The following is a 72,089-nucleotide window of genomic DNA, read 5'->3' as shown; positions in this document are numbered from 1 at the left end:
GTCTGCAGTAGGAGCAGGGGCGAGGTCAGGCCTTCTTGATCCTCAACCATGAAGAGTTTTAATGCCTGCAGACACGCAGGATAAGTGAACAGGGAAGACGAGATAAATGCCTTCCTACAAGTGTTTTTCTCCCCTCATCCAGCCTGCTGATCCTGTGCAAATTACCTTGGGGAAGCCCAAGCTATAGTCCTCAAAAAACCGGAAGTGAGGAGCACTACTATGATCACAATTATCCTACGATGTTCATGCATCGCAGGATATTGTTACCCTTCCAAGCTTTTGGCCTAATGTCTCATGTGAACAGAGAACCAGATGGGAGTTTTGAGGGCTAAAATGGATACACCAATTATTTATAGATTCGGACTAAAAATCACGTGAACTGCCTTCTGTGGAGTTCCATTTTCTGAGAACAGACTTGAAATAGACATAGTTGTGGAAAGTCTCAGAAGCATTTAGAATAATCCTAAACATGATATTGCAAGTAGGGAATGGTGGAGTTAAGCCTTAAGAATTTTCGAAGCTCCTTCATAAAGAAGAACATAGTTTTAGAACTATCTCTTGGAAATCTCTAGAATGAGACCAGGCGGTTCAACTTTATCTCCTGTCGGTTTTGCCCCTAGCCATTTCTTCCTGTGAGAGAACCTCTAAAATTAGACATGACTGCTTGCATAGCTAGGTGCCTCCAGCTTTGGGGTCGAAGGAAATGGTTTCTAGCACTGTACACATGATAGGCACTCAACCAACATTTAGTGGGAAGGATCAAAGAATAAAAACAGAACTTCTTTGATTCCTAAGTATATGATGATGCATTTTTTCAGAAAGTTTCCCCCAGTTTTCCATTTTATTATGTTAACTTTGGCATATATAAGGTTTTTTTTTCTTTTTGGGGGGAGTGTGGGAGGGGCAGCATTTCTTGAAGGAGTCCTTTGTGCTAGGTACTGTCCTAAATACTTCACCTGTGTTGCTTTATTTCCACCTCACAACAACCTACAATCTTTCGCATCTTACAATGGAATAATAACTTGCCTGAGGTTAACCAACTAGTCCAGGGTCATCCAGCCAACCGACTCGAGCCCAAGCCCCAACTGCTCCCAAACATGGCCTGTTCTGCTATGATTCAGAATTGAGAAATGCTGTCTTCTGCTTTTACTCATAAATCTAAAACTCAAAATGGAGGAATTTCTGGAGAATGGCTAAGGCCATTAAAAATTTTTAGGGATGCTTACATTTTCACAGCCAAAAACCCATTTAGGGAATCAGCAAAACCTTAAGCTTTCGTTTTTGTTTTTGTTTTTTTTAGACTATTTCTTTAATAAATAGAGTCTCCTGGAAGATGTGAACTAGGGTCGAATGCCTAGCTCTAAACCATTCTCCAGGCTCTCCGATTAGCATCCTCCCTTGGAGCACAAACTAACGCTTAAAATATAAAGGAAAATTTAGAAATGAACTTCTGTCTAGTGACATCCATACTTGAGTTACGGGGTGAATTCTCAAGGTATCTGGACCGATTTAATTTTTATTGATCCCCATTAGAACACACATAGCATCATTAGACATTTTGGAAATTAACAACTGTATTAACAACTGTAATTACCATTTGCTTTCTATTTGGAAAAAGTCATCACTCATCAGAAAGTGGAGATTCTCCTGCTCTATCAAACTTGCTCAGAATCAAAACAAACTTCCACATTTTCCTGGTTAACTGTAACTCGCAGGGAAAAAGCCCTTCAATGTTTTCTCAGGTGAAAAGGGAGCAGTGGTATTCCAGGTCACCCTGCCCCCACCTCCCACGCTTGTGTTAACTGGGCCATGAGCAAGGGTCTTGAGAAATGATACAACTCCGTGCCCTCTGCTCCATGTGGCTTCAATAATGTCAGCTGGAAGAAATATATTTCATAAATATTACAATCAAGCATGCATTGAGTTATCAATATTCACTTTGGATGGGGGACACTTCCAAGTGAATCACCGAAAATTAAAGAAGCTCCTGTTCTTATGATGCCTGGAAACTGCAAATGGGGAAACATGTTTTTCCTCTTACTTTCGAATCCCCTTGTTCCACAATTAATTTTCCCCTGCCATGGCATGGAGTATCGTAGGATCGTATGATTGTGTGTGTGTGTGTGTGTGTGTGTGTGTGTTTTCTCTGTGCGTTCTTTGTACTTTAGCTGAATACCACCTTAGATCATCCTCGACAACAGAGTAAAGGTTATCATTAGCATGTTGAATAATGGATGGCGTCCATTGTATTTTCTTGTTTAGGAAAATAAATCATCCTGAAAACTTTTATTATGTTCTATGTAAAATGGAAGCACATCAGCACTTGTTATGTTTTCCTTCTCCTGAGTGGGTTTGGCAGGGCGCCTTGGGCTGGAAAGAACAGCCAGGGGTTGCCAAGCAAGGGCTGGCTTGATTCCGTGCCATTCCTCTAGGGGATGTAAACATCCTGCCCTGGAATACTTCACCAACCTGTAGCTAGAAAACTCCCGTGCGCAGAGGTGCAGCCAGGAGAACTGGAAACCATGAGTCACAGCACCAAGCAGGCCTTGCTGGGTAAGAAGGAGGTCAAAGGTTTAAGCTTCATCCACTCCACCCTCCTCCCCAGGAGAAGACCACACTGAACATAGTAGAGAAACCTACAGGAGTTGAGTATGGATGAAGATCACGATCTCCTGAGTACCAACTGACCGAATGTCTCATACTGTATCATCCACATTCACATCCATCACCACGTGTCATACTGAGTAGGGCTGATCAGGGGTTAAGACCAGGGGGGCTGGGGACAGACACCTCCGAGCTGCCACTCACTGGGTGTGTAGTCTTAGGGAACATGCTTAATCTGATTCTCCATATTCTCATTGGCCAAGTGGGGATGGACCAGTTCCAGTATTGAAATGTCTTCCTACCAGTCAGGAGCAGTTGCCTTAAGTCCCCGGAGCACACATACCCTCCCAGTATCCTGGCTGACCAGCCTGTCCCTGGATTCCACCCCCACCCACTGTGGGCTACTTTGCAATCTTGAGCTAAAGGGAGATGTGGGCAGAGTAGAGCCTCTAGGGCCTGTCCAGTAGTAAGGGCTGGTTTGCACTCAGTGACTGGTACCCATCTCATACCAGTTGTTAGATAGCTTCATAAGGCTGTCCAAGGGGCAGGAATGGATTCTACAAAGCCTATCATACAAAGAACGCCAAATGATGGTCGTTATGTCCATTATACAGATGGGGAAAACTAGAGTAATAAAGTTAAAAAGCCATGATATGAAACCAGGATATGAACCTAGGGTCATATTGTATCATATCATAGATTCTCATCTTCCTATCAACTATGATGTAGCAACAACAGGAGAATCATAACAGCCCATTTAATAATGGCAGAAAAGAGTGTCCCTCCTAGAGAGAGCCATTCCATCAGCTAGATTTCAGATGCCCATGCTTTTCTTGAATATCATCCCTAAGGATTCATTTAAAAGGTGAGCATAGATTCAATGTTTTAATTATGTTATCAGACTTACTACATGACAACTGCTTTTCTCAAGAGTGAATGGAAGAAACTGGTCCTAGCTGCAGAATGGAGTTTGACAGTTACAGAGTTGGTCTTCTCAACCACAAGTGGACGATGCTATTCTTATGTCTGGGTACTCTGAGTAAGTACTGAGCTTTACCTGTGTTCTTGGAGAGTAGGGGGAGAATTGGTATAAAAAGATTCTATATGTGATTTCATATAGCCAATAAAATTATTACTTTAAAAACATTCATCAAGGCAGAATATTGTCAGGATAGATTAAAAACAATAATGGATCAACAACTAGGAATGTGATCCTCATATAGTAGTCACAAGGCTCCTATACCCTGCTCTCTTCTAATTATTTAACCTGCTTCTCTATTAGCTATTAGCACTTGAGTACGAAATAGTCACCTGTGGACAGGAGAGTGCTTCAATGGGAATAGAACACAAGATGGTTACATTTGGTTAAGAGCAAGGGAAAGGGGGACTCCTGGGTGGCTCAGCGGTTGAGCATCTGCCTTTGGCTCAGGGTGTGATCCTAGGGTCCAGATCAAGTCCCTCATGGTGCTCCCCGCAGGGAGCCTGCTTCCCCCTCTGCCTATGTCTCTGCCTCTCTCTGTGTGTCTCTCATGAATAAATAAATAAAATCTTAAAAAAAAAAAAAGAGCAAGGGAAAGGAATAGGAACATTTTAGGGGGAGGCCAGTGTGAGATTATTCCAGAAGTAACTGAAGATTTTCCTGCTCAACATGTGGTTCATGGGCCAACAACATCAGCATCCCCTGGGAGCCCATCAGAATTCAGAGTCTGAGACCCACCCTGTCTGACGGATCACATTTGTATTTTAATCGGATGCCCAGACGATTCATATGCACATCTCCGCTGGAGAAGCTCTGTTCCTGGGGGCCCAGCCTCTGCTCACACGTGGTGGATAGAAATTGGTGGGGGTTGGCACAGAACAGAAAATAAAGTTGTAAGAGCTGGGAAGGGACCCGAGTGTTTGCCTAAGAGGTTATCCTGTCTGAATCGGCTGCAGGGGGAAAAAATCTGTTCTTAGATGATGAGCAGGCTGTGGTTGCAGTTGCACACAGCATGATGGCCATCTGTGTATAAAAAGAAAAGCAACACTGTGCAGGAGTGTGGAATTGCTACAGAGGCTAAGCATGGCCAGGTGTTTAAGCAGGAAAGCCAGTCTTAAAGATCAAAGGCAAGTCGATTGTAAAAGAGAACATCTTGCCCACCAAACCCAGGCCCTCCGAATGGAGAGAGGGCGATGTCTGAATAGACCAGATGTTAGCAGCCAAGGGATCCTGAGAGCCTAGAATAAACTTGCTTAAATAGCTCTGTGGCATCAAAACCTCATTATCTGCCAGGCCCACCGCTAAATACAAACACAGGTTCCACGGCAGATGTGAGAGAAGTCCTCCGAGGCGCCCGGCTGAGGCGGTAGGAATTTTCTGTCCCTGTGGTAAATGGGCAGTAATTAATTATAGGACAGACGCTGAAGGCTGAAGACAAAGTTCTCCACTGCCGATGACAAGGGAGTGGAGGTTTTGGAAAGAGCTGTGTGAGCACTTCGAGGTAGCCAGTCTGGGGTCATGACAGGTGCCGCCTCCCTCGGGCCTGAGATGGGTGGGTAAGTTATTTTGGGACTGAAGAATGGGTGGCTCTGGCTGCACAGCCCCCAGCCTCCTGTGCCTATCCTTCAGACCCAGGTCCATCGTTCTGTCACCCCACAGGCAAGCCAGGGGACCGTGGGGGATGGGCAGGGACACGAGCATTCCAACAACTTGTGGATTTCCCACAAGTCCAAGCTGGTCTCCTCTTAATTGCCCCCACAGAGATTTTCATAAATACATTTAAATATAATAATTATTATTGTTATTTTACTTTGTTCTTCTCGATGGCACCTTTCCTTCAAACAGCTCAAAGAACTATTCTGAAATTATCCAATTAATCTTTGCAAAATTCCTGTGAAGAAGGTGGGTGGCAGTTTCTCTACACTTCTTGAGGAGAGGGAAAAGCAAGAGAGAGGTTAAAGGTGCCTGGAGAAATTTGGGGACGGCGCAGAAATGGAAATTGGGCTGCCAACCTCGTTCCCCCAGACAGTCCTCTGCTGCCAAGTTCATTGTCCTCTGAAGAGCACAACTGCCTCCGCCAGGGCCCTAAGTTCGGAGCAACTGTGTTCAGATCCTGGTGCCACTGCTCCGTAAGACAAGACTTTGTGCAAGCCGTTTAGCCTCTCTGGGCCTCAGTCTTTTCCCCATCTGTCAAATGCCTCTGTGAGATGCCTCAATGAGATACCTCAATGAGAAAGGTGCTGTGACACAGTAAGGACTGTTTGGCTGCTTAGGACAGGGCTCCTGGGAGCACAGCCTTTCAAATCCAACCTCAGTGGGCTTATAGGTAGTTTTTTTTTTTTTTTTTTAAGATTTACTTATTTATTTGAAAGAGAGAGAGAGCACGCACATCAGCGTGAGTGCAGGGGGAAGGGGCAGAGAGAGTCCCAAGCAGACTCTGCAGTGAGCATGGAGTCTGAGGCAGGACTTGATCTCAACTCTGAGATCACCATCCGAGAAGAAACCAAGAGTGGAACACATCCAACCAACTGCACCATCTAGGCGCCCCTTGTTGGCAGTGTTACACACAAGACAGTTTTGTGCATGGCAGTGTAAATGGCATATTTAGGCGTGGAATGAAGCAAGAGGGTTCAAGATTGGGCTTGGGAGATAGACAGCCTGGTTCAAATCTTGGCTCCAACACTTGCTAAATCCTATGACTTTGGGCAAGTCACTTAACCACATTGAACGGATCTTCTCCTCTGTAAAACGGACGATTTTTTTAATGTGACGGTTCAATAAGATAATGCATATAAAGGAGCTAACACTAGCAAGTGCTCAGTATGTATATATATGGTGGTTTGGAGAGGAGTCTGTTGTCAGACTGTCTGCATTTGAATCCTGGCCCCCCTCTTTCCAGCTCAGAGACCTTAGGCGGGTCACCTACCTCATCTCACGGGAGAAGGTAGGTTCCCATGAGGATGAAGTAAGTTCATACACATAATTTATAACAAAACCGGCCACAAAGTCTATGCTTGATAAATGGTAGTATCAATGGTACGATGATTATGGCTTAATTTCTTGTTCTGTTTTGTCTGTGGAACCATGAACACTGGCCTCCATGTACATGGAGAGAGATTACTGTATAATTTGAGGGTGATGCAGAGGGAAAATAGTTTGTGCCAGGCTGCCACCCCCCAGTAAATCGGAAGAAGTACTCCCTCTGGAATCAGAGAGGCCATCAGTCCGCCCCTCCCTGGCTCAGGGATGCTGGGTAAGTTTGCTGTCTTCCGTGAAGTCAGCTCATCTGTAGAATAATGTAACAACTTGACTAACAAGCTGAACAGGGGACTTGAACTAATATACACAAATGTGCTGGGTAAATTCCTAAATGCCACATATATTTAAAGGGTTATAAATTCAGAAACACACACACTTTAAAAGCACACTAACATCTAAATTTTCATTTGAACAAGGGCAAACTGAACCCTTTTTAGTATACGTGCTTTTATTTTTCATCCCTTTGGGGGGAAAAAAAAACAATGAAAAAGCTCTTGTCTCAGGTAGGAAAAGAATGAAGATACCTTAATTTCCAGTGGTGCCACCACCCTGGCTTCAGCAGCAGCTGCTGTAACAGCCAACACACAATCTTTCCACCCACCCAGGAGACTCAAAGTAACTGGATTTCTCTTTGCTGAGTTCCTGTGGGTACTTCAAAGCCTGGAGACTTTGCAGATGTCTTGGTGGTGATTTCCCTTTAGCAAACACATGGGAAATACTTCAATAAGAGAGAGACCAGCTCCGCAAAAGAAAATTTGGGGCCGGAAAGGAGGGAAGACGGCTTGCAAGCTGAGCCTGATAAGCTGGGTTGCTGGGTACTCATTCTCAGAAGGATGGCCTGCATTTTGCAGCTGCGGTCTCTTCCTTCAGCTCACCTTAACACTTACAGCAAGGAGGCATTTCTTAGGTACTAACCCACGAAACGTCAAAACCAAACTTGACTAGAAGGAATTATATTAAATACCTCAATGTTGCCAGGAGCCTCCTGGCACGCTACCAACCCCATGGGAAGATCAGAACAGTAGCCTCTCGGACCTGAGAAGGGCGGGGGCAGCAGGCAGAGGGTGGGTCCAGTCCCCCCTTGTATGATTGCCAAGTTTGGCTTTCTTTTGCATTGTTGAGTCTCCTCCCAAAGCAAGTTTCCCTTAAACTGCAGTCAGGGACATTTTTACTTCGAGGAGCTCTAACCCACAAAGTCCGTTTTTACATATGGCTAAATTCTTTTGTGGATTAAAATCTGCTTTTTGAATCAAGAAGCACCTCATCCTTTAAAAATAAGAACGGGTTACCAAACTACAATGTTGTCTACAATGTAGGCAAGGAGTGTTAAGCATGTGCACAGTAAGCAAAGTGACTGCTCCCACACTAGCTAGCAAGGCTCTGAGGGTTTCCCAATGGTGGGATTGTGCCTGCGGTGAGGGGAACCCACTCTGTGCCCGGTGCATTGGGTTCTGCAAGGCAACAGCCTAGATATGGGGGTGATGGCTATAGGTCAGAGTGAAGCCCCCTTATCCACTGGAGCATCGAACACACAGGGTCAACCAGACCCTCACCTGGGAGATGCCCTGCCTGTCATTCATCCATCATTGATTTCTACACCAAAGATCTTCGTACGCCTGCTCTCAAGTCAGGCATGGTAGCCTCCTGAGTGACAATCATGGTGTCTGTCCTCACAAAGTCTAGAGGGAAGGACAGACAAACAGGCTGTCACAACACAGTGTGCTCCTGCTCTCCTCGGATGAGTGTGGGCTCCAAGAGAGAACACAGGAGGGACACTTAGTCAGGGATGGAGGGTACTGTAATGGCACCCTGTGGGGTGGAGGGGTCACTCACCTCCGGGGAGGAGCAGAAAGGGAGGATCATTGGGAGTGAAAGGAGGAAAGACTAGAGACTTAGCTCTAGGCAGGCTAGTCAAGGAGTTAGGATATCATCCACGGAGCAACTGGGAACCATAGCACCACCACCTGCTGCTTAGCTTATGCTAAGGCAAAAATTTATTGAACCTGACCACATACAAAGTTTAGGGTACTATACAAAATGAGAGAAGTGCCAGTATCTCCATCCTGCAGTTGAAAAAATGGAGGCTTAGCAGTGAGGTACCTCGCTGTAGGTCATCCAGCTACTGGGACTTGATGCTGTAGTAGAGGTTTCTGAGTTTGTCATCCAGGATCAACACCTCCTTTCTAAGACTCCATCTCCATGATTTCACTCGAGCTATTGGGATGGGTATATAACTTATACCTGGCGTGGTGGAGCACTGACATCCTCTGGCCACAATACTGGCTCAGGAATAAGAATGAGAGCCAGTTAGAGTCAATGGCACACAATGTTGGGACTTCCTGGGAATCTTGAGAGAGAGAGAGAGAGAAAGGCTACTCCATCTCTTAAAAGTGGGAGGATATAGGTTTAGAGCTGGCAAATGAGGACAGCACAGAGAGCCATGAAATTAGGTCTCCTAGATCAACCTCTGCCTGAAACCACAATACTCCACAACTTTTCACTTAGGTTATTTCTTAGTTGGTTTTTCTGTCACTTGCAATGAAGTAGCCCTAACGCAATGGGGCTTATGGTGGCCCTCTCTTACTGTACCCCTAATGTTACATGCTGCTGAAACTGCTCTGGTGTTTTGCTAATTTCTTATATTAAAAAAATTATCTTAGTGAAAATTGTGAGCATGGAAAAAATTGAGCTGTGAAAATTAAGGCAGAGTACAGGAATGTATTATTTAAAAAACTGTAAAATTAGTTTCCCAGGAAAAGGAGGCTAGATGTAGAGTGAGGGAATCTGAGGTACAGAAGTACAGATCCTGCAGCTCACCAGCTCTGTGACCTCGGGCAAGGCACCTTTGCTCTCTAACCATCAAGCTATGGAATAAGGGTGTATCACAGCTCAGGCTGGTGACTGCTACCTAGCTGCTTTTGAATCATCAGAAGTTGACTAACACAGATTTAGGAGGCCCATTCACATCTAAACATAGACGGAGGTTTATCTTCAAGAAAGTTCACACCTGTTTGTATCTGGCAGGTGCAGCTGAGAAAGGCTCAGCAGTGAGCTTGTGTTCAGGGAAGTGGAATTACATAACTGACAAGCCCCAGAGAACCTAACTTGTCCTGGATCTTGGAAATCTCTCAGGGCAGCCCTGGGAGAGGGTCCAGCCTGGGCTTGAGTCTTGTGATCAAGACATGTGACTATCCCACCACCCCACCAACAGAAAGGGCATTTCTAGTTTGCTCTCCACCATCATGGAGTCTCGCTCTTACAAACCCTTATGATGAGTCTGCCAGTGCAGCTGGTGTCATCTTTTGATGACACCAGCCAGTGACCTGAAAAGCAGGCCACAGGGACCCAACCTGTAAAAACCACACTAGTTGTTATACCAGGTTGACACTGGCAGTTTGCACACAGCTAGTGCACTGGGTCATGACCTTCAAAGAATCTGATGGGCCGGTGTTTTATTTACATATTCTGCTAAAAATAAACTTTAGAATTTCTACAACTTTTAGAAATAGATACTTTTCACCTATTTTGAACTTCATACAATGAAGAAGGCATCTCGAATTATTGGAGATAAGAAGCCTGTCACTATAACAGAGTTCTAGGAGTCCCCTTCTAAAACCTGTATTCTGTTACAGATAAATACACGTGTTCTCTAATGATTCAGACTATGAGCTAATCAGGTCTGCAACATGTGAGATTTTAAGTTCTGTGTTGTAAAAAACGAAATATACAACTAGGTGTGTGAAATGGCTATTGACATTGGTGAAAAGGTCATGGTACAATCGGAAGTCACGGAGCCCTTATGCTAGGCAGAAATTATCTCCTCCACCCAGATAGCACCAGGAAACAAGCTCTCTTTAAGTCCTGGTGAAGTCCTCACATGACTTCGACCTCTCCCATCTTATTTGAATGACACTCTAGGGCTACCCTATCACAGGTTCCATGTGGCCCAAGAGCCACAACAGACTTTTCAGGGGAATAAAGAAGAAAACCAAAGTAACTCCTATTTTTACACTCTTGGAATCTGACACTTACTCAAACACCAGCAAAATGTCTAATAGTAGAAAACTATTAACAGTGCCCAACTCCTGTCACGGTGACTAAAATTCAGCTACATAAACACAAGAGGCATAAACCATTCTTGAGAACAAGATACAACACTGGCAAGAAAAATAATTAGATTTAAAACCACAAACCTCCACTGAAGTTTCTCCAGGACCAACAGTCCGTGTGTCTTGGTGTGGAGATAATACATATTTGTTGATCAAGGTGAGTGCCGACTTAATTACCTATAGGGGCAAGTCTGAACTCTGAAAAGTCAGTCATCTGCCCTTAGACCTCACCTCCAGGTGCAGAGTTAAGAAAGCCCTCCACGTGTTAGACCCACACAAATGAAGCATAATGGCTACGTTTCCTTTATGGGATCTCATGAACATGAGGAGGAGACAGCAGATGCTGATAAATGACTTCTGCGGCACCACCTCAGTAGGGCCAGGTTGCTCCTCAAGGCTTACTATTCTTTGGTCTCTCCTTTTTTCTGCTTAGTGTCTCCTTACTTCCCTGAAATCTCCATTGTGGCATTCCTCTAGGCCTGGCCCAGCCCTAAGCAGTCCCACTTTCTTGCCTATCTATAAACACAGGTATCATTTTGGGGGAAAAAAAAAGAAGTATTTGGCCAGGGGTGGAGGGTAGCTATTATTGTTTGCTTTTGTTAAAATGAACATATATCACTTTTATCCTAAAGAGAGGGTTTTGATAAACATAAAAAGTCGTTGGACTCTATTTTTATTTTTAGTTTTTGGGAGGGAGGGGTAATGGGAGAGGGAGAGAGAGAATCTCAAGCAGGCTCCACGCTCAGCATGGAGCCTGATGCAGGCAGCACTCCATCTCACAACCCTGAGATCGTGGACCTGAGCTGAAATCAAGAGTCGGGCACTTAACCCATTGAGCCACCCAGGTGCACCTGGACTTTACTTTAGAATGTGATTTTAAAACACCCAGTATGTTTCTAAACATAACAGGCCTACCTTGACAAGAACACTGTAGTACCATAAAGTATGATTATCGAGACCTCGCATGAACAGCACCTAGCCTCTGGAAAGGGCCTCACTACGTATTTTCTCATTTCATCTTCCCACCCAGTGATGGGAGCATTCATTCTGCCTGGCATCCAGGTGAAAGAAACTGAAGCTCAGAAAGGTCAGGGAGCCCCATGCAAGGGCACAATACTCACAGGTTGGGGTGTAGGGAGGCAGGAGCTAGTCTTCTCACTCAAATGGCAGTGCTCTTTCCAACCACAAAAATAATTCCCCAGGATCCTACAAGGCATCCCTGTTGGGTTGCGGCAATGTTGCTCCTCCGTTCAATAAACAGCAGAGCCTCTGCTTGAAAGACGCTGTATGAGGTGGGTGTGAAAGGTCTGGGATTCTTGAGTTAGGGCCACACTTATGAATGAACGCACACAGAATGAGAATGCACCTAGTGCCATAGAGGAGCTAAAAGAAAATTGAAGGGCCTCCTATGATGCCAGAAGGAGGGCTCACCTCCAGCTGGAAAGCTCAGCTGGCTTCCTGGAGGGGGAGGCCTTGGTTCATGATGGGAGACTGGGAAGGGGTGAGCGGATAGGGATGGAGGCAGAGGGCTGGGGACTCAAGGGGGTTGGCTGGCCGCAGCTCGACGCACATGTGTCAGAGAGCAGTGGGGTCAGCGCTGCAGCCAGCCCACGGGGTGAGGGGAGGGAGAACCCACTGTATACTTTGCTCATGGCTGGAATCTAAAATACAGCTTTAAATTATTAAGGATCCTGGAATGCCACAAACTTCTGAAAACTGCCTGTCAGGATCACAAAGATACTTGGAGGAAGGATCTTCAAACCAAGTGTCAGAAATGAGAGATGAGCCCGTGTGACCCGACTTCACCACGCACATGTTTATCAGCCATCCGTCACCGGATGGCGGTGGTGCGGCTGCGTGCAAGGAGATCCTACAAATAAGATAGGAACTCACAGTATGTGGATTTGTGTGTTTTGCCTCCATATTAAAGGGAGAAAAAACCCCTTTGGGTTCTTCTTTCCAAAACTGTAATATAAAGGTATGAACCTTTCATTTTTTTGAAGTCTTTTTGGGAAAGGCGTAAAGCACGCCCAGGACAGTCAGGGGACCATATTTTGTGCAACAGCAATTCTTCTAAATATAGAACGCACAGCGATCACAAGAGGGATGCGAGCAGTGTCCTTGGATGCTCCGCAGAACAGGCGGATGACAAAGCTGCTAAGAGGGTTTGCATCGAAATCCTGCGCTCCCCGATTTAGCAGAAGGCTTATTTCGCTCTCTCGCATGAGTGGGTTGCCGGAGCAGACCCACAGCAGTCGCATTTTGAATCCCATTCTTTGCCTTGTCCTAGGTCTGCCTTAAAGGTACATAAATCTCCTGGTCCGGGGAATTTGCTTTTTTTTAACCAGGTACAAGTAAATTTCCTTACCCAAACTCTGCCTATCCCTAACGCTTGCCAGATATCACAGGCCAATTTCTTTCTCTTTTCTTTCTTTTCCTTCTTTCTTTCTTTCTTTCTTTCTTTCTTTCTTTCTTTCTTTCTTTCTTTCTTTCTTTCTTTCTTTCCTTTCTTTCTTTCTTTCTAACTTCACCTTCCCAACAGAAACATAAAAGGGGAGATTTATAAACATTTCAGATTGCTAATATACTACCTCTTCTCATTCTTCTAAGTGGAAACTTTGCTCTTGAGAAAAGGTGAGCATCTACTAAAAAGCAATTTTCTCTGTCAGAAGGGCTCGCCGAGCACTTGGTCGCAGCTGAAATGTGTTTTAATCAGGCCTTTCTCCTTTACAAGCCGGCTGCTTTCAGCTCTGTCCCACAGCCTGAGCAGGGAGGAAGATGGCTCTCAGACATCCTTTTGTTGCTCTAATCAGAGCCAGAAGGGCCGTAGTGACTTTCAGGCCTTGGGGAGCTGTAGTTCTTTTGTATCCATCTCATCCAAGAAATCAAGTTTGATTAATTTGTCATCAAGGCAAATGTGTGATCCACTCAGAGCCAGGCCTTTGAAGTGGAAGGCTGAACTAGAGCTGCAAAAACCCAGGTCAGCGGGATAAATGGTGGCGGTAGTGGTGCCGAATCGAACACGTTCTTCTGTGCAGAGCTGCCTGTTCTCGTTTAAAACACTCTAAAAACAACAACAAAACCCTTTTCCACATAAGCGTTCAGAGTTGGATTGCTCCCCATCCCAAGTCTCCTTTTGTTTACTTTAATTTTGAAAATAGAGTTATCCGGGCTGCAAGGCAAGTAAGACCCGGAGAACATTTAGCCACAAAGCGTGGGAGTGGAAGGCTCTGACCTCCTGCCAATCCTAAAAGACCACTTCGAGTGGGAGATTCGAGAGGGCTGAACTCAGTGTCAGCACGTGTCTCTGTAATGAATAATCGGAAGGGGTCTCCAACTGGGTCATGGGACAGATGCTCATTTACGATGCTCTGGTCTTGTTAACCTGCACTTAGTGGAGTTCTTGAACTGCTGAAAATGCATAAGGTAGCAGCCCCAAGATATTATTTAATCCAAGACTTAGTGTCATATTTCTTGTTCAGATGCTATATATGCTTTATATGGAATTACAGGGCTTTTAAAAATTACAGAGTAAGCAATCTTTAGACATTCCACAGTGTAAGAATCCCCATATTGAACATGTTGGTACACAGGCCTTTTTATGATGGTTACCCCTCAGGTACATACATAAAGACACAGTGAATTACCCAGCAAAAAGTCCAGGGCTCGCATGGCTTTTAAAGATGTTTGAAAAGCACCAACAAATTGGAAACAGCCTTTGTGGTTACTGAATTCAGTATCAAAACTGTTATTAGAGAATTTTAAAACAATAATGAGATTAGTAAAAGCACTCAGCTTTAGAAATCTAAGGATACTACAACTTTAAAAAAGAGCAAACAAACAAACATCTGCTTACGACAACACTCAATCACACCTTCATTCCAGCATGCACTGCGTTTGTAGTATGTGCAGGCATGTGGAGCTCAAACATATTTAAGATATACTTCCTGCCTTTCTTATGGTCTAGTAGTTCCTGTTTTAATGATAGTTACCAATGCACTCAACTGTAAGCTCCCTGAAGAATGGATGAGATCTTGTCTTGTTTATTTTTCTATCTCTAGTGCCTAGCAGCACATCATAGTTGTTCAATAAATACTTTCCGAGTGAATGAGTCAATATCCCATATAATCCTTATCTCAGCTCTACTGATGCCTATCGACTTTCCTTAAGGCATCCAACATTAAAAGAATATGCGTGGAATATAAGGAACTCTTAGGAGCCTCCTACGGTCCCCTCCTCCAATGAGAAGTTTGAGTGACTGCAATCCACAGAGCATAACATGGGACTTATGTTTCAACAATAATTTGTTAAGCCTGGAAAACATTTTTATTAGCTGAACTTCCTTTGTATATTCCTGAGTAACAATGGCAATAATGTCCTTAGAAAATTATTAACTGGAAGATTCATTCAGGCTTTTAATTGGTTCACAGCAAACAACCCAGAGGTCAGGTACTCAAAGCTCCAGTGAAGAAGGCAGATTTGTTTGTCCACTATGGCTTGAAGAGGTAGAAAGATCGGTAAATAAGCAGTTATGAGACCAGGGGGTTTGGGCCCACTGCTGCCACCAGCTTGCAGGACCTCAAACAACATAAGCTAGACCAACTACATCAAGAGGAAAGTGCAAAAGTTTCATTGGATCAGTTCATCCTCTTTACCGTGTGGATGTATGAATATAGTCAACTAATAGAAGTACCATTTAATAGCTCTCTACATGAATAAAGTGCTGAGCTGAGTGCTTAACTATGTCATTGGCTTTGAAGAAGCTCTGTCTTCTTCCCTTCTGTAGATTAGGAAATTGGGGCTATGAGAGGATGAGTAACTTGCTTGAGGCGCAAGCTAATGGGATTTCAACCCAATAAAACAAATTCCAAGCTAAGCTCTTTGCATTGAGCCAGTCTGCCTCCCTTCCGATTGTTGACATCCAAGGCTAAGGTTTGGAAATCCCAGAGTGGTTCAACCCAGAGAGAATCCCACAGTCTCCCACAAAAACCACCATACCATTTACCAGGACACCTAATACTCTGGACAAGAAACCAAATTCCATCTTCTCTGCTCTTCTCCCCCCCAATCTCCGGTAGAAGCATTTACAAACACAAATAGTTAAAGGTCACCAGTAAGAAGTAGAAGACGGATTTGCCTGATCCATCTGTGCTGGGATAATCCAGAATTGGCCGTGAATATGTTGAAGGGCCTACACACTACACCAGTAATTCTTTTCCACCTGCCATCCACACCAGTCAAATGTGTTATTCTTGTACATTCTTTGGAGGAGAGTGTTAGGCATGTGTATCTACAGATTGGGCACTCAATAAGTGAGACAGAAAAGCAAACTTCAAATATAAATTTTTTAATTCCCAGCTAAAACCTTGAAAAAGTAAGCAAGTAGATGGTGTATCCTAGTCGTACACTGGTTTTGAGTCAAATCTGCTCATGTGGAACTGATGCAAAGAAGCGGATTAGGAAATGTGTATTTTTTCCACATAAGGTATGGAATGAAGGAAAAATCGTTGATTTTAACAGCCAGAAGATTTGGGGAGTTGGCTGCAACTTTGCCACCAACTGCTTGTGTGACCTTAAGCGAATTCTTTATGCTTTCTGGGTCATTTCTTCATCTGTAAAATGAAAAGGTTGAACCAGACCAGTCAGTGAGCTTTCCTTAAAGCTGTAGGTCCTTTCCTTTATAAACAAACTCCTCTAAGCAGTCTCAAAATCCTTACATGTCGGCACATCCCATCAAGCCTAGCATCAGGAGAATAGGCTGGAGCCGCAGTACTGGTGTCCTTTGGCTCTGTGATGGGCTACCTGTGTGAGCATGGGCAAGCATCTCACCTCTGTGAGCCTTAGCTTTCACATACAGAAAATGGAGGCAACAATTGTGACAGTGCCTCCTAGCATCTGGGAGAGAAGTAAGTTAGTGAGTCTCTGAGCTTAGATGGCCTGGAGCTCCATACGCCATTAGTTATTATTGAGTCACAGCGATGAACAGAGCCACGTGGCACCGCAGAACCCTGCCAAACTCTATCCGCTCACTGACTTATGGGGGTAGCAAGCACTGATAGTGTCATTCTGCACTTATCACTTAAAGAGCTTATAAATAACTTTGTTTTTTTTTTTCATAAATAGAGGAGTTTCTATATAAAAAGATATTGGGGATGTTTATCACCCGAGGAATAAAACCAGAAAGAAGTGCAACAAAGAGCTAGCTGTAAGTCATCATCAGGGTTATTTTAGTGGAGAAGGCAGGGGCTGGGATTGTGAGGAAACTAATGAAGGAGGCTCCTGGGGTGGTCGGCAAAGTTCTACTTCCCAACCTGGGTGCTGCTCTAGGAGTGTTCTCCATGTAACGATTCGCTAAGTTACACGTTTGTTTTGGGTGGCTTTCCATATCGTTTGTTTTATTTTTACAATAAAAAGTTTCTTAGAAGTGGTGTTTCATAAAACAAAATCAATGAGTATGTAAATGATGCCTACTGGCTTCCAAAATGTTAACAATTTGCCTCGCAATGCATGTCAGTATGGATGTGTTATTGTGTTACTACACTTTCAAAAATACTTTTAAAAATATACTTTACAATAGGAGCTTTGTTTGCAGTATCTAAGAGTATTTCTGTAGAACCAACCACCTGGAGAACACTTTTTGAAAGCCAACAGGCTTCTGTTAAAATGTTATTTATGATTCCATGACGTTTGTTTTTTTTTTTAAAGGCACATTCTGAAAATCAAAGTCTTGTCCTTCATAATTTGACTATCTTCATGAAACACCAATTATTTTTGCCTCAAAAAGGGAATGCTGCGTTAATATTTACCCTTCATTTCCACCATTCTTCAGTCAGGGTGAGTCACAAAACCCAAAACTTTCCTAAGACCTGAAACCTTCCTCTTGGTCTGTGATTTCTAGAATTCTATATGTGCAAACAACAAATGATTTAAGTTCCCCCAAGTGAAAGAGGAAATTGGGCAGTAAGAGCTTGTCCACATCTTTGAGGCTGGGAGGAGCCCACACATTTAACCATACCATCTGTACAAATGGTACCAGAGTTCAACATGCTTATGATTAGAAGGGCTTATGATTTATGCTTGCTAGTTAAATATGCTTATGATTTAAAATTATTTTCTCTGGCAAGAAATAACCTAGTCAGCACCACAGCTTAGCCAGATGATGGGAAATAGATACATATTTCAGTGGTACACATTTTAACTTGCTGAGCCCAGTAAATGCTACTGTTTTCTTTTCTTTCTATAACAAAAGACCTATCTTCCTGTAGGATCCCAGAAAGTTTTTAAAAATACATTCATTAATGAAAGCAGCTACAAGTCTTGTAACAGCGGTTTATTATGACCAAAAGAATCACTGGGGTTGGCCTCGAAAAAACTGTACCTTAACGGAAGGCAGAGCCTATACCGAGGAACAGGACTCCCAAAAGCACACGAATAACCACTACACCATAAAGCATACACAGAATACGTGGCAGCAGTAATCAGACTCCAATAGAAGGAGATATGAGGGGATGCCCGGGTGGCTCAGCAGTTGAGCATCTGCCTTCAGCCCAGGGCATGATCCTGAAGTCCCGGGATTGAGTCCCACCTCGGGCTCCCTGCATAGAGCCTGCTTCTCCCTCTGCCTGTGTCTCTGCCTCTCTCTCTCTCTCTCACAAATAAATAAGTAAAATCTTATTTAAAAAAAAAAGGAGATATGAGGACTTCTTAACATCTTTAGGGTGTTATTCCCGGCCCCTCAAGATTTCATAAAATTATGCTGTGTGCAAGGTAACTGGACATCACAGACGTAATCCCGAACTGCCCGCTTCTGCAGTGAGAGATAGGAAAGTGTGTGGATAAATGGGAGAAGTAAGAGTTTGCTGTTTTTAAAGGGCTATGTTGGACAACCAGAAAGGAGGGTAAGTTCACTTTACTTGGCTAAATGGGGACAGTCAAATCTTAACAGCAAACTGGAGGACATGAGAGAAATGAGAGTAACTGACTTATTTTAAAATGAGACCATTCTCAGCCAGAAGTCGAGGAAAAAAATTTTAAAAAGTGAAATGCATTTTCTAAGAGCCAAAGATGAGCCCTGTCACCAAATATGTTCAACAGGGGAGTATAGAAAGCCATGGCTGCTTCCTGGCTGAGGACCACAGACAACCTACTAGGTGCCACACACCATGCTGGGAGCATCGCACACACACAATGCTAGCTGGGCACCACATTTCAATAGGAGCTGGAATAAACAGCATTATGACCATCACCACACATACTTGGACCCTAGTTAAGCTCAAGCAATGTGCTTAACAAAATGGCATGAAAATTTGAAACCTGATGGAGGAGAATGACATTTCTGTTCTACAGAATCCCAATACAGACTGAGAATTAGTGGCAACAGATGAGAAAAAAAAATCTCAATAGAAAGTTCTGCAAACTAATGGACCCTTAAACCCCACAAAGTTATAGCTTGAAGAAAGGAGCACAGATTCATAGCAGTCTAGTCCCCAGTGAGAAAACTGCAAGAACTTTTAGGTGAAAAGCCTAAACATTCACCCTAAACACATAAATCACTACATTTTCAAGAAAGAAAAGTACAGACTAGTCTTACCTTATTGCGGCAAAAGGGCTGGAATAAAACTTACTGACTCATAGAAGCAACTTTCACATGTATCTGAACATCAAACACAACACACAATATAAAATCAAAAATAACTAGAACAGAAAAGTTTTCAGTCTGACCTTAAAAATACTGAGCAAATCACTAGATGAAGCCAGATCAAAAGGAAGGGCATTACACCAGCTTGTAGCCATATGTGGAAGGGCCCCAACTGCACAGGGCACAGATGGTATACAATGGGGAGGAGGGGGGCACCAGCAGATCCCAAACATAAGGCAAATAAACCTGCTTCGGCTTATACACAGGTAAGGCAGTTTGAAAGAATGAATAATTCTAAACACAACTGATAAGATTTTAAACTTGGGATAACTGGTGCTAGATGTCCCTAGCTAAAGCGTGCTCACCGGTTTAAGCTCTGAAATCCTTTGTATGATAATTTAAATGAAACTAAAATCTCAGGGAGTATGATATACACAAAGGGATGGTAACTTGTTATTAAATGATAACCGAGTAGTTAAAACTTAAAAAAGACCAAACCAAACCAAACAAAAAAAAAAAACCCAACCATACTGTGGTTGTGAGCCATATTACCTGATTAAGGTCTGAGAAATTCAGGGGGAATTTAATGCATGCTCACAAAATTAATAGCTCTATTTGAAAACAGAAACCCTACAAATTTTATTAAAATGTTCAAAGTTCCCATTCATCATATAAGGTAAAGTGCTAAAATTAAAATTTTCACCTCTTTTTAAAACTTTCTTAGGTAAAAAGACAAAAGGTACCATTGATTTTCTACAGAAAACTCAGAAATGCTCATATTTACTTCAGGATTGTTTCTCTAATACAAAGTTGACAGTTTTATAAATCTCCAACACTTGTTCCAAAATAAAAGTTTCAGAAAAATCCTCTCACTTCAACATTAGGAGTTGAAATTGTCACAAAGAAATCTTGCATTTCATTAAATGAGTTGATTGCTTTTTAAAAGACAGCAACCCAAACAAACATTTAACACAGATTTCTTCAACTTCATGATTTCTGAAGGACACAAAAGCATAGAATATCCAAAAGGCTATTTCATTGGATATTCTAATTGGTACATTCAACACACACATATACAATGGGACTCTAAATTTTAGCAGCAATGATGGACAAAAAAATATTGACTTCACAATGACTTTTGATTATCACTCACATGGTTTAGGGAATACTTACTTGATTTTTTGGACACTTCTTTGTATTAAAGAATCCTTCCACTTTAGTAACAGCTTTGCTAAGCTACATCTAGGAGTGACAATTTTAGTGGAAATTCATTCCCAGGCTACTTTGATAGTCATTTGAACAGTTTTGCGTTATTTTACATGCAATTTTATAGCTCTATAACGTTCATTTAATCTTGTTCAATGATGCTGAACCCCAGATGCCATAAGATATTATAGAAAAGCAGTTACTGCACATATGGAGTAACTACTTTTTCTGAACATTAATTTCTTTTCTCTTAACACACTGAAATGGTATTTAGAAAAGAGAAAAGCCACCACTCTGTATTAAAGGTTTTATATCATGGACTTCCAGAGATGGGCTACTTATTACCACTGTGGTCCTGGCCATAAAGTTCTTATTTACGAGCATCATCTTCTCAAGTCTAAGTGATAATGGCTTTCTCCAGCCTTCCTAGGGTTGTTGGTATTGTAATTCCAATTAGGTCACCTGAGAGCTTGGGGAGTGGGAGGCTCGCCTCATTTGTCATTTGAGGGGGTGGGTAGATATGAACAGGGGTTTTCAAAGGGAGGTCTGAGACCATCCACATTAGAATCACTGGGGCTCTTGCTAAAAAGGCAGATATCTAGGCCTCCCAGACCTGCTGAATCAGAATCTCTAGGGTTAGGGCTGAGAAATGTGCATACTGAGTAAGCATCCCATGATTCTTCTGCACACTAAGGGGTGAGAAGCACTGGTAGATGATCTCGAAGGTCCCTTCCACTCTAAAATTCAAAGATTCGGTGAGTTTTCTTTTAAAAACAGAGTAGTGTCAGCAAGATGAGAGTATCTCTACAACACAAGATGGTGACTTTTAGCCTGAATGTACTAACCTAAGTAAGAAGTACTCACAGATTTGGATGTATATGTAAAAATAGAAAACAGAAACAGAACAGCATAATCAGATGTGTAAAGTACTTATTTGAGCTTTCTTCTGTGTGAGAGTATGAGTGGGAGAACCCACTCTAATTGCCACGCAAAAGCATAGGTTCAAAGGGCTCTTCTTCACCGCCACCTCCATTCCCATCTTTTCCCTCTCCACCTTCTGACCCCTCTCAGTTGTCGAGGCAATTACCCAGGCTCTTACAATCCCGAGCCGCCAAACTCTTAAGTAATTTTTAATTGGTCTGCATATATTCTTTTAAGAAATAAACTACCTACAGGCAGTCCTCTACTTTCATTTGTAATGAGTGAAATCTTACAGAAACATACAGTCTAGGAAAGGTGAACAGCAGACTGTTTTTAAAGGGGAGTTCCATATTTAGAAAGCCCTTAAAAAACCCAAAACCAAACCCTAATTTTACTTCTCCCCTTGGGCATAATATTTGATGAAATATTTCTGGTATTTCCTATATGTTAGTTTATTTCGTTCTTTCTCTTCATAACTGCACAGAAGCTCACTGAGAGCCTAAGATTTGAGATTTTTTAAAGCACATCCAGAGACTTCTATCTTTCACACGTTTTTATTAGGTATAGGAGAGCTAAACTTCTATTGGTAGTATCTAACCAAATTTTTTATAAAACCAGAAGAGCAAAATGCACTTGAATCTTAAAATAATTACACAAACATAGCTGGATAAATTATGCTGCTGAGCCAGAACTGTTGGCTGGAAGGCAGCGCCACCATGTGATCGCTCCAAATGTTGTCACTTTTAAGTACAAAAGACAGGACCTTCTATGAGCTGGGCTTCTCACAGCAAAGACCCCCCCCCTCCTGTTCCAATAAGGTTATTTTCAAACCCCAAACTGTAGCATCGCTTTAGTCATTGAGAGTCACAGGGAGAAAATGAGAGGATATCTGATTATATATTGATACCTGGCATTATCAATGGCCAGACTGGATCAGGTATGTAGTACTTGATCTGGGTGAGCTATTTGGGGGTTAGGTTGACAGACTTTTGAGTGTTCTCAGTTCAAGGAACCTAGACTGGCTATGTAGCCTGCACACTTTAATGCCCAGCTCTGTCACTTGCTACCCCATGTCCTTTCACAAGGGATGGGTTTGGTCAAGGCTCTGCAGTAGTCTGCACACTGTGTCTACTACTCAATGATACCCAAAGTTTCATTCATCTATTGAAGTCCTAGAACTGTGTGTATGGTATAGACATGAGCTGAAGTCAAGAAGAAAGTTGAGAATGACTCAAAGTACTTAAAGTTTACTAGAGTTGTGTTTTTCCTTTTGTGTGTGTGTGTGTGTGTGTGTGTGTGGTTTTGTTTGTTTTGCTGTCAATTTTACCATGAATTTAAGAGCCACATTATATTAAATGGACAAGTTCACTGTAAACTATCCCCTCATTTCAGAAATGTGGGAAAGTCTAGAAGGGAATCTTTAAGTGGAGTAAGTCAACACTTCAGGAACTGCTTACAGGAGAAAAGTTACTTTAAGTGGGTATTATCCATCCTAATTAAATAGGGGAAGCCTCCCCAATGGAAGCAAGTGCCTATGATGTAGTGTGGGACAACGGGAGGAGAAAATGCATACTGGTTTCCATCAGAGACCCTGGCTGTGCATCCAGACCTAAGAAACAACAGAAGTAAGAAAGTCAGCACTGTGACTTCCATATGGCTCTCTGTAGAGAGGATAGGCTGCATGCCCCTGCAAGGACTGGACTGAAAAATCAGGATCCTACTGCAAGTTGCCACCTTCCCCAGCATGGGTACACGGCCCTAAACAAAAGTCACATGCCCCACAAGATATTTCCTTGTATCTTAAAAGAGTATTAGCTTCTTTAATCCAAGAAGGTAATGAGAGGTTTTTAGACTGATTAAATCAGCTTAGTTCATACAAAGTCTATTAGGAACTAAATATTCAATTAAAACAATTTCCAAAGCAAAATCTGACAAAATCCACTCTTAAAGTAATTTAGATAATAGGTTCTTAACATTTGGCAAATTAAGTCCTTCTCACAGTTGGTATTTTCCGCAGGGTCAGAAATTGGTGCAGAAGTTCTCTGGGGTAAAAACCTACTTTGTGCGTAAAGCCGTGTGCCATGATCACAAACAACAGAAACTCAAAAACGTTAATGTGAGCCTAGCATTCCTATTTATTTTTTTTCTTCAAAGGCTACATACATGCAGAAGCTGAACATGTCATCACAATGCTTTAAATAAAGTTCAAAAAAATAAAATACTTCAAAATCCATTTACTTATGGAAATATATATGACAATTAAAACAAAGATAGGTCAATTATTCTTTTTTTTTCTAATCTATCAGAAAAATACTTATATTATAAAAAAAGAATTTAAATTCATGTTCAGAATAATTTTTAAAAAATCCTTGATGAATAATTTAAAAATAAGTTGGATGTTAGTACAATGTTTAGAGAAGCAAGTTCCAGGCTTTTGAAAAATGGGTCTCATACCCTTATAGCCTCATTCTGAAATCACTGAAGAAACTCATTTAGAAATGAAGGAGTTTTTTTTAAAACTACAATCCTTGAGATTATGGTTGATGTGGTTAGTAATGCAAGTGAAGGGCACAACTTTCATAAAGAGATTGCTGAAAGTCTTTTTAGGATGTTCAAATGGAAAATTTTATTTACAAATGCAGGTTGGAGGCTTAAAGTGACCCCATTTCTCTCTGCTGGTCAATACTGCAAGAGGGATTAAAAACCCTGGGTACAACGAAGTTCTGAGCACTGGGCCCTTTTGTGAAATATATAAGCGTGCACTAGCTCCCTGGTTTCAGAAAAAAGCCAGCAGGAGGAAGTGTCTTCAAGTGGCCCTGCCTTTTTCAGGTAAAAGCAGTAGGAAGCTTGGCAGAGTCAAGAGAGGGAAATGAACACATTTTGAAAAAGTCTCAGTGTTTTAGAGGGTGGCCATTTCCTTCTACTAAAACCAATATTTCTTTGGTAACATAATGCAACATATATTAACAATTCCAAAAAATTAGCATCAACAGAATGCACTCAAAAGTTCCACTTTGTCAATGTTCACATTGATCCTGGAAATGAGGTTTACCTTGATGCTCCTAAATGAAAAAGGCAGGGGAGAGCTGCCCAGGCAGGAGGGCTATTGATTATTGGAAATGACATACTGTGTGAGCAGGAAAAAGGGAAAATCTAACAAAGTGTGTTCGAGAGGATGTGGAAAGCCCTCAGTGGGCACACAACCCCAAAATTCAGAAGCAGCTTTAATTCAAACAATTAAAATATCACTCCCTCTTCCAATCAGAAATACAAGGTTTCCTACCAGGAAAAATCCTTTGCTACCACTCTACGCCTATCCTTTGAAAAGGCCAAGTTGAAATTCTGGTTAGAAATACTTCCATAGAGGTTGTGAAGACCTAGAGTTTGATTTATATCCTGATGTTCAACCGTGATTATAGTTATCATGTTAGGCAACCCAACTATTATTTTCCTTTTATCGCTAAAAAAAAAAGTTTAAAAAAGGAAAAATAAAAGATGTGTGTGCTGTCAGTGCAAAATCAGAATAAGTATGGTTTTTCTTTTCCCTGGGACAGAAAAAAACAATGCCCAGTGCACAGTGTGTAGGAATGTGTCACAACAAATAATCAAGACAGGTTTCACCAAGCTAGTATTCCTGCAAGTACACTGTGGTTTTCAAAAGCAGTATTGTCACGATTAGGCATATTCTCATTAACTAGGTACAGCAGAGCTACTTAAAGGGAAACCGATTTCTTGTGCCTCAATGAAAGGGGAGTGTAGAAAACAATAATTAGACTGAATAAGGAAATTTAAAAGGACAAAAAAAAAAATAATAAAACCCAGAGTGGAAAGAACAGAGAATTTAGAAAGCCAAAAAAAAAAAAAAAAAAAAAAAAGCAAGTAATGTGACGGTAGAAACCCACACAGCCCCCCACCCCCACCCCACCTGCCACTTTGAGCCCTAATTGCCCCATCTGCAAGGACAGAAACCCACTCTAAATGGACCAGCATCGGGCTTCGGCAAGTCTTCTCTTCACTCTCCCTCCTGTTAAGACCGTTTCCAAAACCAATCAGCAAAGGACAAAGAATTCTTTACAGAGTGTGCAATTAGTGTTTTCCACGTCCACCTTCAAAAGCATGATGCTCTTCATGGGCTAAAGGACAGAAAAAAACAAAAAAGAAAAAAAGGAAAGAAAACTTTAAGCAAAGGATGGGGCAACCCTTCTCTAAGGCATCTCATTCAGTTTTCCCAAAGGCTGGCAAGAACGCAAATACCTTTTTTTGTGCCAGTAACTGTTAGCTAAGGCGTGCATTTCCTGAGAAACGTAATCATGAAAATTAAAACAAGGAATAAACAAGCAATGGGCATGCTGCCTGTTTCTTCTTGCTGTGCCGAGAGGATGAGTAATCCCCACGGGCTGATGAAGAGAATATGTGGGGCCTTCAGTGCTACGGGGTGGGGGATGCACCCCACAGGATGCATGGGGCAGGGGAACCCAATGTTACCCACGCCGGGGCCATGCACAGACCTATCTTTAAAAATAAAATAAAACAAAAATAAAGCAAAGCAAAGAACACAACGGGGTAAGCAATCGTATTACGCCCCCCCCCCCACCTCTGAGAACCCTCTCTGTGGGAAGTGAAATTTCCTAAAACCGATGGGTTTTTTATTTTTTCCAATGGTTTTGATTTTTTTTTTTCCAGTCCTGTTGTCTGGCTTGCAAATCACTAATACAGTTAGGAATGCTAGAATTAAAAAAAATATGCTATCAAAAATATTGTTCAAAGACTTAAAATTTTATAAAGTAGAAGTGAGAAATGAGACATTCATAAAATATATAACATTTTCTCCAAGGCAAAAAAGGCCAAGTGTCAAAGTCCTCTTTTCCTAGAATCTGGCTAAGCATCATCATGAAGGCAGGGCAGATCCTCTTCTTTTGAGGGGAAAGGTCCCTGAGGCTTGGGTCTGATAAAGCCAAAGGCAACTCAGAATTCTCTGTGCTTTGTCTCCCTACACCCTCCCCCTATGGGCAGTGAATGGCATGTCCTGGGAAGGCACCGATGGGCTGGCCCATTTCACCTGTCAAGCCCCTCCTATTTCTCTGCTTTGAATATAGATTGGATTCTTCACACTAGTGTCTGAAGGGGTGAAAGGGTGGGCAAGGGACCATCTCCCCCTCATCCTGGATGTTTACCCCAACCTGTTCTTCAGTTGGATGAAACCTGGGCAAAGTGTACCCTACAGCTCCCAGGGTTACCCTGGGCTGGCCAAATTCCTAAGGATAGCCTACAACCAAAAATGATTTAACAGAATGCTTTTTGCATGTAGAACTTCACAAATATTTAACCTTTTATGTTTTTTTTTCTTTTTAAAGCAGACTTTTAGAGCCAGGACCGAAGCAAACATGGGCTGTTCTGCAGTAAAATATACAGTGTTGCAGAGTCAAAGGAGAAGCCCCAGACCTCTCAGTGATGCTGGGCTCCAAGGGATAAATCAAGAGATATGGACTGTCCAGAGATTTTTTATTACTCTAAATGTGAGGGACAGTCTGGGGCGGTCATGGCTGAGATACTGAAGTCCTGCGACTGACAGGCTGTGGAGACAGAATAGAACGTTCAGAAATAGGGGAGGCCTGCGAGATAGACGTTCTTTCAGCCTTAGGTGAGCCTTGGCTAAAAAAGAATATAGAATTCTTGAAACCAGGAGTCAAGAGAACTTGCTCTGGAAAGGGGCAGAAAATAAATAATTTATACTTTGCAGGCCACAGGTTCTCTGTCCTAATGATGAACTCTGCCACTGTTAGCACTAAAGCAGCCATACGCGAAATGTGCACAAATGGGCACTGCTAGGTGCCAATACGCTTTATCTATATATGGACACTGAAATTTGAATTTCATACAGTTTTCATGTGTTACGAAATGTCGTTCTTCCCTTGATTTTTTCCAACCATTTAAAAATGTGAAAAACCATTCTTAGCTGCAGCCCCTACCAAAGAAGACAAGGAGGGGGCAGGTCTGGCATAAGGTTCATACTTTGCCAACCTCTGCTCTAAGTATTCTCACATCAGAAAAGATGTCATTCAGCTGCTCTGAAGAACAGAACAGAATCGGCATGGGGGAAACATAGGGCTGGGGTGGGGGGAAGCGTCCTCTGTACACTGTGAGTATCTCAGTCAAATAATTCATCTGTATCCAAATCATGTATAACCAAACAAGAGCCCACTCCTCATCTCCCCTGCTGGAGGCCTTGACCAAATGCGCTTGGGCTCCTTCTACATGGAAAACCTGCCATGTCACCTGGCTTCTGTACCCTTGTGAATACTTACACCAGGATCCTTTTAACAAGACAGAATAAAAGCATGGAGTTGGCCATTGCTAACTTAGCTCACCCTACGACTGTTCTTCATCATGCTGTGAATAAGAATTCTGCCCAAACCTCATTTTTCCAAATCAATTCTGCAGCACGTGGTGTACAATAATCCTACTGAGTAAAGGACTGCCTGCTTTATATAAAATAAAGAGAATTGCTTGTTTTTTCCAATTCAAATTTTTATTTGAATAATCTCTGAGTCTTTAAATGTTAATTTATGCCATTAAAATATGGATTTCTACGGAGACCCTAGCCAGTTCTGCATTACTCACAAACTTCACAATGGCATCTATCTTTAGGGCATCTATTCAGCTTGATTCAACTGGCCAGGTTGCAACTTCTCCCCCTTATTTGGCTTGCCTTTCCCCTCCCTCCAAGCCATCACAACTAAGCAGTGACTCATCCTTGTTCTGTCTTACCTGATTATTACCACTGCCCTAACAACTAGCCTAACAACTCTGTGGCTTAATTTTCTAGTGAAATACTCCTATCATCTTGGACCTGCTGCTAACCGTGTTACTTAGAAATTTAATCAGAGAATATTGAAGTAGAAGGAACCTTGGAGATCATTTAAGACCAACCTCCTCAATATTTTGACCAGTAAGTAAAAGGATGAGAAGGTGTGACTTGCTTGAGGTCACACAGTTGAAGGGGAACAAAAATTCAGAGTGCCTGACTTGATGACTCCAAATTGCTTCTCTCTCCTTTTGAGTCAAATGTGGAGCTGGTTCAAAGGTGGTAACGAATGTTGTAGCCCCATTCATAAATGGCCATGAAATACATTTTCTTCCAGAAAGTTAGTCTTGTGAAGTAGAAAAACAAGAAAAGACCCTTGGTGACCTTTTAATTAATATCTAGGCTGAAAATACAATTAATGTTCCCCAACTGAAAGTTGCATCTACAAATGTGCAATTTCCATACTGTACAGCTAAGAATCGACTTCTGCAGGGCCATCTTCCTGTCTCTTTTATTTAAACTTTCATTGAAAATTCAGAAGCTAAGCACCTGCTGAATATCTGCAGCAACATACCAGTCTTGTTGCTTAAAATCTAAATCATTTAGCCTGTGATTTTATGATTCCTTTGAGGGAGGCCTTTGTTTTAATAACCTCTATCATACCAAGATGATCCCAAAAGAACGTTTGCTTTTTTTTTCTCTTTTTGGCAAGGGGTTGGGAAAAGTTAAACGATAATGGAGTGTATTTCAATAAGACTAAGATGCGCTCCCCAGCCCACATTGGAAGAACCCTAGAATCAATAATGCATCATAGTTTAATTGGAAGCCTTTTATTTTTCTTTCTTAGTAATAGTAAAATAATACTTATCATCAAAGGCATCTTAGAATCAATGAAATATCACACAGTTAACAAAAATTGGGTTACTGACTCTTGGAACAGTTTGGGAAATAGGAATTTATCAGATGTATGTGTAGTGCTGTCAATACTTTCCTCGAACCCACTGTTAAAAGTGTAACCTGCAGTTTGATCTACCAAACATTGGTTTAATAGCACTAAGCTGTTTTCATTATGAAAAAAGATGACTTTTTCAAAAGAGCACACAAAAGCAATGAACATGAATCATGATGGAAACAATGGGTCCACACAGCTATTCATACTGTTAACATTTCACCACCGTGCGTGAATTCTCTTTCGTTCTGTGTCACGGTCTCCCGTAATGAGGAAGTATTAGCATTTCAGTAGGACATTCAATCACCCCTGCGCTCAGAACAAGTTCCTCCACAAATACAGATGTTATACATTATAAATTCCTGTTTATGAAGGGATGATTGAATGTCTTACCTGCCAGCTCATACAATAACATTTTTGTTATTGTTGCTTCAAATAGAAGGTAGTTTTTTTTCCTGAGCATGACAAATTTAAGATCAGTTTTAAAAATCTGAAATAACAAATAAAATACGCGTCACCTTTTCTGATCCATGTGTTCAGGTGACAGTAAAATCTCATTTTAATTTCTTGAGACTTGAACTTTCGTCTTTTGAAACACTTATGCGTATTTTAGGAGTTATTTTCTGGATTACAGAATTTGGAGTGATTCTACCTTTACCTCACGTGCAACATCGACTCCGTCTTTAAGAGTACTGATAGAATAAGCTAGAAATTAATAACTGAAAATAAAGACTTACGTTTATAAAATACGGCTTTAAAAGATATGTGGGGCAGAAGTTCATAGATCTTTTCTAGCACAGTGGCTTCACCCACTAAAGAGGCATTTACATTCCAGACTTGGACGACATCCTCCCGGTCCCGAACGCTGACGCTGACTCCTATTACTTCGTCATCTGGGGGGAAGGCAGAGAAGAAAGAAATGGGTGATAATTCCCGGTCTGTCTGTGTTGTTTTTTAAGCACTTCTCATCTTAGCTGTAAATTATGGATAAGATCATAAAAAGAAGGTGGGACAAGAGAACACAAAATAAATACTGTTTTTCTAAGGGAAGCCTCTGGACAAAAGCAAGTTAGTGGACAAAAAAGCTGTAACAGGCACATTACGTTGATCCAGGGACTTAGATAAACATCATGTTCCAGCCAAACGAATTTTTCCAGATAAGTAATTTATCCTTTTTAACGTGTTACCAAAGCTTTTTTGACTTATTTCTTCTTAGCCTGTTTTGATGAGACTTTTTCTAAAATGGGTTGCATAATGCTCTGTCCTCTGAAAGCCAAGTGAACTCAAATGAACTTTTTCCTCGATGCTTGACTGTCTTTGTTAAGAACAGCAAGTATTTCTCCTGACTGCCTGCCAAGTGTTCAGAGATCGTGGGGTGGTTAGTGCTATTTGCCCCAATACTAACTGGACCCAGACTGTAGGTTCTGTTCTCCAAGTTGCTCATGCTGGTTTTCCTTTTCTTTTTTTTTTTTTTGTGGTTTGCTTGTCTGTCCTTTCAATTCTTATTGCTCTCCAGTGCTCCCTCTCTGGCCATTCCCTGCCAGGTTTTGGCATTTTGAACTTTGAGTTAAGGAACCAATACCCATCTGTCAGCACTATATATAAAATACGAGTAAATATCTTCTGAGTGTAGCTCTGCTCTTCTAGTGCTTCTGTGAATGGACATGAAAGCATTCATTGATATTGATTAATGTAGGTTTTTAATTTATTTTTAATTTATTTTTAAATTCTGGGTTGGGGCCTCTTTTGTAGATATTGGGAGAATGGTGGCTGGATAGAAAAGGTTTTGTACCCATTCATATGCTTCCTTCCTCCTACTTTGTGTACATTATTTTGCAGCAAAATGACAGGAGTAAAGAGTTTTTACTCCTGGTTTATGTGCTCATGCCCTATTAATGATACAGGGTCGACCCTCTGTACTTGCATGCTCAGCATCTATAAGTAAAATGCAGAAGATGAGCATTATCAAAATTCGGAACTTTTGCTGTAGTTAATATGCTTTGTGCAATTTGCCTAATTTGCTCTCAATCTGTGCATCTAAATATTTATACCATCAATTTTTCCAGTTTTCTGCCTGGGGGTTAAAACATCCTAGTATTCTGATACAATTTAAAGGAGGGCCCATCCAGTTTACCAAAGGCATTCATCTTCAGTAAAGTAATTCCTTTGTGTATTCCTTCCTTCCCTCCCTCCCTTTCTTCCTTCTTTTCTTTTAAAATGAATTTGATCCTGGCTAAATGTGTATGACTTGACGCTAAGTGATGCCACTTATATAAATGTTTGAAAACAGGCAAAATCAGCCTATGGTATCAGAAGCAGACCATTGGTGGCCACCTTTGCGGGGAGGGAGGGCAAGGAAGGATTTGGGGCAGTGGGTAATGTTCTGCTTGTTCCCTGATCTGGATGCAGTTACGGATCTGGATGTTTACTTTGTGAATATTTATCAAGTTATACACATTACAATTTGTGTACTTTTCTGTAGATATGTCACACTTAAAATCAAAATTTCTAAAAAAACAGCCATCCCTTAGCTGCAAGAAACACTGTTGGGTTGAAAATTCCGTTTTGGTTCAGGTTTCTTATTTTTGAATTTATGCCTTCAATGTATACTTGCTTGAGCTCACAATCAGAACTTCTATGTGAACAGAAAATCAGCAAGTGAAGCGGGAAGCCCTGCTCACGCCATTTTCATTAGCATTCTCAAGAATGGCCATGAAGACACTAGATCAGCCTTTTAGGGAAACAGCATTCTCCTGTCTTTGGGGATAGCCCATTTCTACGCTATTGGCCAGAGGGTGCTGTAATGGATGGCTGCTGAATCTGCTGAGCCGTCAGGATTTCAGTTTGGCTTGGCTTTTGGTAACTAGGCGGCTCCTACTAGCAGAGCACTTTCAGAAACGGCGTGGTAAAAGGCTGCAACTCTTATGCAAAGGCAGATCCGTCAGCAAACATGTAATATTCTAAAGTAGAACTGACCAGCAAAACCCTAATTATTTTAGGGTACTGGCAGTATAAGAGCTAGGAGGAGCCACTGTTTAAAGATGGGGAAAGCAAGGCCCAGAGAGACTGGCTGACTTGCTCCAGGTGGCAGAGCTGGGGTAATGGAAGAGCTAATGCTTAACAGACAGTTAATGGTGCACTCATTTCCTAAGTCAACCATGGAACAACAGGCCTTCTTTACTCAATCCTGCCTGTTTATTATTACTTAGACTATTTTCCCTGGTTCTGGAAACAGGAATAATTCGCACAGGAAACTTCCTCTCCCAGGGATTTATGTGTTTATAATTATACCTAGGACGTATTTTTGGCTCCATATTGTGAAGTTGCTAACCATTCCCTGTTAAAACAGAAGGAATGTGTACTTTGAAGACAATTTCATCTTAACCCAGGTTTTGTCTTAAGGGAATGAATGCTGGTGTAATAAGGAAGCAAAACAAAAGGAGAATTATTGAAACTGCTAGTAGGTGAATGTGAAGCTTGCCATGGCCCCATCTGAGACATCTGAGGACTAATTAATCAGTACTAATTAGCTAAGAAAAAAATGTTTTAACTGAAAACTAAATAGTAAAGTGTTATTCTAAATGTTACCTCAGGAGCATTCTGAAGGCATTAGCCACAAAGAAAACAAAACGTTACACAAGCAATTCAGTTCGTCTCCTTTTTGGATGGTTTCATGATAAACACAAAGCAAAATTAAAATGGACTTACGGAGGCTCTGAGAAGTTCACTCAGTATTTGAAAATGCCTGAGGACCTTATATTTTAGCTTCAATTGTGGGGTCATAAGTCCTAATGTTGAGCACATCCCCACCTAGCCTTTGTGAGTCTCTCTGAGCAGGAGCCCAAGAGTAGGACAGGAGGGAGGAAAAACTAGTGGGGGTTGGGAAGAAGTACAGAAAAAACTGTGCTTGCCTCACTCCCCACGCTGCCAGACACCACAGAAAACTTACCCCTCTGGAGGAACTAGAATGAGAAACCCACCCCAAACTGTGTTAAGATCCAAATTTTCTTTTCTTTCTGCCTATTTCTTTTGGACAAATGTTTGAGGATACTATTAAGATGAGCTATGTGGGGAAAGATATATGCACATATACATATGTACATACATGTAATACACACACAGAAACATGCACATGTACACACACACATAACATGAAACGCCATGGTCACATGAAAAAACCCCTGTAACTTCACAGTTAACCAAGTAAATGACTTCAAAAGATGTCAAAAGTCAAACACACAGAAACAAACTTCTCCAAGTGACAAGCACAAGCCAAGCACACACGAGTGGGTGACTGACGGCATGAGCTTCTTTACCTGCAGCGGCACAGTCTGTGAACTGTTCCCCGATTGTCGCTAACAACAACTCTTTCCAAACTGTGGACTGGCATGGGAAAAGAATAAAAAAACAACAAACAAAACCAAAAAATAAAGTAAAATAAAATAAAAAACAAAAACAAAAAACCAATAACAACACATATATTTTTAGACAAGTATCTTCAGGAGCTGAACAAGTCACATTTTCCTCAGCTTCACATGCACTGTTCATGCCCATATTTGGCACCCGCAGACATCCCCAGGTCACAGGTGTCAACACTCACAATCGTGGCATATACTGTATTGTTTTACAAGTAACTTTCCACAGATAGATTAGGAGGGATCCAAAGTCACAAACCGTGTCCATAAAACTTTGTGTCCAAAGCCACAAAGCGAATCTCTAGGGAAACCTGTGATGAAGTTCAAAAGAATGGGGAATGCTTTCAAGTGACTTATCATGTTCCAATTTCTTTAGCTTTCACTGATTGAAAATGTATCAATTGATTATAGTTGAATGCTATTAGTAAAATCATTCTCTCCAAAACCCTCCCTTCCTTTTGTTTTCCTGCAGTTTACGAGGTACTTATAAAAGGTTACCAAAGTGATGAGCACTTAGGGAAATTTCTGGTTTAGTGAATACTTAGAAATTTCCATCCACCAGAGACAGACTATTTACGTTAAGAGGTAGAATTTGATGTGGGTATGCATGCCTCTCCCTAGAAGAATTGCTACACATGCCCAAGTGAGAAACCTGGAGTCCCTTCTACCCAAGATCTACTAAGGCCATCAAGTTACCAGCCAGCAGGCACCTAGGAGTAACTGGAGGCCTGAAAGTTTTTCCAGTTATTCCCCCTCGAAAAGTTCTTGGTTCCATTCATATTCCTTGCCAGAGTTTTCAGGCCCTGAATTCTCCCAGAACTGAATTTGAATCCTGACAGGCTGTTTAGTCTGTGATAGGACAGGTTATCAACCCCTGGGAGCATCAGTTTCTGTAGGTGAGCAGGGAATAACAACGAGCTGACCTCCCAGAGTTGTTGTGACCATGAAATTAGTCAACAAATGCATTCAACGGGCTTAGCATTGTGACTGCAGCAAAAAAAGCTAACATTTAAGATCCGTTCCATAAATAGCTGCATGTCTGCTCTATGCCAGGTGCTTGCTACATATTAACTATTAATAATAGTGTTTATTACTATGTTCTAATAAGCTGAAAGCAGCCTAGCTGAATTTTTAACCAAGATGACAGCAGTTAAACACCATGACCTTTCAGTCCTCAAGGAGGATTTTATTTTCCCTTTCCTAGATGCTCCCTTTGGCTCTGCTTGTCTCCCTTCTGGAAATCATCCTCTCCATTTTCTACGTCCCACCTGCGGTGTCTTACACTGTTCATGATGAAGTTGAGGGCGTTGCAAGGAAGTTAGGGGGGAGGGGAAGTGCCCTTCCCCGTTGTGACATCAGACAGCTTTGGCCCACCAGACTCCCACTCCTCCACAAGTGACAGTGAATGAAGAGGACACTTGTACAGACATGGACATGTTATTATTTGTGACTGCATATGGCCAAGGAGAGAAAGGGCAAATGTGCCCGTCAGCTACTGCTCACCACATGCTGACATCACAATTGTCTCTACCAGAACTCAAAGTCTGGGGTGAGTCAATAAAGCACATGAAAAGGAAACCGTGCCCTCATTGAAATTAAAAACAACTTATGTTCTCTCCTTTCAAAGAGTGACAGGAGGATTTTCACAGGCCTTGCCTGGTTGTTGACTCCCCTGACATTTTTTATGAAAGCCAAATAACAGGCAAATCCTGGAGCTATGCATCTTGATGATAGTCTGCATCATTAACAAATAAATCTGGTCACCTCTTTAAGAGGTTAGGGAAATGACTTACAGGGAAATGACTCAAACCTATGGGTCTCAGGAGACACTGCAATTCTTTGAGCTTATCCACATGAAAGAAACCATGAAAAGGTGACTCTCGTAGCTTCTGCCCTTTCATCCATTTTCAAAGAACTGTTTTGGTTTCCCAAAGCTTAAGAATGGGTTTGAACGTTCACTTTTGTCGGTATGATAAATTTGAGCCTATTCTAGAAAATCTCAGTTTCTGAAGCTTGGCCACTAGAAACTAGTTGTCTCAACAGGCCGTCCTACCAACAAGGCTCTCATGAAACCCTCAGAGAGGCTGGGTACAGCCCCACATGAGCCACAAAGAATGCTAAGATAGCCTCCTAAGCATCCCCTGTCTCTGCACCAACTTCAGTGGAGGAAGGACAAGCTTTTGGTGGTCAGGAATCTGCTTCTCACCAGGTATACCAACGTCCACATCTTAGTCATGGCTGGTGAGGAAATGACTGTCACAATCAGCCTTTCTGTCAAGTTTAGAAGCATGTAGCTCTTCAGAATTTTTAATAGTCCTACTACTACATATATAGTAGTATAAAGAAATATGATACTACATTTTCAAGGTGACACTGGGGGGCAGAAAATCATGAAGGTCAGAACAGACTTTCTCATCCCCAGTCCTATTCTGAGACTACCAAGTGGATTGCCTAAAAAGTACAAGATGCTCACCATAGGCAGTCAACAACAATCCCAACCACAGCCAGTTCTAGAAGAGGATCAGAACAAACCTACCGTGCTGTCCTTGGGGACTTTCATCTTCCATACGCCACCCTTGGCATTACTCTCCTCTTCCCTGGATTGGAGACCAAGGTTTAAAATTACACTCAAGGATTAAGTAATTCTACATGCATCTAGTTTAACAGCAGATGACATTAAAATCAACAAACAATGGAGCATTCTTAGAATAAACTCTCCCCCCAGTCCTTTCACTGGAAAAGGAGGCAAATGAAAGAAAGAGAAAGGGGGTGAAGATGGGGAGGGAAGAAAGTGGGATTCAGTGGCCACACGGTGGTGGCGGGTGGGCAATGGGATACTAGCCTCTCACCTTGAAGAGGTGGTGATGAGAGGTACCCTATGCTATCTGGGGATGAACAAATTAATGCAAGTGCTTTACATGCGTGAAGGACTTTCTGTTTTAGTACCACATTCATGACATTGCCTTGTCTGATTCTCATATCAACTTCGCACTGTATGCCTTATAGGAGACTTGGTCCCTGTGGTGGGCATCTGCTGTGTTTTCCTGTGTAGTATCTGCTTGTTTGTCTGGTAAAAGTACCCCAGTTTCCCTTTAAGGAGCTACTTGTCCCCTACTTTTCATCATACCCACTCCAATAGGGTTGATTCCGCATCCCAGCCTCAAAGATGGGCTGACGATCCAGGTTTGCCTATGAAAATACCACCCCTTTCTGTCCTTGTGATTGGCCAGGGATGTAAAGGATCCATGGTTGGCCAATGACAGCCAGCCCTGGCATCTTACTGGGTCTGGTGAAGGTTAACAGTGACAAACTTGGAGGGCGTAAGACTGGAACTCATGAAAGCCACTCTGCCACCACAAATGGGAGAGCCTGTCTGAAAAACTACAGCGACCCAGAGGAAAGCAAAGCAAACCTGATGGAGAGCATGGGATTCCTAATGAAATTTGAGTGCTCAGGTATGGCACAATTCAGCCCTACCGAACGGACATCTCAGTTACTTAGAATGGCTGAGGGACACAGTATAAGAATTTACTCTTTATTTATATATTTATATATATAAATTTACGTATAAGAGATATATTCTTATATACATACAAGATAAATGTATCTTAAATACACACACACACACACACAGGACATAAGAATAAATTCTTATATGTTATATCTTTATTTGGGACTCCAGTTAAACAAACTGGCTTATCATCTTCTACCCTCATCACTACACCAAGGTATTAAAGAAGGATCTAGACCCTGGGCCCTGACCTGTCTCCCACACTTTCTATGTGGTCCATGTGAGAGATGTCTCTGAAGTTCAAGCATACAGTATAGACATGGATACTCCATCTGTTCCTCATCTCCCATGAGCCTAGAAGCTTTTTCAGTTCACTATCCAGGCCATTATCGTGCAAATGAGAAAACAAACCAAAATGAAGCAACACCCCATACGAAGAGCTGCATCATAACTTTGGCGTGCTAACAATGGCCTATTTTTGGTGAGACCACAATGGGGTGTTCAGTGGGGAACACTGAGAAACCTACTCATCATTGTGGATCCCAAGGTGAAGGGGAAAGTGGGCAGCGGCTTCGTTCATAATTAAGTAAGAGCTAAAATTACTTTCCATCATTACTGGGAGAAAATGACTTTGGCATTCCAATTTGGCATGAAGTAAATATTTTATGAGGTTCACAACCATTTCCCTCCCACCTTAACCTCAAATTACAAGTTATACACTTACCAAAGTGGTCGCCTCTCTCCTCTCATTAAATGATAACTACATCTCAAAGGCAGGCTAGTCACAGGAGGGATGTTATTGTACACACTCCAGAATATCTTCAAAAGAAAAACACCTTGTTTAATATACCCAGTATTGATTCGCTATGCCACTAGATTATAAAATTAATGCATTCAAGAAAACAAGAAGAAAATCAGATTCTCATTAAGTCCTATCCATTCAAAATAGATTTCCTTTTCAGTAATCCTTCTAGTTTTCTGTTACAAATTGTAACATAGCATTAAAGAACGTTCCTTGCTGATGTTGGGCCAAGTTCTATGCTTCACAGGAAGCAATAGTTATTAAGCAAACCTCCCTATGCCATGTATCTCCATGTAAAACTGGGCATGGACCTTGCTATTGACTTTTCTGGCAAGTGGATGGTATCTAACACAGACTCAAGTGCTGAATATATGTAGTGAACCATATTTCCTTTTAACACAGACTGTCTTCTTTCTAAGCCCAGAAGGAAACTGTTCTGCTTTGGATTAGGGGATGGCTCACAGAGGAGGAGGCAGAGAGGGATCACTTTATGTACTCTCTCCATTCCCCTCCTAGAAGGAACAGGGAGTAGTTACTAAAACAAGTTGTCCAAAATATAGGACTGCATGTTTGTGTCCTCCCCAAATTTATATACTGACACCCTAGCCTCCCATAGGATGGTATTAGGAGGTGTGGTCTTTAGGAGGTAATCAGGTCAGAAAGACAGAGCCCCTACGATGAGATTAGTGTCCTGACACGAAAAAGAAGAGAACAAGCCCTCTTTTTCTCTATGATGTGAGGATACAAGAGAGCTATAAACTATAAACCGTCTTCCTGTCTATAAACCAGGAAGATGGCCTTTACCAGAACCCAACCATACAAGCACTCTGATCTTGAACTTATAGCCTCCAGAACTGTGAGAAATCAGTATCTACTGGTCAAGCTCCCCAGCCTATAATATTCTGTTATGGCAGCTGGAACTAACTCAGACACAGAGTAGCTGGTGGACAAAAACAGATTAAGAATTATAGTAACCGGGATCCCTGGGTGGCGCAGCGGTTTGGCGCCTGCCTTTGGCCCAGGGCGCGATCCTGGAGACCCGGGATCGAATCCCACGTTGGGCTCCCGGTGCATGGAGCCTGCTTCTCCCTCTTCCTATGTCTCTGCCTCTCTCTCTCTCTCTGTGTGACTATCATAAATAAAAATTTTAAAAAAAAGAATTATAGAACCATAGTAAAGGTATAGGTACTAATAGTGCCAGGATTTGGTCTATGAACTTCTACATATGCATGTAATCTGCCCTACTGACAACCTCATGAGGGGGCGCAATTATTATTCTTGTTTTATACATAATGCAGGCACAGAGACTAATCTGTCTAAAAGTAAGCATTTGGTATGACCACAAGGATTAGGACAAGGATTGAGTTTACAAATAAAAAAGCCCCTCCCAGATTGTTTGGAATAGGCCATCATACCACTGCATTATGAACTCTATGCATAGAGTTACTACACAAATAAGAAGTATCACTCTGTATAATAGGGTAAGTGAAGTCTGGGTGTCCTAGAAGATCTGAGGAAAACAGCACAAACAAAAGAACAACCAGAAAAATAAGTCCCAGGGCCTCTGTAGTGGAGCAGTGGAATTAAATTTCATGTATGCTGAATGATAATCCTTGAGTTGTTCAAGCCTATCTGGTATAAAAATTAAAGCTGAATTAATTGCAAGGAAAGCAACAATGACATGTAAGATAAAACTGAAATCAGAAAACCACCTGACAGTAGACTGATCAAGAATACCTTGATCCCTGGGGCACCTACGTGGTTCAGCTGGTTAAGTATCTGACTTTGGGCCGGGTCATGATCCCAGGATCCTGGGATCGAGCCCTGCCTCAGGCTCCCTGTTCAACAGGGAGCCTGCTTCTGCCTCTCCTCCTTGCTCATTCTCTCACTACTTGTCTCTCTCTCTCAAATAAATTAAAATAAAAAAATACTTTGATCCCTTATACTAACATGGCACTATACAGGGAATAGCTGAAATCAGTAGTAACAGCACATCCTCAAACAAGTATCTGTCCTTATAGAAGTATTTACCTAATAAATGGTTTACCATTAGTGCAAATGATAACATGACTCCAATATTTGCCTGTGGTGTGAGTGTGAATAGAGAGAGGTGGAATTTGAAGCCACACAGTTTGATTCCAAAATGTGATCTTAACCACTGTGCCATTTCCTTTGACTGCTATGCTTTAGGCACATCTTTCTCCTCTTGGAAGCCATGGACCAGGTCAAGGAGTCACAGAATGAAGGATGCCTATTGAAGATGTCTTCCTGTCAGGAGATTCGCTTAACGACATTGAGTATGCTGGTTAGCTCTAGTCTGGGACTTCTCCAATGGTGTGGCAGTGATCTGTGTAGAATTTATGGATAAAATTATGCTAGAATTAAAATCCCTGCTTTAACTAAAAGGACTTTGGTGTTGTTACACTTCAAGCCTTGCAATGGAGCACCTCAACCAGAGTACCCACCCTCACCACTCCCTGCCAAAGTTCTTGGGCCCTGGCATTTCACCGAGTATCTGAAGCACTTCAAAAAGAGTGACACAGTGCTTCTCCCCATCCAAAAAGAAAACACTCTAAGGATCATGCTAAAGTTCATGGCTTTAACAGTTTCTCTTGAAAATAAACAGACAAATGATTTTTTTAGTTTTGGCAAATCTGATAGGAGGAGATTACAGCCCAAGAAGGTACAGCAATAGAATGACTTAAGGCAGTTATTAAGGCACATATTTATACATTTGTGCATGAACATAAAACAGGAGCAAAATATCCAGTGACATCACTGAAAAGAGCCCCACTGAAAAAGTATGCAGCACTAAATTGGTCTGTTTCCTTGTTGCAAGCCTCAACCAATATGTGGAATATTTGTTAAATTAGTTATCCATGGTAAAATGTGGCCCAGGAGCAAACGATCCTCCTTCTGACATAACATCAGAAGGTCTATATAGTAGCTTACTACTACATCACGTGCCTATGTCATTCACCTTGCCATGTAGGCTTTTCATGATCTCACATCATCATAGGAAATGTGGCTACAGTACCATAAGATATTCTGAGAGAGAGAGAGAGAGAGACTACATTCACATCACTTATTACAGTATATAGTTACAATTGTATTTTATTTTTATTGTTAATTTCTTACTGTGCCCAATTTATAAATTAAACTTTATCATAGGTATGTATGTATGGGGGAAAAATCCTACTATGTATGAACTTCAGTACTATGCAGTGTTTTAGGCATCCACTGGGAGTCTTAGAATGCACCCCTGTTGGATGAGGGGGGGACGATTATACACATGATGGTCAAACAACTTGAGGAAAGAATCCAGCATCACAGAGCTCCTGAGACTATCCCCCACTACTTTGTGAAAGTAAAAGGGCTATTTCACTGGAAGCTTGAGAATTCACTATCATATTCTCTGAAATAATTTTTATCTCTGTTGAAATACCTAAATTTTACTATAGATAGAAACTTGCAATAGATTTCAAAAGCCTAATCGCTTTGTAATTAATTCTTAGAATTCTTAGAATTAATTCAAAGTGGCCTGCAAATAGTAGGTTGAAGTAAAAGTTAGCACAGCATTTATAAATAATGGCTAAGTGCTTTTCTTAAAAGCCTAAATGATCCCCCCCAGACGACAAAAGGTATAAAAGCCGGGCATTGCTCATTTGGTCAACATTTGCAGGCACCCGTTACAGGCAGGCACTGTGATGCACCCCTGGGGAACTGAACTGGATGTATGAGGGCCATGGGGTCTACACCTTGCCTATGGGGTCTGCGCTTGATGGGTAAGCTCTCAAGCATCCTTCTGGCACCATCCTTGAAGAGTGGAGGCAGGGATGATGGCTGCCCAGTGGAATTGTAAATCCAAAAAAATTAACTTGGATTCAGGACGGAGGTTCTCAGGATCCCTTCACAACTAATGGAGCCTCTGAAACCTAATTTCCTCCTCTATGTAGCAGGTAGATACAGCTATTTCATTGGATTAATTTAATGATTAAAGGTGAAGTGAGAATTTGTGATATGTCTTAAGTAAGGAAGCAAGATGTAGTTAGAATCACTGGACAGTGTGACCCCTTGATAAAGCCCTCATCTACTGGTTGTGGTTGGAGCAATTATGCTCTACCTGCTAGTCTTCTGCCAAATAGGCCATAATTCACTACCAGAAAAACTGAAAAATATCCTCCTCAAGTTTTTATTGGAATGTAAAAAGAAAAAGAGAACATACTTGAAAATACTAGAAAAAAAAATGTCATGTTGTGACAGACAAGCAGGTGTGAAATAAAACAAAAACACCCAGCAAACCATCCCCCCCACCAAAAAAAAAAAACCCCAAAGTCCAGAATTTCTTCTGAGGGTCACAGCATGTAAAGCAGGAGAATATTTTTTTAAATAATAAATAAATATTTCCATTCAATAGGAATGAATTTCTAGTTGTCTGGAGCTTGCTTCCCATCAACTGAATCAATGATATTTGTGGGGAGGACAGAAAGAACCAAGAACAAACAAAGCAAGAACTTAAAGGATGTTTTTAACTGACAGCAGACACAGTAGGCTGAAAGCAAAGTGCTTCTGATCTGCAAGAGCTGGGTACTTGAGAGAGAAATGGGCTTTGTTTGTAATTCCAAAAGGGCCTGACTTAAAGAGAGAACCAGAGTCTGGAGAACTGATCATCACATAGATAAAACAAAGGATAGGGTGTTAGAGTAATCGCTCACCGCATAGGAAGTCACTGAGTAAATCACAAAGTCTGAACTGGAGAGCTAAGTGGAATTCAAACTTTGAGAGGAGAGAGCCCAGAGAAAAGCCTGGGGAAACACATCAGAGCAGTGTGCACCCTGCTTTCTGAACAAGGCACAATGGTATATGTTTCTTTATTAGTGTTAATACTTTGAAGTGCACAGGGGCTTCAGAGAATGGACATGAAAGCCCAAAGAAAGTGGTTTGACTCAGAAGCTTACGTACCATTATAACAAAGGGTAATAAACTCTAAAAAGTGAATGGATAAAGGAAAAGGGGTTTGGGACTCCTTACAGGTGGTCAGTTGGGGTAGGTGACTAGGACACAGACGGTAGAAACAGTTGTGCAGTAAGGTCTGCTGTGCAGACTCGAGTGGCAAGAGAGGGGGCTACCTGTCCAAATGGATGTTTGTACAGGTAAGTTTGCTACCCTTAAAAGGGAAATTTATGCCTTGATATTAAGCAGACAGGAGAACAGAGGGATCCTTCGCTGCTGTTTCTCCATCACCTTCAGCTCAACATAATTCTCACACTAAAGTGGCATTTTGGGGGGTGGCATATTCTGATCCTCTTTGGGGACTGAGTTTTACATGGGAAGTGACTAAATTTCTTTCACTGTGCAAGGCTTAATTTCCCCCTTTGGCCCCACCCACACAATACCTACCCCCACCCTCTCCCCATCCCCTGTGCTGGCAAGCCAGCAGAGAGGGAGGATGTGGGTAACCTGACTGCGATTCTATTTTTGCACAAATGGGTTGGGACAACAAATGCTGATCTCATTATACACATAATGAATAAATTAAATGATAAGGAACCCTGTCTTACTCAAAATTAAGTCTCTGTTCAACAGATCTATGAAGTAGACCTGGCTGCAAGTCCTTTTATCTGTTTCTTCAATACAGTGCGTCTCCCTTCCTTCCTTGGTCCCCTCTTTTCACCCAAGTGGTTCATTCCAGGTCATTCTATTGCAGGATGCCACCCACTGTGGGCTGCCCGACTGTGTTCAAAATTTGAATCAGTCTTTACATCATTCTTCATTACCAGCACTGACCTATAACATAAGCCTCTTTCTCTGAAAGGGATAGCCCTCACTCCCTAAAGGTTTGGAAGGCAATCTGTCATCCTAACTTAATGATCTATAATAGCACAACTTCCCACCTTCTGATGAGGGATGACGTCTTGTTATCACTGGCAGTACACAGGTACAGAAGGAGAATCCTCTTCATTTTAACAGATTGTATGTATTTTTGACGAAGATTTCTGTTTATGATAAACGATGCCGGATATCCATTTACAGAAAAAACATGAAGTTTCTGTATTATGTAAATTTAAGTAAAAAGTCAGCCAATTTATGGGAAATACTGGGTAGAACACAGCACAAGTGGGACACAGTGTGGCAAAATCTTGAAGGGGATAACACAAATGACCGAGGTAAGATAGAATGTTGTAGAAGAATGAGGTTTCAGGGGTGAGATTGCTGGTTTTGTGGCAGCAAGGCTGAAAGAGAGTGGGGCTGAGGGAGCCCTCCCTTGCAAATCATATTTGGCAGGTAACTCTTCATTCTTCCACAGGTAAAAATCAGGCTTGCTCTATTCTGTACTGCATCCATTTAGGACATAAAAACACAGGAGAAATGTGGAAAATTTGGAAATGTTTACAAAAGAGTAAAAGGAATCAATAAGCATCTGGAAAACACAACTAGATGAAAAATGGAATTTTCCAAGAAAGGCAGGAGAGTAGGAAATAAATTTAACTCAAAGCAAAGAGAATTATTGTTGGCTACAGTGAGAGTGTCCTCAGCAGGGGTCAGTGGGCCGTCTGGAGGCACGCGCCTCCCCTCACCGCCCCCCCCATCTCTCACTCATGGCAGAGTGAAAGGAAGAAAACTGACCTAGAAGGGGTGGGAGTTTTAGTCCCTGAGACATGCAAGATTAGCGTTTCCACTGGATATTCTGGAGCACATACATCTCAGCCTCAGTCTCGGTAGCTAATAAATGAGAATAACACTTCTTCCTCCACCCCTATCCACAACTCTGATTTGCTGAAGGGCCTCAAAGTACAAAAAGACATATGATATCCTTATATATAAAGCAGTCCTTAATAACCCATGATTCTATTTCACCCAAACGGAGATGGGGAAAAATCATGGACACAATTATGGATGTAGTTTTGGTGCTGAAAGAGCAAGGGTCCAAGAATCACTATATAATCAAAGAATAAAAACACAGGGGAACCAAAGGATGTCCTCAAATGACTTTAAAACTGGCACCAAAACCTATTGTTAAATACTAAGGACTATTCCCAAATGTTCAGGACACTCACAGGCTGGAATCCCAAAAGTTACCAATTGGTTAAATGTGTTTTCATGAGTAGGGGTATCAGCAGTGGCATAGTCTGGGGAATAACTGTTTGAAATCAATCATTGAAAAGTAGAATTGCACAGCTGTCAGCTGTCTGACAGTAAACATGACTGAGGAAAACACAAAAGGATGCTCCAGTAGAAATTGGTGAGTAATGGCAGATGAGCCTGTTATTGCTATTGGACCCTTACTATGGGCTTTTCACCTCCTTGTGTCATTTCATTCTCAGGGCCTCATGATATAATCAGTATCAAGATTGTTCCCATCTTGCAGATGAGTAAGAGATACAGAGAAGTTAAGCAACTTGCTCGGGCTGGTAAGTCGCAGATCTGGGAGAGAAACCCAGGCAGTGAGGCTACTCTACATCCTTCCCCACGTCCTCGCCAGTCAACTGATGACGCCCAGGGGTAGCATCCAATACCACGTGCAATCTCATTTAACCCTTGCTCAATCTTAGGGAGTAAGGCAGCGTTATTATCTCTGTCTGGCAGATAAGGAAACCCAGGCAGGCAGAGGCATCAGAGATATGAAAGAACTTCCTGACCAGTCAGGGCAGTGTTTCATTATCACAGCCCTCCAGCCCATCCCAAAGAGCCCTTTTTCCTAATCACTCCCTTGTGAAATGTTAATACCATAGCAAAGCTGTATATTAGTTTATGTACTAGATATGTATCTGTGCTTTACCTACGATAAGAACAGTAGGATTTTTCACCCCACCAAGGATCAGTTTTTGCCTCCACTGAGAACATGGCCTACAGCCTAAAGGATCCTTAACGCAAGTATCTGTTGTGGTTCAGGAAAGCAGTTCATGTATTAACTTCTCATTCATTCCTTTAATCCTTCAGTATGCATTTATTTATATAAAAGATTTTATTTATTTATTTTAGGGAGAGAGAGAATGAAGAAAGGAGGGGCAGAGGGAGAGGGAGAGAGAGAAGCCCCAAGCAGACTCCTTGCTCAGTGGAAAGCCTGGGAGGGGGGCTTAATCCCAGGATCCTCAGATCATGACCTGAGCTGAAATCAGGAGTCAGCTGTTTAATCAACTGAGCCACCCAGGTACCCCAATCCTTGAAAGGAGAGAAAGGAATAATAGACACAGTAGAGTATGGGACTATATGATTCCATTTATAGGACATTCCATAAACAACAAAACAAATATATGGGGATAGAAATGTGAATAGAGGTTGCTTCTGGAAGAGAAGGATTGAATGGAAGGGCATGGACATGATGCAAATCTTTTTATCTTGATCTGGGTTATGATTATATCTCTGCATACCTTTGTCAAAGCTTACCAAATTTCACACTTATGAAATCTACATTTACTGAGTACAAATTATCTCCCAATATAGGTTGTTTTTTTAAAGATCTTATTTATTTATTCATTAGAGACATGGGTAAAGAGGCAGAGACATAGGCAGAGGGAGAAGCAGGCTTGCTGCAGGGAGCTCAATGTGGGACTTGATCCCAGAACTTCAGGATCATGCCCTGAAATGGAGGCAGACACTCAACCGCTGAGTCACCCAGGTGTCCCCCAATATAGTTTTTAAGAAAGTATTTCCTAATATGTGTGCACCTGGGAACTTTAAAAATTGGTCCCTGAAGACCCTGTCTAACTTGCTGCTGGATGCCAAGGCTCAATCAAATACTCTGGTCATACAGGTTCAGGGAAACAAACGGACACCTTGATCTGATTTTACCAATGTCTGCCCTAGAATCCCAGGCAGAGCTCTGATGACCCAATGTCATAATGGAATGTAAAAAATCTAATGAGTACCTCCAAAAGTCAAGGGATCTAAGAACTTCCATGTGAAGACAGGCTTCAAAATCAAGTGCTCTGAGGTTTATACAATGACTGCTGTGAAGAGGTAACCACAGGGAACAAGTGAGGGGAAGTCTTTCCTGGAATCTGAGAGCATTTATCCCTCTGGACAGTGGCCCACGTGCTGCCTTGTGACACTGCTTGTACTTGGCACCGCATGATTATTTACAGCACCACTGTTCTTTTGCTTTCCACATGCTTATGCCATTTTCCCAACGAGATCAGAAATGGCCTATGGTCTGGACTGTATCTTTACACCTGGCTCAGTGGCCTTGCATGGCACCTGACTAAGAATATCCAATTTTCTGAACCAGATATTGGGAAAAGTTCTGAAAGAAGGATCTTTGTGCTACTTCTAAATGTGAGAAACTGTCTAAGGGACACAATCTAGATGCCCATGTAACAAAATTGTTGAAAGACTGACTAAAAGATTTAGAGGCATAACAGGAAAACTTTAAATCTGGCCCTTCTAGAAAGTATCAAACATAGAAGCACTGCAAGTAGAAATCAGCCTTAAATCCTTATTCTGTCTATAACAGTGCATTAACCTCAAAAAGGGGATACACTTGATAGACTCTGCTTTTGAGGAAAATGGAAATGTGATCAACTAAATCAACCAGGTTTTTCAGAAATTTTCTTCATAAGGGTTGGCTACAGAAAGAACTGATAGAATGAAGAGCTTACACGTGTTGAGAACCTACTACGTATCAGATATTCTGCTCAGCACAGAAACCACATTATCTTCTTACTCACTCTTCCCAACGATTCCAGACGGGGTGCCCTCCTTCTGTAAACTTTATGGAAACTAAAGGGGTTGATACTTGCTCAATTTAGGATAATGGAAGCTAAATGTAAAGTAGGTAAGAGGGTTGATACCTTCCATTTTCACGTCCAACACTCACTTGCTCTTCCTATGTAACCTTAGATAACCCTGCAGAGGAGGTGCTACTGCCTCCTAGAGAAGGGAAACAGAGCTCAGAGAGGGAGTGTCTGAGCTGGTATTTGAGTGCAGATAAAGATCCATGTGGGGACACACCATAGTCTGCTGCTCCCGAGGGTCTGTGAAATATTTAAGTAGTTAATGAGTTTTAGCAGGCCACTTGGATGTGTGCTCTGGGTTACACTTAGTTAAGCACAAGCTCCAGCAAAATGGACCTGAGAACTGATACCTGGACAGAGCCCTGGGTGGGGACTCCCAGCAGACAGCCATTTTCTGGTTGGAGGATTACATCTCCAACACATACCATGTCAATCTGGCCTGTCCATTTCTTGATCTTACCTGTACTGTTTGTACTGTGTAGATTTTCTTCAGATTTGATGCACACTCAGCTGCTGTGGCACCAGGGAGGGATCTAGGCAAACATAAGCAAAAGAGCAGAGAAACAAGCAAAATAGTCAATGTTCATGAAAGTCAGTTTGCAGGTTTTCATACAAATTAGGTCTGAAAGCACAGAATCAGACATTACTGGGATGTTATTTAGCATTTAAAATGTAAAATTCCTGATTTGTGAAGTCATGCATCTGCTTCTCCTAAAAGTAAGCATATTTATTCTGTGGAAATTTATTTAAAATAAGGAAATACACATAAGAAAGATATTGGAAACTTAAAAAAAATAACATTTAGGGATCCCTGGGTGGCTCAGCGGTTTAGAGCCTAGCCTGCCTTTGGCCCAGGGCATGATCCTGGAGTCCCGGGATCGAGTCCCACGTGGGGCTCCTTGCATGGAGCCTGCTTCTCCCTCTGCCTGTGTCTCTGCCTCTCTCTCCCTCTCTCTGTGTATCTCATGAATGAATGAATAAAATCTTAAAATTTTTTTTAAAATACTGAAATAACCCTGTAATAACCAAGCCTTTTTCTAGGACTTTGGATATGAAACTGTGCCCACCGTACAGCTACAGTGAAATCACAGGATCCTGGACCCTTTCTTTACATGTTAGAAAAACTTGTCAATTCCCTGGTGGTAAATTGTCACCAACTCTTAAGAAAGAGTAACCTTTTGTTGACAGCTTTCAGAAAACATGATTACTAAAGGTCAACTTTAGTTTCACGTGAAATTTGCATGTATTTCCCCAACACTTACTTTTAGAAAAATTCTTTCGGTTATTTTCTCTGGCTGATTTAATTAGTTTTGAGTAACTCTGTGGTCAGAATACATTAATCTTTAGTTTGCCATATGGTCCACTAGATGGCAACATACTACAGGTTTATTCACCAGAAAAATCGGGCACTAGGGACAGGCTTTACCTCGCACCATTGCCTGGGATTAGGGGGAACATGACACAGTCTCATCAATCCTTAGAAGTTAAGATTCTCCAAGTCCTGCTACCTTTTCCTTCTCCCTATACTGAAGTTCTTACTTGAGACTGTCAGGATTCAGGAATGTCAGGCCAAAGATAAAAATTCATCACTCAAATAATGCTTGAAAGCCCCATGTCTGGTTGTGAGGTAGGAAATGAGCCTTGCTGAGAGAACATGACTGGCTCATAGTCAACCCATGAGGATCCAGAACCTATAAAAAATGAGCTTTACCAGCCACTGACCCTCAAAGACACAGATCCCATGGAACTTCAAGATGTTGTACTTTCTAGAAAGTCGTAAAACCATTGCACAATAGAGATACATACAAAACTCACAGAGCTCAGAGACAGAAAGGATAGAAAAGAAAAGGGTCATACCCAGGTATGAGGTGTGCATGACACATGCATGACAGGGCTCTACAGACTCTTACTGCTGCAACTATAAACCAATAAGTGCTCCCTGGTATCTAACTGGAATAGAAAAAAAATACACTTCTCAATACAGTTTCCTTGCTTGAAGGTCACTAAGGAAGCACAATTGTAAACTAGTCTGGGGATAAACAAAGGACTGCGTTAAATTGGTCAGCTCTGATAAATAAAGCTACCCTAATGCATTGGGCTTACAACTCTTTTCTAGCTGTTTATAAATATGCTGGATATCATTTCTCTTTAAAGTAAATTCACAATATCTAGCATGATCACATTATCTTGGCAGACCTGAAGCCTAAATAACTATGTTGAAGAGTGTGGTAAATCGTGAGGTATTCAATCAGCACCTAGCCCCAGATATATCTATCCATCACTCCAGAGCCTGTTTTGACTTGGATAAATATTAATTTACTATTTAATGCAGGTTTTTACTCTATTTATGGCTTCAACTATAAAAAGATTTAAAAAAAAAAAAGACCCTAAAACAGACCTTGAAGTTCTTCTGGGTAGATTTTCATATGAAAATCTTTTGCTTTTATATGAAAATCTACTAGCACAATTCCAATGCTGAGTTTTTTTCCCCTCTTTGAAAAGTTCAGCTGACCTCTCCACCAAATATGCCCAGTATGCTCACCAAATATGCCAAATATGCTCAAATATGATCTCTGGATCACCCAAAGCACATAGGAGAGTATATACAGGGCTCTGTTAGGGTCCAAAGGAAGGAAATGTACTTTGCCCTTTTTTAAAACTGTGTATATCGATTTTTTCTACTATTTCTTAAAGTCACATTTCAATTTGTAACTGTGTAGAATGAGTATTTGAATATTCGCCTCAGACAGCATATGTCAACTTAATACAATGTGAGGACAATACCATTTAACCTGGAAAAAGTTTCTGATGAACATTTCCTTTCTATGCTTTTTAAATGGCTTTGTCTCTACATTCTGGTCTTTTGATTCTATTCTAGTGTAGGAAATAATCATACAAAATCATTTAGGGCCTTTCAGTTTCACTGTCCAAGTTTTTTTTTTTTTTTTCTTTTAAACAAATCTAGTTTCCAGAGTCCAAGAAGGGACTCTAGAATAAAACAAGGCAGAGCCATCTGTGTAAGACAATAGTATCAAGAGCTAGTGTGCAGGGACTCCATTGCTGCTCATGTGCTAAACATTCTATCTCCTTTACAGCATCGAATCCTGGCCACCCAGCTCTCTAAGAACAGTCTTTCCAGTAGACATGAGTAGAGAAGGTTCTCACTAAAACCAACAGGATCACCCTCAATAGGTCAATTCTGATTAAGATTTCATGCTGATGTATTGGCGTTTGAAGGAAATATGTCAGCTACTATGGACTCTGGTTTCCTAATTTTGTTTTATTTGACAGAGAGAGAGTGAGACAGATTACAAGCAGGTTGGAGATGGAGAAGCAGACTCCCCACTGAGCAGAGAGCCTGAGATCATGACCCAAGCCACCCGGGCGCCTCTGGCTTCCTAATTCCTTAATGGAGAAGGTTGGATTCTGAGATCTTAAGGATCTCTTCTAGCTGCTGGACAGTTTAATGGGTGTCCAAGTTTCAAAGTAACGAAACCGGTGCCAGAAACTTCCGATGGTAGTAAGTGGGTGCCTTGGCCAGCTCTGGGAACAGCATTCTTCTATGAGCCAAATCTGATCCCAACAGTCACTGAAAAATACCTCATACCTGACCTGGGACATCCTTAACGTGCAAAACTGGGCCATATCCACAGAATCCATTTTAACAGGGTAAACAGGCTGAGATTTTAAAATAATCTGTCTTGTAAGCAGGTCAGTCTGTCCTGGGCCTGCCGGTTCAAAGTTGAACCAGAAGCTGTAGCGTCTACTGTTACCGTTTCTTAAAGTAGCAATGTAGGCTGCTCGTGGCAAAGCTGTAGCCCTGGGAGCCAGCCCCACATCCCCTCCTCCCTGTTACTCTGAAAGAGAGCTGTAGCAACTGGAAGAAAAATGCTCGCCATTGATTTCAAGCAAAGAAATATTTTACTCATCTCAGGTACACAGTATATTCTCATACCTTCTAAAAGTCTTTTTACTGTATTCATGTTATACCCTAAACCTCCAAATACAACCCTAACCAAACCCTCACTCTGCAGTCCAAAGGTACTCATCTGGATGTGAGATGTTGCCTCCCAGGGTACAGATGGCAACATCTGGAGACATTTTCAGTTGTCACACCTGAGGGGGATGCCACTGGCATCTAGTAAGTAAAAGCCAGGACAGCTATGGAACCTCCTTGAGGGCACAGGATAGCCCCACAACAACGAATTATCTAGCCCAAAATGTCACCAGAGTCAAAGCCAAGAAACCCTGACACAGACATATAACAATCTCAGAGGATTTACAATTTATTTAATCAACAAAGGTTCATTGCACAACCTCTTTCAGCTGATGAGGATACATCAGTGGTCATTCTAGACAAAGCCTTTGTTCTCATGGAGTTCTAAAACCAATACCCCTGCTTTCTGAATTCCCCAGACTCCTGAAGGCAAAACAACTCTGATCAGATCCACTCTTCTTTGCCTGGGAGAGCGAGCAGTGAGGGGGGTATATGTATTGATGATGACCCTTCCTAGAAAGACACACAACCAGAGTTGTGGGAAATTAAAGAACCCCGGAATCAGAACCTGTTTTCATGTTCTCTGAATTAGATGCCACCTTCTCCCAGTATGTAGCTGTGGCTGAGGACACATCAGCAGGACAATAAATACACCCCGGATGGATCAGGTTAACGAGTCTGAAGTGTTCACCAGGAATCTTCCCTCTGATTTAATGATATTAATGTAATAATGACCTCCTTTAATTGAGGATGTGTTATATGGGACGGTTTTTGCTTATGCTATCTCTAATCCTTATAGCAACCCTGACAAGTTGGTGTCATTATTTCCACTTTACTAATTAGGAAACTGAGGCTCAGTGAGGCTTTTTAAGTAGCAGATTTGCACTCTTTCCCTGGTCTGTCTAGCTCTGATTCCCATGATTTTCCTCTTAGACAAGGATGGTTCCCAGTAAAAACCAAGATGTCACCGTCATCATGGGAAGGTCCCACCTGGTATCTTAGGGCAAATCCCTTTCCCATTCCTTTTTAGGTTATCTACTCCCTCCTTGGACCCACTCCTTGCTCTGGCCTGTTATTCTTCCACCATTCTCCATCTGGCCATGCTGTTGGGAGGGGGAAGATGCAGAGATGCAGAGCTGGGCTGGAGGCTACCAAGGATCCCCGGCAATAACATACTCCCAAATTTGATACAAGGAACACAATTCAGTAAGAACACATGTATAGGTCATCATTTTCTGGGGCTGGGCATGGGAAGAAGATACTTTACCAAACAAAAGCCACAAATGGGCTGTAGCAGAAAGGCAGGAAAACAGAGGGGTTACAAGGATGGCCCTTGGAATCAAGGTATTTGAGTTCAAGTCCCAGCTCTGCTACCTCCCAGCTGTGTGACAAGCCTGACCCTCTCTGACCCTCCTTCCCTCTTTCTGAGAACATGGTCCTCTATGTCACCCACTGCTTTGCTACTTAGACTACATAAGTGAATGCTCTACAAAGCATTTACCCAACACCTGGGACCTAATAAGCAACGGTTGCTAACACCACCATCATCATCATTGCCATCGGAGGCAAAAAAAAACAGGCATAGAGAAGAGCGCAGTTAGAACTAAGAGACACTGATCACATTTTCTACCTGTGGGACAGCGAGTAAGAATCCCAAGAAATCTGTAAGAGTCACACACAGGGCTGAGAAATTCCTAGATTCTGTCCTCAGAAAAGAAAGCCCATCAGGTGCCCATGTCTCTGGGCTTAAAGCTACAGCTATACTGAGGGCTGTTTCCACTTGGACTTGGCTAATCCAGAAGTGGTGATGGTTGAGGCAGAAGTGGGAGGGGATCCTTCAAGGTGTGCCAACTAGATGATGAGTGTAAACATGTCAGGGGAACTCTTAAGGTTACTTACGACCCAAACTCCCAAATCCAGCTTTATGTCACTCCTGTGTGTCTTCAACTGCGTAACAGAATAACAGGAAATGCACCTTAAGGCACTCTGTGTAAAATTGGTTAAAATTTCTTTTCATTTGGGGAGTTAGGAGAAAGCAGAAAGTCCCATAAGTTTGGACCAACTGTTCTGCTTAAATGGTTTCCAGGCACCTAAGCACCATTTATATGCAAAAAGTTAATACGTTACTTACAAATCATCTTTATCTATTCATTAAAGTAGGTCCCTGAGACAGAATTCTTTTAGCTCAACTTAAGTCTGTAATGCTTCAAAGCATTTTATTCTCTTATCCCAGAAATACTTACTGAGCCCCCAATAACTGAAAAAATTATGTATCATATGTTACATACATGCATTATCTCATTTCATCCTCATTAAAATATCATGCATTTCCATTCTGCAGATAAGCAAACTAAGCCTGAGGGTGGTGACGTGCCAAAGACACAGAGCTGGCTAGTGGCAGACCTGGACTCAAACCATGGGTGGCTGGCAACCTTGCTATTAGTCACCAGCCTAAACTGATCACTTACTACATGACACATCCTCTGCTTGGTGCCATGAACACAGCTCTGCACCAAGCAGTCTCAACTCTCCTGTAGCTTGCAATCCTCAATGTACTTCCATGCAATGCAAATGTACCTTCTCTATTCAACCCCACCCTTTAAGATATGTTTACTACAGGTGAGCAAGGCTCATGAATAATTCATGGAGACAGAAGCCCTTGTAAATACCTAAGGAAATTCTCTTCACCATTACCTAGCTAGCTAGCTCTTAGCAGGTCCACAGCACCACTTACCAGTGACTTGGACACCTGGAAATGCTTTTTTCAAAGAAAAGAAGTTGGAAAGGTTTCCTCTACTCCTGTCTGTGTCCCTGCCAAAGTGTGGTCGGTCAACCAGTAGCATCACCTGGGCACTTGTGAGAGCTACAGCATTTCCAGGCCCATTAGACACCTGCTGAATCCTATGTGATTTGTATACATATTGAAGTTTGAGATGTGCTGGGCCAGGTCATCTAAATCAAGTCCCTATAAGAAATGCTAACAACTTGGCAAGTAAAAGCTAATGAACTATAGGTAGCATCATAAAAAACACATAAAAATCACTTTTCTCACAGACGCATTTTTTGTCATCACCCAAAAAGATTATCAAGATGAGGCTATCATTAAAGGTGAAGGACAATCCTACACAGGCTCTTAAATATGGATTTTAGGCAAGGGTCTCTTCTTTGTAAATTTTGGCTTACTTTTTTTACCAGGAAAACAGGAGACTGATTTCCTCATTTGTGAAATTCAGCGGTAGGCCCAGATTACCTCTCATTTCAGGATATGAAAATATGGGAGAACTGAATCTCGTTCATTGTCCATATTCACAGGGGAGTGGTGTTCAGCAGGGTTAGGGACACTAGTGCTTGGGGTCACACACTCCTCAGCTCAAATCCTGTTTCCAGTCTGTGTTAGCTGTGTGACCTTAGTCAAGTCATTTCTCTGGGCCTCAGCTCTCTCATCTGTAAAACGTTGCTGGTATATCCTACTTCAATATTGTGAGGACTGGGCAGCCCAGGTGGCTCAGTGGTTTAGCGCTGCCTTCAGCCCTGGGCATGATCTTGGAGACCTGGGATTGCGTCTCACATCAGGCTCTCTGCATGGAGCCTGCTTCTCCCTCTGCCTGTGTCTCTGCCTTTCTCTCTCTCTCTGTGTGTCTCTCACGAATAAATAAATTAAAAATCTCAAAAAAAAATATTGTGAGGACTTCATGGGTACAGCAACCAGTGGAGTACCTAGCACAGCGAAGTAAAGGATAGTTAGTTAATACTGATAGGCTAAAATGTGGAATTTTATATATGGTACAATATACTCAAGTAATGGACATACATGCCCAGTGTACACACACAATAGATTATCAGTGGAAGAAATGAATACTGACAATATTCCATCTCATATGAGTGACCACTTCATTTAAGCCAAGAGAACAGCCTTAGAGAGGGATACATCTCCTAAAAGCCAGTCTTGGTGAATTTACTAAGATTGGGCTCAGCTGTCAGAGGGAAAATATGGACAGGCTCAGTTCTGCGATGAAGAACATCCCTCATATATCATTTACTCCATTAAAGCTGATTTCATTTTAATCACTTTTAGATAGATCTGTGGCTTGTGGCTATATCAGCTTCCTATTGGAGAGTCACATACACAAATAGTCCACAGTCTATCATTAACATTTAATAATGCATCTATTGAAACACGCTTCATAATCTAAATGCTTTATTTTTGCACATTTATTTTTATTTTTCCAGGTTTCCTTCTATTTTCATTCCTAGCATATAAGCTCCTTTGACACTAGCAACTGGGACTCTTTTCCTTTTGCTATATTAACTAATCCCTCCATACACAGAAGTTGGGTAGAAGAGAACTATAACAGTGTGAGAGGTGACAGTGGACAAAGGCCAGGTTTTGGACTGTCACCATGCCAGACCGCTAAAGTCTTGCCAGCTGTCTTAGGTTTGGAAATAAGGAAACAGCATCTGTAATATTAGAGGAAGGAAAACAGATTTTTGAGCAGCTAGTGCCAGGGAGGGACTGGTACTTTTCTGAGTGAGGATGTTCAGGCCCAACTGCAGGAAACGACCACTGATGCAGAGGTAGAGAGGCTGTGAGCCCCTGGGTCAGAGCCCTTCCCTGCCTGTGCTACCTGGAGGCTGTTTCCCCCTTCCAGAAAATAAAATCCTGAGCCACTGAGTGAGCCTGTGAGTTCAGAAAGGCAAAAATGAGGGAAACAGGTACAGATACCAGCCACTGTATCCTGTCAACTATATCCTTCCATACAGCCTTCTACCCTCGCCTAGTCCCAACAGGGCCACTCTATGAACAAAGATGATCTTGGGATCCTCTCTATCAAGTCTGTTATTATGGAGGAATGTGTGCAAAAGCATCACACAGTGAAGGAGGTGTGTGTGTGGGAGGGGGGTCCCTCTGGAACTTGGTACCTCCACTGATGCCATGGTAGCATGCGGTATGAGAGACATCCCTCCAGGGAGGCCTGGGACCATGTTGTCAACGTGTTTGCATTCTTAGCGCTGAGAACAGTGATGGGCAACTAAGATGCTCAAATGACCTGATCAATAAACAGAGCAGTAATTCTCCAGTTGTGATGTATACAGCATTTGTTACTTAATATGCATATGTTACTTAATTAATATGCATTCTACTCCAAGAGGTCTGAGAGAGAGCAGGTCCTGGGCAGGGTTAGGAGCTTGTATTTGAAGAAGCAGAGCCAGGTGATGCAGATGGAAGTGGCAAGGGATGACATTTTGAGAAACACTGGTTGGGTAGAGGTAAACCCCGATGAGGTGGGTTGGTGGGAGACATACATGACTGGCCTACCTTTGTGACTAAAGACACAAGAACACAAATACTCTTTAAGTACCTACTATGTGCACTGTAATGTCCACTCCTGGAGAGCCAGGCATGAGGCAGGCCAAGTCTAATGGTCAAGAGGGAGGGACAGAAGAGCCATCAATAACCCCGGATACAAATACTGGCATATTAAAAAATGTTGCGGGAGCACAAAGGAGGTGGGCTCAATCCTGCCTGGGCCAAGGGCTATTTAAGGACAATTACAGAGCTGGTATCTTTGCAAGGCCTTGAAGGATGCATGGAAGCTTTTCAGGTAGACAAAGGAGAGAAGGACATCCCAACAAGAAGGAACATCCGAAGACAAATCCCAGGGGCTGGCAAATCCATGGCTTATGCAGGAAAAGGGCCAGAAATCCAGTTATTAGTGAGACTGAACACAGTGAGTGGTATTTTGGAGTTGGGGAGACCTAGAGGATGAGGCTAAAAAAAAAATGAGTTTCATGTTAAAAAAAAAAAAGCAATATAGAAGTTCACACCATATTCTGAAGGCTGTTTTAGGTTTTGTGTTTTGTTTTTGTTTTTGTTTTTTTAAGCTGGGGAATGCTCTTTTCAAATGAGAGAGGATCATTTCTAAAACAATAACAAAACCAATCAGCTCTGCTGTGATGAAAGCAGGGGTGGAGATCCAGAATCCCACCAGCCTGGAGCACATGAGCCCACAACAAAGGCATGTTTAAGTGAGGAGAGACAGAGTCACAATCCCCTGCTAGGGCAGAGGAAAAAGGCAGGGAGTTTTTGGGATGACAAGACCAGGTGCAGGTCAGAAGGCTAAGCCCAGGAGCCCAGGTGGGGGATGTAGAGAGGAGGGAAGAGCTTGAGAGCAGGCAAGCTGGAAGCACGTACCTGGGGCTAGAGAGCACAGATGCAGGCACGTGGAGAGGAATGGGTGGCTTTGGCTTGGGCCAAGTCTTCCAACAGGGGATCAAACATCTGAAGCACAAAACTGCATGGAGTAGTGTACACGAGAAAGGACTCAAGGAACAAAAGGAACTTCAAACTCTGAAAAATGCGTTAGACGGTGGAATTGCTAACCAGCCTGTGGCAGATATGGTATCCAGAACTCGGGAGAGAGATCAGGGCTGGGGATGCAGATTTACAAATGACACTCCAAGTACCACGAACCACTATGGGAGAAGGGGAAGTCACTAGGAGTAGAATTCCATAATCTCGAACTCTTTGGTGTGGGATGACTTGTGCCAGGTGCTGATCCAGGAGCTGAGGGCAGAAGGATGCAGGGAGAACCCTATGAAGCCGATGTTCCAGGGAGAGAAGATGTACAAACACAGAATCCCATGGAGAAAATAAAGCAGGGTCAGGGGCATGGGGAGGGTGTGTCAGGATGAGGATGCCATCTAGTATCAATGGTTAGGGAAAGCCTCCCTAAGACAGAGAGGAAAGCAAAGTCCTAGCAGATGACTGAGGGAAGAGTATTCCAGGCAGGAGGGACTATTGGTGACTAAGGCCCATGCTTGGGATGACAGAGAAAGAGCTAGAAGGGCAGAAGAGAGAGTGAGAGGGAGACAGGGGGGAAAGGCATATTGGGCGGATACAGGAAATGCTGCAGAGTCTCATGGGCTATTGTAAGTACTTTGGGTTTTGCCTCTGAGTGAAAAGGAGAGCAGAGAAGTGACAGGCCTTAACTTAGGTATGACTTCAGCTGCTGTGATGGGAAAAGACTGGCGGGGGGAAGGCGGGCAAGGGTAGAAGCAGGGAGAGCAGTTAGCACACTCCTGCAGTGGTCCAGGGGAGAGAGGCCTTGTGGCTCAGGTGGTGGGAGCGCACTGGATTGTGGACACATTTGTGTGGTAGAATCAGCAGTGTCTGTGGAGAGTGGATGGAGGGGAGGGAGAAGGAGTGGGGAAGACGAGAAGAGCAGAGCCACAGGGGTCTCCAAGATGTGGGTGCTGAGCAACTGCGAGGATGGAGTTACTGTTGTTAACTGCTCTTATCTGAGACGGGACAGATGGAAGAAGGCAAATTTGGGAGAGAAGCTGAAGAGGTGGTCTGACATGTGTTGAGTTTGGATGTGTATTAGACATCCATATGGAGACCGAGAGGAGGAGCTGCACTCGCAAGTGTAAAATTGTGGGAATCACCAGTGTGATGAGAACTGAACTGAATGCTATCACTGGTGTGGACAGGGACAAGAGGCCTGAGGATTGAGTCCTGCGGGTCAAACTCCGAGGAAACAGGGTCACCGCAAGACGAAAACAAAGTCCTCAGAGACAAGCAGCTCAGAGCAGCCCCTGAGATCAAGACTGAGACAGGATGGGGTTTTTAAGAGTCAAAAACAGGGAGGAAAATGCTTCATTCTGTGTCTCCAACCAAAATTATACCTCAAATGCTTACATTCTTAGCCATACAGTCTAGTTAAACAACAACAACAAAACAAATACGGACTTACTGAAATTTGCTATTGAAAAATGCAAATAACTCTACTTAAGGGACTCTCCAATTGATCCAGTGGGGGAAAATGAATTCAGGTTGCTGGCTTCCTGACACTAAGGTCAGATAAGTTGCTCCAGGGACTGTTGGGGTGTGTGTGTTGGGGGGGGTAGTCTGGGAGCTTCGGGTAACGATGTTAGTTATCAATATTTATTAATCACTTATTCTAGGCTGGGCACCCATGTTAGTGCTTTATATTCATCCATTAATCCTCAGAATTACCCCCATGAGATACAATCTATGACTCTCCCCATTTTACACAATGAAACTGAGGTTTAGTAGGGCTAAATCACTTGTCTCTGGTCACAGAGTAGGTTGAAAGGGAGGACAGGACAGATGGCAGATGCCAAGGGAAGTTTTAGGGAGCAGAAGCCCTCTGGATGCTGTGGAACTCAAACTGATGCCCTCAGGGGCAGACATCAGCTATGCTGGGGGGAAGACTGCCTTGGAGGGCTCTCCTGAGAGCTTTACTACTCTCTCTAGAACCTTGTTTCCCTAGGGGGGAGAAGCTACAAATAAACTTCTAGAACACAATGTGTTCATAACCCAAAGGGGACGGGAGCCAGTCTACATGAATGCAACGGCCTCTCAGAAAAGTGGAGACAATTCAGTAAAAGCTATGGGACGACTGATGGGGCAAAATGAATTAAAATGAGCAACTCTGCAAGTAATTCTAATTTCTTATAGAAATTAGATAATAATCACATAATGTAATTATTTCTATTACCAACCTCAACACTACTGCAGTAACATTTCACTTGAGTGCCAGCTTTCAGAGAACAAAACTGCACAAATACATACTAAGAAAGTTCGAGTTTGTGCCTTCATTGAAGTTCCTATATTCTTATCCTCGATGCTACCGGATTTTCTTAAAAAGTTATTTGTTGTTATGCGGTATTAAAATCTCAGATCTATTCTTAAAATGTTGTGCCTTTAAGGAGACGAATTTGTGACCCTTTTAACTCTCTCAACACTGTTTCTGCCAGTCCACAGTCTCCTCACAGACCAGAGGCCCCTCTTTAACAACTTGGAAACAGCAGGTAGCAACAATAGTTACAGCACACCTTTGAAAACAGACGCAAGATTTCATTCCCTTGACGTTAGCCAAAACCACTCCTATTGTGACAGTAAAATGCTTTCTTAGCATCCCATAATGAAAGTGAAAATGTTTTCAAAACCGAGACTCATTGTCATCTACTCCAACCCCAACTTCTTTAGGTCCCCGGAAAAGACAGTGACTCCAAATGTCAGTTCTTACAGATTCTTATAGATGGGTGCTAACTACAACAAGAAGGAAGGAATGAAGTGGTCTTCCTTCAAGGGATGATTTAATAATCACTTTTAAAAAATCCTTCCGGCATTTTATGCAAGGCTTTTTTTTTTTTTTTTTTAACACCAGATTTGGGTCTTGTAAGAAAATCTCACAGAGAACAGTCATATATACCTTTCCTCCTAATATTTCACTGTAGCTACAAGTGTCATCAACATTTCCATAAGCTTCTGGGACGACCTTGAGGTATCGTCTTTGGGCACCCCCACTCCCCCCCCCCCCCCCGCCCCGGGGTAACGGGTGCTAAGAAGGGCTTTGCATTCGTGCATTTATTCATTAGTCAAAGTTTGGCTGTGCTCCTGCTATGTACCAGGTCCAGTCCTAGGTGCTGGGATAGAACAGGTGTCCAAAAAGAAAAAAAAAAAAAGAAAGAAAGAAAGGATAAAAAAAGTCCCTGCTCAATGGCTTTCAACAGAGGGAAAGAAATGAGGGGGCTGAGCCACAGAAACAGATTCGTACATAATACTCTGTGGGCACCCCTCCTGGGTAACGGATCCTAACTAAGAAGGGCTTTGCATTCGTGCATTTATTCATCAAAGTTTGCTGTGCTCCTGCTAGGTACCAGGTCCAGTCCTATAGGTGCTGGGATAGAACAGGTGTCCAAAAAAGAAAAGAAAAAAAGAAAAAAAAAAAAAAAAGTCCCTGCTCAATGGCTTCCAACCGAGGGGAGGCACTGAGGGTCTGAGACGCACAAAACACACAGATTCGCACAGAACACTCCAGGGCAGCGCGACGCCCTCCAGGGGAACAGGGGCGGGCAGGGAACGCGGGGTGATCGCGAGGTCGGGCGTGCCCCTGGGTGCGGTAGTCGGGGGCTGTCTCTGGGGCGAGGGCGGGCGCCCCGCGCGGTCCCCGGGGAGAAAGCTGTCACCGAGAGGCGAGGGGCTGCTGGCCGAGTTCCGCGGGCCGCGGACGGTCAGGGGGAGCCGGGCGCAGTGCCGGGCGCAGTCCCGGGCGGTCCCGGCGCGCTCCCCGCGGACCCGGCCCCCGGCCCCCGGCCCCCGGCCCGAGCGCTGTCACGGCGGAGGCGCCCACCCGGGGTCGTCGGGGCCCCGGGACGGCGAGGAGCCGGGGGGCGAAGTGGTGCGGGAACTTCGGGCGCCCCCGGCCCCCCGCCGCCCCGGCCTCCCCGGGCCCGGGCCCCCGCCCCGGCTCTGCGCGCCCCGGGCGCACGGGCGGCGGCGGAGCGGGCCCGGGGGGCGCCCGGGGGCCGGGGGGCGCCGGGACAAAGCGGGCTGCGCGCACGCGGCGGGCCCCGCGCCCCTCACCTGTCGAGCCAGAAGGTCCAGGGCGAGTGCAGCGGGACCTCCCCCGGCTCGGGCCGCAGCGCCGACAGCTGCTGCAGGCCGAGGCCGAGCGGCGCGGCGGCGCTGGCGGAGGCGGCGCTGGCGGAGGCGGCACGGGGCCCCGGCGGCTCCCGGGCGCGCGCGGGGGGCACGGCGGCCGGGGGCATCGCCATTTTCTCCGCCCCGCCTGCGAGGCCGGCGGACGCGCGGACCGCGGGGCGAGCGGCGGCTGAGTCACCCCGGCCGCCCCGCCCCGCCCCGCCCCGCCCCGCCCCCCGCGCGCCCCGCCCCGCCCCGCCCCGCCCCGCGCTCCCCGCGCGCCCCGCGCGCCCCGGGCCTGGGAGCCGCAGGCCCCGCTGAGCGCGCCCTGGGGTCGGGGTCGGGGTCGGGGTCGGCGCCCCCCGGCCGGGCCGCACCGACCGCGGGCCCTGCACGCAGACGCGAGGCCGGGGTGGACGAGCCGACCGCGGGACGGAATTTCAGGCGCACACGGTGGGAGGGGAGGACGGGTGCAGGAGATGCCAGCAGTCTCAAGGATGGCTGGGAGAGCTGGCAGATGGCTGGAGGAGGAGGGAGGGGCACAAGGGCAGATGGAGGCACAGTCGGGTGTGACGGAGAGACGGCAAGGGGAACCGCTGGCCCAAATGGATGAAGAGCCCGGAATGCCCAAGAGTGCCCGAACACAGGGCCAGAGGGCACAAGCCGGGGACGGCGACCTGGGCGCGGAGGTGGGGAGGTGTTACTAGGTCAGTTTTGAATTCCTCTGGGTGAGCTTGTTTCCTAACTCTGCTCATTTTTAAGGCAACAGAGCTCCTCCCATCCCGCCCTTTGGTGGTGGTGATGGGGGCACCCGTAGGTCTACAAGTGTGGCCCAAAGCGTGGCCAGCTTCAAAGGAAGGTTCCCAAAGTCGGCCTAAGTTCCCAGACTTTCCCCCAAAGCGCCTGCGAAGAAGAAGGGAACCCTCGCCTTTCTGGATGTGTGAAGAAGAAGAAGAAGAGACAGGAAATCCCTGCGGCCCTAAGATTCCTGAGTCCAAAGTAAGAGGAATCATCCTAGTGCAGCTCCTTGCCAGGCTTCTGTCATCCTCTTTTAAAAGAAAAGGGGAGGCATGGGAGCTGTGAACACATGTCATAACTGGCATGGGCACGGATGCCCTCTCGAAGCTTGACTTTTGAAGAGTCCCTCGCTGGCCTTTAACAGATGTAGAGTTCCAGCTTTTCATAGATTTTCTACCTGGCGGAGCATATGTTCTGCTCTTGGCTTGAGCATTCATGGGATGGACTAGAGCAGGAGCTGTAAGACCAGATGGGTTCAGGGACTGCACGGGCATCTTAAATGCCTATTATGAAATGCCAGATAGGTGCCACGTCGAAAAGGTTTTATTCAAGTTCAGATAAAATGACAAGCAAATAAGACCAATGCTTTGTGATCCCTGCTTCAAAGATAATTTGTATACAACGCATGATGCTGGAAGCAGGGATATATTTATAAAGTCCTTCCAACTCTGAGATCCTGGGGCTCCTTTTGCTTAGATGCAGAGTTTTTTGTTTATTTAATTTTTCCTTTAATTTTTTCGAGAAAAGGCATAGACGGTATTATTTAGGCTGTTCTGTTTTATACTTATTAATTCATTTAATCCTCACAACAATCCAAAGAGAGAGGTACTATTTTATGGATTTATCCATAATATGGATATGGAATGTAGAAGTTAAGTTAATCCCAAGGTCACACAGCTAGTAAGTGACAGAGCTGGGATTTGAACACAGGTATTCAGACCCTAAGGCTTTTAACTGCCAGGCTCTACTGCCTAACTGAAAAATGAACAGGTCCTCATAGTAAAAATAAGGCAGTGAATAGTTAGTCTCCCTCCCTTCCAAGGCTATCAATCTTCCTGCCCAGAGGAAACCACTGTTAACAGTTTCCTTCCAGAAAAATGCAAGTAGGCACATGAAAGCATGTATCTAGATACAGAAATTGTATACCTATCTATATCTTCCATAAGAGAAAGAGAAGCATTTTATACTATTGCTGAACCTCCTTATTTACTTATTTACTTCAGATTATATATTTGAAGACTTTCTCCCATATCAAAACATATACATCTACTTCAGGGCTTGCAAAATAATCCATTGTAAAAAAGTAACATAATTTAATTCACTAGTCCTGGAGACTTATGTGGTTTAGTCATTTTCTTTTATGAATAATGCTACCATAAGCATTTTTATATTCAGTGTCTTTCCTCAGCTACACAAGTTTATTTCAGAATAAGTTTGGAAAAGTAGAATTTTGGTCTGCATTAAAAAATTTGACACATGTTGCTAAATTACTTGTGTGCAAAGTGGTTACATGAATTTATATATAACTGGTTTATAAATAGTGGTTGATTCTGAAGTTATGTTTATTAAGTGATTTATCTTCATAAAATCCTAAGGTAGAAAGGGACTTTTTGCTTTATAATTAGATTAGAACTCGTCAATCTGTCCTTCAACAATACTGTCAACAGTAAAGGTTTATTTAAAAAGTTTTGTCTGTGGTTTCTAAAAGAGAGTAAGCACCACAAGATAAATCACTTCCAGAATTTAGGACAAGGAACAATCTGGAAATTTTTCTTTATTGAATAACAATTGTCTATCTCCCTCTCTTCTTGCTTTGGCTTCCAGGATGCTCAGAATTACATCTGATGATTAATCACAACATTGGTAGTAACCAATGAAGCAGCAGCAGCATTATTTTTACATTAACCGACTCCTAATTTGTATTTTAAAGGCCTAATTGAACAGATGCATCTTATACTGTGAACCCTTCAGATCCATGCTGGAAGTAGGTAATGTCCAAAAACATAAACGTTGAATGACCTTAAGATTAATAAAATGGGTCAGGCAACATGGCTAAGGGGAGAGGCAAGCAGAGAACAATGGGCCTAATTTTCATCCCCTTCCTGTTTGACATGTAAGAAATTTAACTATTGTTACTGCTCCTCAGACTCATCCTTAGAAGGTAAAAAATTAGGAATATTCCCCTTCTTCCCCAATTTGCAACTGGACAGCAGGAATTAGAAATTCACAGTAAAAAGGAAATGTGGAGATTACCTAAGCAAACCCCCCACTTTACAAATGAGGAAACTGAGGCCCAGAGAGGTGAGGTGACTTACCCGAAGCCACAGATCTGGGAAATGACAGAGGCAGGACTAGAAGGTGAGTAGCTTGAGATCCAGGCCAACGTGCTCTCCCACTGTGCAACGTGCACCTCAGGCGACTTGGGGTAGCAGGAGGGAGGAAGAGAAGGTGACCCCACAGCCCCTAGCAACGAAAACAACAAAAAGGACTTGAGGCACTCATAAATAATTAAGCAATTAGCTGCAGCAGCGACTCCCCTCCCCTCTAGTATCCAGTCACCAAGGCAACTTGGGCAGGGTGCCTGCTGGTTGCCTAGTAACAATGTGGTCTGCTCCCCTGACATGCTCCCTAGGCATCAAAGGATTTGAGAGCTGGGAAGAGCCTTAGACAGGGCTCCCTATTCCAACACCTTCATTTTCCACATGGGAAATGGAGGCTCAGAGAAGCCGAGTAACCTGCCCAAGGTCACACAGCTACTCAGAGGAACAGCTAGGCTCCATTTCCAGTTGCTTTCCATTGCACTATGGCTGCCTTGGGGATGCCACAGATGGAGGCGAGGAGATCTTCCCACAGTTCCTAGAAGAATGAGAAAGTATGAGCCAGCCAGCCAGCAAGCAAGAGACAGAGACCTTGAGCTCTCATATGCAATTAGCAGGAGCTGGTAATCCCATCAGCCCAACTTCCATCATCACCATGGCAACATGGGTGAGGCGGGTACTGGTTGCCTAGGAACCAGTGGTCCTCTCTCTTCACTCTCATCCAGCTCCCTGGGAGTCACAGAAATAGTAGAATATTGGAGCTGGAAGGGAAGGCGGGGAACCTAACCCAGTCTCCCCCTTTGACTAATGGAGAAGCTGAGGTGTGGGGGCACCGTGCAGGGTCACACAACCACACAGCTGGCTAGTGACAGGGACTCGTTGTCGGCCAGCCAGCTTTTCTTGAATTCCCTCCATTTGCTCTCTCTGTCATAGCACCGTGGGATGGAAGACTTCACTCAATAAAGTCAAAACACAGGAGGGAAATGGCTGGTCGTCCTGTGGAGGCACTTCTACCACCAGTCTAAATGGTGGCAATGCTGCACACAAGGCCTGGCACCCAGAGCAGACAAAAGGTATCATGCACAGCAGTTAAATGCAGTGGCTCTAAAATCAGAAAACCTGAGTCAAAACCCAGCGGCTCTCCCCAAACCTCGTAAGCTTCTTGTCCCTCTATGGATCAGTCTCTACATCTGAGAAACGGGCATTTTGACATTCCTTGTCTCTTGAGTCATCATTAGGAGTAAATGAGAAAACACCCATGTCAGGTGCCTGGTATATAGTAAAGATGCACTAAATGTTAGGTGTTCATTTATTTGACATTCAATAAATGTTTATCCCATGTCTGCTATACAAATGCCACTGTTCTAGGCTCTTGAAATTCATTAGTTAGCAGACAAAAGAAATCCCTGTCTCAGTGAGTTTACTTTCCAGGGGAATGAAAAAAATATATATATAGACACAAACACTTAAATATATATGTATATACATATATATGCATTACATATATATTTAAATGTTTGCTGAATGGGCGGAGGAACTCATTGCCAATATGCTATGTTTATGTTACCAGGCTCCTTCTCTAAGACTGAGAAGTTTCCTGTTTACAGGGTGTGATGCTATAAATATGCAGGCCTGTCTTGTATGTGGGAACTCCCAGTTTCCTTTCTTTTAAAAGCTCAGAATAAAAAGGAAGGCAGTGGCCGCTAGATGGCAGACCTCAGACTCTCTAGATTCAGGGGACAGCAGGCCCAGGCCCTGCTGAAGCTTCCAGCAAAGGCAGGTGTTGCAGTTGGTCCGTCCCAGGAGGGGCCTGGAGGACTGGGGGAAGCTTGAAACACCCCTGGGGCACTGAGGGTGTCGGGGGAGGCTGTAACGTGGTTTCAAAGTTATTGCTTTAGCGAGAGTGAAGCCTGCTTAACCAAGATCCTGCCATGGGTGAGCTGTGTCACCTTGGGAAGTTATTAACCTTGCTGGATGCCAGATTCCTTGCTCAGAACATGGAGGGAACAAGAGCTCCCTCCGTAGGCTGCTCTGAGGCCTGTGTGAGAAAACATGTCTCTACACCTTGCAAGCCGCACGCAGGAAAAGCTCGATGGATGTTACTTGTCGAGAATCTAAGAGACCCCTGAGGGTCTGGTTCAGAGCTGCAAGTGGAAGGGAAGGGGGTAAATGAAACTGCATTTGTTGAGTATCTGCATGGAGGAGAGTGAAGTCCTCCCACCCACTGAGCCTGGAAAACATGACATCAAGTTTCAGTTGACCCCCTCCCTCCCATTTAGATCCACCCACCAGCCACCGAGTCCTTGTTTGGCTCCTCCTGCAGCCCTGGCATTGGTCTTCCTTCTTTATTCCCACCAATAACACCCACTCCCAGTCCTCACCTCCTGAGTTCCAGCCAATCACAACATCCTCTGTCCGGTCTCTCTGCCTGTCCAACCAGGTGCCAGACAGTAGTCTCAGCAGTTGTCTCCAAACACCAATTCAATCATGCCTCGCTTGCTTCGCCAGCTTCCTATTGCTCTCAAGATCTCTTTCTGGTTGCAAACAGGGCTCAGTATCTCCTGCATGCTTCCTGCCTTTCCAACCACATGGCTGCACTCTCCCCCGTCCTTACAGCTTCTCTGCAGCCTCAAGGCATCTACACAAGCTGTTTCCTTTGCTGAACTGCCAGTCTCTGCTCTGCACGACTAGCTGCTTCTCCCACTCAGGCCTCCTGGGCAAGAGCTTCCCCACCGTCAGGCTCCAGAGCACGTCCTCTTCCCCACTGATGATTTTCCTAATACAGATCTGCTGCCCATCTCCCACCCCGGAACACCCAGTCCAAGAGGACCAGGACCGTCTTTGGCCCTGGGACCCAGCCTAGTCTGGCCACGTGCATGGCACGCCACCAATATCTGGGAAGGAAAAGAACTGGGTATACAACATCTGTTGACTGAAAGGAACAGTCAGTGAATTTGTTTCCCGGTTTCTATCTAGTCTTTCTCCTCTGCCAGTTCTCCTTTCCGAGGATGGTATATTATTCTTCCTTAAAAGCACCTTTTTAACCTATATGGTTTCCTGTCTCCCACAGGCCGAAGTCTGAAATCTCCAGTCTAGCCTTTGCAATCTTCTCTACTTGACCCACCTTTCCAAATACATTTGCAAGTATATCCAAATATATTTAATTATATAATCTAAATTTGCATATACTTGGAAGTATATTAATATAGAGTATACGTTTTTTGAAAAAAAAATATATATATTTGGGTGCATCCTCGTCCCCTGGTGCATCTTCATCTCTGCCACAGCATGAGCTCCCAAAGGCAGGCTTATGAGCCCTTCCTCCACTACTGCCTCCTCAGGTCCTTAGTGCAGCATCTGGCACATCACAGATTCAACTTGCCTGAATCTATGATCCGTCGACTCCCCTCGCTAAACATACCATGTGCACTTTCATCTCCCCAGTTTTTCCTGAGCCTTTTCTTCTCTTCTCTGCCCACCCAAATTCTCCATCCTTCAAGGGCCACAGTAAGTGCTGTCACAGGAGATCAGTCGTCAAATGCACTCCAGAAAGGGGCAAGATACCTAGAGTTCTGGAGCCATGGCTGAGCAGGTGCCCAAACTACTTACCATGACATGCTCTTCCTTGGTTAAGAAAAAAAGCCACAATGACTTCAGAAACATTGGTTCTGTGGTCAGTCTAAGAATTCAGATTAAGGGACCTTTGTTGGGACTGCATAGTACTGCACTGATTGGAAGAAAAAGGATTCATGCAACTGTGAAAATTAATACAGGAAACCTCACTTAAAATGGAGTCAGGAGGCCAGAAGGGGAAGCTCTCAGAGCTACCACTGTAGTTAACTGCATACCCAACATGAAACGAGGCACATGGCAAATCAATACTCCTTTACTACTACCGGGCAGGAGACAGACTTTCCTCCTCCTCCAGCGACAGCCCAGCCAGTGAAATGCAGTCACAACTCAGCCAATGGGCAGCCTCTATACTCTGAACTCAGAGTTTATTCCAGTGGATTTTTTGTGATAGCCTTCCAACTTCCCTCTTTCCTCTATGAGAGAGGAACACTCTCTTTTGTTCTCTGGACTTGCCAATGGTTTGGCCATAGCTTGTGTGTTCTGGATTGCAATTCTCTGCTATTCTTGAATAAATAACTGGAGGGTTTCCCTTCTTCCTTTCTTTTTTTTTATATTTTATTTATTTATTCATAAGAGACACACAGAGAGAGGCAGAGACATAGGCAGAGGGAGAAGCAGGCTCCCTGCAGGGAACCTGATGCGGGACTCGATCCAAGGATCCCAGGATCATGACCTGAGCCGAAGACAGATGCTCCACCACTGACCCCCCCAGGCATCCCCTGGAGGCTTTATTTCTAAGGTAAACATAACTCACCCCTACTGTTAGCGTTCAGATTGTTACCAAAGTTTGTCCCTATTAAGTACAACTCCGCAATAAATATACTCTGCAAATCACTGGCTCCCTATCAAAGAGTAGTTATTAACGCTCCCCTGGCCTGTCAATTAACCAAAGATGTGAGGAGGCTCAGGTTGGAGAATGCAACTGAAGAGGAAAGCCAGCAGCCTTCAACTTGGCCTTTGGAAATTTTTTAAAGGGAGTAAGAGATGGCCAGTATAGGGGCAGTTTGATTGGAGGAAGACCCCCGAATGTGTGCTTGAGCCCATTAATAGCTTAACAGCTGTGTGATTTGGAACAAATCAATTAACCTCTCTGAGTCCTTTTTCTCAACTGAAAAATGAGTGTACTATTAATACTGGCTTCACAGTGTTGCCTGGAGGTAAGGGAGGGCCTAAGCCATAAATAAAATGCCACACAATTACTGGTTCTGGTTTCCTTATTTCAATTCCTTACAGAGATAACATGGACATCCTCTAGGCTATTTGAATACAGGTGTTCTCCTCTGCACTCTTTGGAGATTTAGAGAAGAGTGTATAGAACCAACCTTCTCAATTTGTATGAGACTTATCTGGAGTTCAGCAATGTATGTCCTAGAAAATCCCTCCTCAGTCTTAGACAACCTGGAGTGGCTGGTCATGCCAGGACCATGGCCACAGAGCACCACTTGTTCTATTGGTAGTGTGCATCCATTCTGGAGGCCTCCAAACCCCACTGCAAGATAACAATTGCTTGCATGGTGGGATAAGTTAGCAGCAAGCTGGTTACTTCTTTATAGCTAAGAGGTTCTTTAGGTATAAGATTTGATTTTGAGCTTTCAGTTATGGCTCAGAAATCACTTAGGGGAACATTGTGCAAGCCTGTACTCTTGAGAAAAGGCATTGTGCTTTCCAAAGCTTTATTTTTAAGCTTAAATAATCACATCATATTATGGCATAAGAAATCATCATATAGAAAATATCAATTTACTCAGCAAAATATTAGTAGGTGATGAGTCATGTTAAAAACAAAATGACTAAAAAAAAAAAAAAAATGACTACCTACCTATACCTTATTTCCCTATTTCCCTAGCCTAAGCTCCATGGGGGAGGGGGGGACTCTTTGTGTTCCTCAGAGATTATCTTAAAGATTGCTCATGTAGTGAATATTCCATAAATATCTGGATAATGAATTCCTCTATGATTAAAACATTCATTAAAGTGAATATTAAAATATTTTATAAGTCATTTACTTCTTAAGAGCTGAGTCCTCTGAAATTTGAGAAGCTATTATCAATTGATGGGCAATTAGAAAAGGAAAATAAAGCAAGTTTGGAATAAAGCCATATTATTTGTTTTCAAAAAATTATAATTGCATAAAATTTTCAGAATTGCAAGTACTAGGCAAAGTACTACACTAGAAATCATGAAGATGCTTGCAAACAGAATTTTAGGCCAAAGAAAGCTCTGTGGTTACTTAATCTCCTTTCTTTTACCAAGTGCTAGAATTGAATACTCCCAATACAGAAAGATACTGTCATTTTCTTCCTCTTTCCTGTTGGCTTTCAGGTTTTTACTTTTTTGGCTTTCAGTTTTTACATATTATGCACATAATATTAAGTTGCATGTTATATCTTTAAAATAAGCACCTGACTGGCTCAGTCAGAAGAGCATATAACTCTTGATCTCAGGGTCCTGGGTTTAAGCCCCATATTGGATGCAGAGATTGCTTAGATATAAAAATAAAGTTCCATAGTTTTTATGATAAGATGGTATCTTATTTGAGGAAGTGAAAAATATGCACATTTCACTCATACAGAGCCCATTATAAAACATGGTTTCTAATAGGGGTTATGATAAGCCTGGTACCCCACAGACCATCACGCACATGTGTTTTTTGTCAGAAATATTTATCATCATTGTGCATGATCCTGGAGATAGATAAGAGTCACTTTTGCCCTTTCAAAAACTTCCAGGTACCTCAGAACTAAACTCTGAATTATCCTAACTTGGAGTTAACTCTCTATCATTTCTAAAATGCCCAAGGGTCATTCTTTCTTGTCTCATGAACTAAAATATTTCATATGGCATGAAACATCATCTTGCCCATAAAATACAGTACCATCTTCCTCATGTTTTGCACAAGAATAGTTAATGATGCAAATAATTTCCTATCTTTCATTCTGAGGGAAAATCATTAATAAAATCATACTCCTTGCAAGAATCGAAATTCAGCACTAAGAGGGCACAGACCACCCATAAAGGCAAGACAGAAGTTCGCAGTGAGGAAACAAGCCTCATGATTATAGTGTCCAGATGGAAATGAGTAACTGAATCATTCTCTGTCAAATCAAATAGCATCTTAATAAGTTGTTACATCAGCTCTGTTGATTTAATTTAACTGGAAGATATCAGAAAATGAGTACAA

At 42.9% G+C, this 72,089-nt stretch overlaps 1 protein-coding gene across 3 annotated transcripts; it reads right to left on the bottom strand.

Annotated features, from left to right (window-relative positions):
• Positions 1–16,062: 16,062 nt before the first annotated feature.
• EIF4E3 (eukaryotic translation initiation factor 4E family member 3) lies at positions 16,063–62,308 on the bottom strand. 3 transcript variants are annotated; one of them, XM_077858080.1, is made up of 7 exons: positions 62,103–62,308; positions 48,173–48,245; positions 37,901–37,995; positions 36,202–36,262; positions 33,567–33,633; positions 29,988–30,143; positions 16,063–16,343 (listed from the first exon to the last, which is right to left on the bottom strand). In XM_077858080.1, exons 1-7 carry the CDS (start codon positions 62,291–62,293, stop codon positions 16,318–16,320), a joined length of 669 nt encoding a protein of 222 aa, XP_077714206.1. In that variant the 5' UTR covers positions 62,294–62,308; the 3' UTR covers positions 16,063–16,317. The 3 variants fall into 3 exon arrangements, with proteins under 3 accessions (XP_077714206.1, XP_077714205.1, XP_077714207.1); XM_077858079.1 differs by lacking the exon at positions 16,063–16,343 and adding an exon at positions 23,612–25,629; XM_077858081.1 differs by lacking the exon at positions 16,063–16,343 and adding an exon at positions 25,564–28,647.
• Between the last annotated feature and the right edge of the window lie 9,781 nt (positions 62,309–72,089).

This window comes from Canis aureus, chromosome 19 (genome assembly GCF_053574225.1).
Source record: "Canis aureus isolate CA01 chromosome 19, VMU_Caureus_v.1.0, whole genome shotgun sequence".
In the NCBI taxonomy this organism is placed as follows: Eukaryota; Metazoa; Chordata; class Mammalia; order Carnivora; family Canidae; genus Canis; species Canis aureus.
The sequence above is the reverse complement of the archived record's forward strand: the minus strand, read 5'-3'. Positions and strand labels throughout refer to the sequence as shown.

Bases quoted from the DNA above. Each gene is read 5' to 3' on its own strand.
- EIF4E3 (XM_077858079.1), bottom strand. From the start codon at position 62,293: ATGGCGATGCCCCCGGCCGCCGTGCCCCCCGCGCGCGCCCGGGAGCCG. The intron at 36,263-37,900 runs GTAAGTGTATAA...TCTCCAATCCAG, and splicing joins GGAGAGAGGCGACCACTTTG to GGAAGAGGAGAGTAATGCCA. The intron at 25,630-29,987 runs GTAAGTCTTTAT...TCTGTCCTTTAG, and splicing joins TAAAGCCGTATTTTATAAAC to CCCATGAAGAGCATCATGCT.